Source organism: Neoarius graeffei, chromosome 4 (assembly GCF_027579695.1).
Source record: "Neoarius graeffei isolate fNeoGra1 chromosome 4, fNeoGra1.pri, whole genome shotgun sequence".
In the NCBI taxonomy this organism is placed as follows: Eukaryota; Metazoa; Chordata; class Actinopteri; order Siluriformes; family Ariidae; genus Neoarius; species Neoarius graeffei.
Window position 1 is genome coordinate 83079415 of NC_083572.1, and position 72089 is coordinate 83151503.

The 72089-nt window shown below is 41.6% G+C and overlaps 2 protein-coding genes across 3 annotated transcripts; both read left to right on the top strand.

Annotated features, from left to right (window-relative positions):
- The first annotated feature begins 7581 nt into the window (after positions 1-7581).
- On the top strand, positions 7582-16430 carry pde6d (phosphodiesterase 6D, cGMP-specific, rod, delta). Its single transcript, XM_060918342.1, has 5 exons — positions 7582-7845; positions 13522-13610; positions 14943-15068; positions 15402-15507; positions 15641-16430. Exons 1-5 carry the CDS (start codon positions 7796-7798, stop codon positions 15720-15722), a joined length of 453 nt encoding a protein of 150 aa, XP_060774325.1. The 5' UTR covers positions 7582-7795; the 3' UTR covers positions 15723-16430.
- A 2799-nt stretch (positions 16431-19229) lies between these two features.
- On the top strand, positions 19230-45823 carry phb2b (prohibitin 2b). Of its 2 annotated transcripts, XM_060919860.1 has the most exons (11): positions 19246-19308; positions 19912-19970; positions 26141-26267; positions 30289-30373; positions 30482-30561; positions 35411-35595; positions 36252-36381; positions 36493-36596; positions 36714-36791; positions 41286-41362; positions 45282-45823. In XM_060919860.1, the coding sequence occupies exons 2-11, from the start codon at positions 19956-19958 to the stop codon at positions 45304-45306; spliced, it is 906 nt and encodes a 301-aa protein (XP_060775843.1). In that variant the 5' UTR covers positions 19246-19308; positions 19912-19955; the 3' UTR covers positions 45307-45823. The 2 variants fall into 2 exon arrangements, with proteins under 2 accessions (XP_060775842.1, XP_060775843.1); XM_060919859.1 differs by lacking the exon at positions 19912-19970 and having other exon boundaries at positions 19230-19308; positions 45282-45817.
- The last annotated feature ends 26266 nt before the right edge of the window (positions 45824-72089 follow it).

Below are 72089 nucleotides of genomic sequence, written 5' to 3' on the forward strand. Positions count from 1 at the left end.
TGTCGTTGAAATGGTCAGCAATGTGCCTGGAATACTGTCTCTTGGCCACCCTGATGCCTCGTTACAGATTGGCCCTAGCTGTCCTCAGGCCCACCTCGTCCCCAGCTCTGAAGGCGGCGTTCCGAGCCCACAGGAGCCTATAGACTTCCCCTGTCAGCCATAGATTCTGATTGGCCCGAATGGAGACGGTTCTGGTGACCATAACGTCGTCCATGCACTTCCTCATGTAGGCAGTGATGGTCTCCGTGTATTCCTGGAGATCTGTGGTGGTGTTGTAGGTGGCCGCCTGTCTGAACATGCTCCAGTCAGTGGTGGAAAAACAGTCCTGGAGTGCCTCTGAGGACCCCTCTGGCCACACACGTATCTGCTTTTTAGCTGGTTTGGTGACTTTAACCAGCGGCCTGTATGCTGGCATTAGCATAACAGTGGAGTGATCTGAGGCCCCAAGGTGGGGGAGGAGTAGGGCTTTGTAGACGTCTTTATGCATGGTGTAAACATTGTCCAGAGTATTGTTTCCACGTGTGGGAAAGTTGATATGTCCATAGAGTTTTGGAAACACGCTTTTGGGGTTTGCATGGTTGAAATCCCCAGCCAGGATGAGGAAAGCATCTGGGTGGGCTGTCTGCTGCTCACTGATGTGCTGATAGAGTTCATTCAGTGCTTCACTCCTGTTGTTATTGGAGCCAGGAGGGATGTATATTGCTACCAGCAATATGGCTGTAAATTCCCTTGGCAGATAGAATGGCTGGCACTTAATAATCATAAACTCCACCAGTGGTGAGCAGTGTTTGCAGATCACAACAGCATCACGGCACCAGGCATCACTGATGTAAACACAGAGTCCTCCGCCACGAGTCTTCCCCCCCTCGACTAAATTGATTAATTGTTCTATTTTTTTAATAAAAAACTAATAAAATTGGAAATCTGTGATTTGAATTCAGTAGCTTTTGGTCCACTAAACAAAAATAATTGGGTGTCAGGAGGACACCTGGAGGAAAATTCTTTTTATCACCTAAACTTGAAAAATCTGAAAGGCAGTCTACCTTTAAAGAGCTGTTAAAAGGCTTGACATGCACAAACTGCTTTAAAGCAAGTAAAATATACAGCAAGGTTTTTTTGTTTTTTTTAACTGTACATGGATGGTTTGGGAATGGAATGGCTCAATTTTTGAGAGGTCTACACTTTTGTCACATCTTTTGGAAAACCTCTTCAACATTCTCATTTCTGTTAACTATTTTTAAATCAACCTTACCTTTAAAATTATCCCCTATTTATGTAACTTTCTGATTTTTCAAAAATATTTTTATGCAAAACCCACATTATGAATTTCATTACTCCACTTTCAAAAAAGTCATAAACACATTGCATTAAATGTCAATACACAAATGGTCATTTTCAAGACTCAACAGAGTTATAGCTCTTCATCTTCTACATTGTATATACTGAAGCCTACAGTGTTGATGTGGAAGTCAGTAATATCCAATATGCTATAGCCAGCAATATAGAGTAATATAGACTCTCTGGATCATGCTATATATCCATCCATCCATCCATCCATCCATTATCTGTAACCGCTTATCCTGTACAGGGTCGCAGGAAAGCTGGTGCCTATCCCAGCTGACTATGGGCGAGAGGTGGGGTACACCCTAGACAAGTCACCAGGTCATTGCAGGGCTCATTCTATATACATGTGAAAAAGTAATTAATGATAATACTACAAATAATGATTATGAGACAATAAATAATGATCATAAATAATGACCTCTCTATAATCATCCACTCACTTGTAATCACCAGCCCATTTTCCCGTTCCTGTTTCTCCATCTTTAAAATCACCCACTGGATTATCACCCACTTTATAATCATCCAGTGTATAAACCCACCTCTCTCTAATCACTGATTTTATAATCATGTTTTGTATTATCATTAATGACAGTGGATATAAAAAGTGTACACACTCTGTTAAAATGATAGGTTTTTCTGATGTAAAAAAAACGAGACCACAATAAATAATATCAAAAATTTTCCCACCTTTAATGTGACCTATATCCTGTACAATTCAATTGAAAAACAAACAAATCTGTTAGGGGGAAAAACATAAAAAATTAAAAACGTACAATAAGCTGGTTGCATAAGTGTGCACACCCTTAAATTAATACTTTGTTGAAGCACCTTTTGATTTAATTACAGCATTCAGTCTTTTTGGGTTCACACCTGCCATCAGTTAAAATGACTCTGATTAACCCCAAATGAAGTTCAGACCTTTACTCAGTTTCATCCTCCAGCAAAAGCCAGGGTTCACAGAGAGCTTACAAAGCATCCAAGGGATCTCATTGTTGAAAGGTATCAGTCAGGAGAAGGGGACCAAAAAAATTTCCACAGCATTCGATATACCATGAAGCACAGTGAAGACGGTCATCAAGTAGCGAGGAAAATATGGGACAACAGTGACATTACTGAGAACTGGACGTCCCTCCAAAATTTATGAAAAGACAAGACAAAAACTGGTCAGGGAGGCTGCCAAGAGGCCTACAGCAACACTGAAGGAGCTGCAGGAATTTCTGGCAAGTACTAGTTGTGTACTACATGTGACGACAATCTCCTGTATTCTCCATATGTCTGGACTATGAGGTAGGGTCAAAGAAAAACATCCAGGCCCATCTAAATTTTGCAAAAAAAAAACAAAACATCAACTCTCCCAAAAGCATGTGGAAAAATGTGTTATGGTCTGATGAAATCAACGTTGAACTTTTTGGCCACAGTTCCAAAAGGTATGTTTGGCACGAAAACAACACTGCACATCACCAAAAGAACGCCATACCCACGATGAAGCATGGTGGTGGCAGCATCATGTTTTGGGGTTGCTTTTCTTCAGCTGGAACAGGGGCTTTAGTCAAGGTGGAGGAAATTATGAACAGTTCTAAATACCAGTCAGTCAATTTTGGCCCAAAACCTTCAGATGTCTGCTAGAAAGCTGAAATTGAAGAGGAATTTCATCTTTCAGCATGACAATGACCCCAAAAAAGTTTTGGCATGGCCCAGCCAGAGCCCAGACCTAAATCCAATTGAAAATCTGTTGGGTGACCTGAAGAGGGCTGTGCACAAGAGATGCCCTCGCAATCTGACAGATTTGGAGCGCTTTTGCAAGGATGAGTGGGCAAATATTGCCAAGTCTAGATGTGGCAGGCTGATAGACTCCTACCCCAAAATACTGAATGCTGTAATTAAATCAAAAGGTGCTTCAACAAAGTATTAGTTTGTGTGCACACTTATGCAACCAGCTTATTGTATGTTTTTTATTTTTTATGTTTTTCCCCCTAACAGATTTGTTTGTTTTTCAATTGAATTGTACAGGTTATAGGTCACATTAAAGGTGGGAAAAGTTTTGAAATTATTTATCATGGTTTCATATTTTTTTACATCTGAAAAACCTATCATTTTAATGGGGTGTGTACACTTTTTATATCCACTGTACTTTTGTCATAATTAGTGTGCCATGTTATATAATTGTCAGTGTACATCCTATTCCACAAATGTACGAACTACGAGTGTACAAGACCACAGCAGACACATACTTTATGCATCGTTTTTCTAATACCATACTGTATCTGCATAAACCTAAATATTTATTCACCACACCACTAATATTCTTGTCCCATAGTTAATTAATTCATTATTTGCATTTAGATAACATAAATGATGCAAAAAAAGTATTTACCACCACTGGATCACACATGAACATATTTGGGTGGTGTTTTATTCTCAGCGAGATGGTAGTGTGCGACACTGGTATGAGTGTATCAGGTGCAGCAGTGTTTTTATGGTTTTAAAACATTGTCTCCACTCTCAGAAAATAAAGTACATTATTGTACTTTTAGAGGTACAACTGCTTGTCACAGGGGCAGGACCCTCTAAGGTACTGATTTATACTCTTTATAATACTGCTTGGGCAGCACTATGGTGTCGTGGTTAGCGCTGTTGCCTCACAGCAAGAAGGTTCTCGGTTCTGATGAACCGAGCAAGCAAGAACTTCTCACAGCAAGAAGGTTCACGGAAGCGCCGCGATTGATGGGGGCCTTTCTGTGTGGAGTTTGTACCGTATGTTCTCCCCGTGTCTGCGTGGGTTTCCTCTGGGTGCTCTGGTTTCCACCACAGTCCAAAGATATGCAGGTTAGGCTAATTGGTGGCTCTAAATTGTCCATATATGTGTGTGTGAATGATTGAGAGGAGAAAACCTCTATAATACAGTAGAAGGCAACAGGAAACCACTACAGTCATGTTCCCTTGAGACTTTGATGGCTGAAGCCGTCAGAGCGGCCATGTCACTGTAGTGATATGCCAGAATGGATGGATATACTGCTTGGGAACATACAGTGGGGCAAAAAAGTATTTAGTCAGTCACCAGTTGTGCAAGTTCTCCCACTTAAAAAGATGACAGAGGCCTGTAATTTTCATCATAGGTATACCTCAACTATGAGAGACAAAATGAGAAAAAAAAAATCCAGAAAATCACATTGTCTGATTTTTAAAGAATTTATTTGCAAGTTATGGTGGAAAATAAGTATTTGGTCAATAACAAAAGTTCATCTCAATACTTTGTTATATGCCCTTTGTTGGCAATAACAAAGGTCAAACGTTTTCTGTAAGTCTTCACAAGGTTTTCACACACTGTTGCTGGTATTTTGGCCCATTCCTCCATGCAGATCTCCTCTAGAGCAGTGATGTTTTGGGGCTGTCGTTGGGCAACACAGACTTTCAACTTCCTCCAAAGATTTTCTATGGGGTTGAGATCTGGAGACTGGCTAGGCCACTCCAGGACCTTGAAATGCTTCTTACGAAGCCACTCCTTCGTTGCCCGGGCGGTGTGTTTGGGATCATCGTCATGCTGAAAGACCCAGCCACGTTTCATCTTCAATGCCCTTGCTGATGGAAGGAGGTTTTCACTCAAAATCTCACGATACATGACCCCATTCATTCTTTCCTTTACACAGATCAGTCGTCCTGGTCCCTTTGCAGAAAAAACAGCCCCAAAGCATGATGTTTCCACCCCCATGCTTCACAGTAGGTATGGTGTTCTTTGGATGCAACTCAGCATTCTTTCTCCTCCAAACACGACAAGTTGAGTTTTTACCAAAAAAGTTCTATTTTGGTTTCATCTGACCATATGACATTCTCCCAATCTTCTTCTGGATCATCCAAATGCTCTCTAGCAAACTTCAGATGGGCCTGGATATGTACTGGCTTAAGCAGGGGGACACGTCTGGCACTGCAGGATTTGAGTCCCTGGCGGCGTAGTGTGTTACTGATGGTAGCCTTTGTTACTTTGGTCCCAGCTCTCTGCAGGTCATTCACTAGGTCCCCCCGTGTGGTTCTGGGATTTTTGCTCACCGTCCTTGTGATCATTTTGACCCCACGGGGTGAGATCTTGCGTGGAGCCCCAGATGGAGGGAGATTATCAGTGGTCTTGTATGTCTTCCATTTTCTAATAATTGCTCCCACAGTTGATTTCTTCACACCAAGCTGCTTACCTATTGCAGATTCAGTCTTCCCAGCCTGGTGCAGGTCTACAATTTTGTTTCTGGTGTCCTTTGACAGCTCTTTGGTCTTGGCCATAGTGGAGTTTGGAGTGTGACTGTTTGAGGTTGTGGACAGGTGTCTTTTATACTGATAACGAGTTCAAACACGTGCCATTAATACAGGTAAATAGTGGAGGACAGAGGAGCCTCTTAAAGAAGAAGTTACAGGTCTGTGAGAGCCAGAAATCTTGCTTGTTTGTAGGTGACCAAATACTTATTTTTACCGAGGAATTTACCAGTTAATTCATTAAAAATCCTACAATGTGATTTCCTGGATTCTTTCCCCCCATTCTGTCTCTCCTAGTTGAAGTGTACCTATGATGAAAATTACAGGCCTCTCTCATCTTTTTAAGTGGGAGAACTTGCACAATTGGTGGCTGACTAAATACTTTTTTGCCCCACTGTATATGTACCTTTTTGACCTTAAACATAGTTACCTTGAGGTCCAATAATGAGCCCTAGGGGGTACTTTAGTGTAAATTGTACCGTACCTTGGGGGACAGAAATAGGGCAATAAATAGTAGGGACTTCTACTGTACCCCTATTTCTGGCAGTGTAAAGCTACATTATTACACACTCATAAATTGTTAATTCACTTAATAGGTGTACATTTAGACACTATAACTAACTTCTTTACATGCACAATTTTTACTACCTCCTCCAACATTTTTGGAGGAGGTTATGTTTTTGCTTCCGTTTTTGTTTGTTTGCCTTTTCCCAATGTAACTCAAAAAGTAATGAACAGATTTTGATGAAATTTTGAGGAAAGGTGGGCCATGGGCCAAGGAACAATTGATTAGATTTTGGTGCAAATCCAAATGTGTGGCTTGGCGGAGGTATGTACTCTCTACTAAGTGCCCTTCTAGACACTCATAACAACTACTGTATGTATAATGAAATATGTGTCTTCACAAGAGCCATAAAGTTTACTTGCATTAGTCCAGGAAGGTGAAACTGGCAGCACACAAGTAATCATATTTGCATGCTTTTGCCAGACCAGGAAATATGTCAGCTATACATGTAAGTAGCCTACGACCAAAAAGTTGAAACTGTTCAGAGCCTATGGATATGTTAAATCATGGGTTCTCAGCTCCAGTCGTGGAGGTCCACTGTACCGCAGAATCTCAGCACATCTGATCAGCATCAGCCCTTCAATCCTTTCATAATTAGGGATAAATTTCCAACTTTAAAATTTATATCCGAACTTTGTATATTTCTGTAATTCTGCTTTGTGACAATGTCTATTGTTAAAAGTGATATACAAAAAGAATAGAATAGACTTGAACCAAATTGAATTGAATTGAATCAAACTGACTTGTATTGAATTTAATCGAATTAATCAAATGAATTGCATTTAATCAAATTGAATCGAACTGAATTGTATCAAATTGAATAGAATTTTTTCACTTGTATTGAATTGCATCGAATTAATCAAAATAGAATACAGTTTAATTGAATTGAACTTAGTCAAATTGAATTGTATCAAATTGAATCAAATTAATCAATTGAATTTAACCAAATGGAATCAAATTGAATTGTATCAAATAGAATTTAATAAATCAAACAGAATAGAATTGAATCGAGTTGAGCTTAATCAAATCGAATTGAATCAAGCTGAATTGTATCGAATTGAATCGAATTAACCAAATTGAATAGCATTGAAGCAAATGGAATCAAATTGAATTGTATCAAATTCAATCAAATAGAATATAACTGAATTGAATAATTTGGGTCAGGCGCGCTGGTGTGTTGAGAGAAGATAAAATTGTGCCTGCAGGACAGGAGCTGAGAAGCCCAGGTCTAAGATGTGAACAGTTTGGCGAGAAAATAAAATGATGTTTGTCCCATACGACTTTCCGTAGTTTGCATCCGAAGGACCTTTCAGTTGCCACCGGTGACGCGTCCCTTGTCAACCGAAACCCGCCCCTAATCCCGCCTCTTCACGGTCATTGGACAGTTATTTACACAAGCCTTCATAAATTTGCAGAACAGTTGGATGATTTAGCTGCCAATCTCAGCCAGAGAATCTATTTAGTAGGTTGAGAAGAACGATCAAGTACATCTCTGTTCAGATTAACGCATCGTTGTTGGTTAAAAAAAAAAAAAAAAGTGATAAATCCGGCTGGATAAATTTCCCTTTCTTATGTTATTTTGTCATATTCTGACCGAGAGGTTTTTGAGGGTTTTGTATTCACCACAGCGGACCGTTTTTCGGAATCATGTCTTCAGACGAAGACCGAGCAAAGGAGATTCTGAAGGGCTTTAAACTGTATCCTTTAAACTTGTTTTGGTTAAATCCCAAATGCCTATCTAACCTCGCTTTAAGGACACTGCATAGGGTGTGAAATAGCGGGATTCTACGTGTCATGTAGTGGACTATATCAATAATGGAGAACCGTTTGGGATGTAGCCCGTGTCAGCTAGCGGTACCCGATAGCTTATTATATTTGAATGTTGACTGGCTTTATCGATTTAGGGAGCGAAACTTTTTAAACCACAGAGTAGCTTAGGAATCAGTGTATAATTCGGTTCCCTAGTTATTTGGTTCTCAAGACTAGCCAGGGAAGTAATCTTAATATGGTTAATGTATTAATCAAGTGTCTATTTAATTAACTAGAGGCTTGTGTGGCTAGCTAACTCTAATGAGGGGTTATAAATAACGCCTCCTGCAGCATCACTGCTGCTTTCTGCTTTTCTTTAAGGATCATTTGCACTGTTTTTTTACAACTAGAGGTGTAGTATTAGCAAACTAGCTAAAGCTAATGCTCACCTAAGTCCTCTCATCCTTCTTCTTCTAGTAAGCTAGTAGCCTGTTGTTGTTGTTGTTGACCTAACTCCAGCTAAACTGAGAACTGCAACTTCATATCTCGTGTTAATGACTTGTATTTGCATGGAGATGATTGCTAACAATCTGTTACCTGATATTAGTGCTTAAGAAAAGGCTTGTCACTGCCATGTTTCCCTTGACACCTTTTTAAAATCTGCACCTGTAAAGGTACAATATAATCCATATTTCCACTTTAAATTAATTTTTAAAGATAAAACATAAGTAAGGTGCTAATACTTTTTTTTTCTTCTTCCCTCAAATCTCTTTCTGATCAGCCAGAATCATGTTCATGAGTTAATACTGTCATTGAGTCATGCTGATCATTAATTGATGGTCTGTTGTGTTTAGTCTAAATCCTGTGATTGCTCATTAAGAACTTGCATTAGATGTTCGGCATTACCCGTGTGAAGTCCCAGTGCCTGGCTTTAAATAACACAAGGCACGCTTAAACCTGACTTGTTCAAATAATGATTTGAGAAATGGATAAATGTTCGTCCTGTAGTGACGTCTCTAATATGCCTGTGCATTATTGTCTAATAGTTTCCCAGTATTCTTATTTGGTTGTGTGTGTGTGACCTTCCTAGGTAATTCAGCCTGGTAATTCTTAAATCCTTCACTGCAAGGACAGGGATTTGTTGCCTTATGTTCCCTTGGCTTGTGTGTTGCTGGAAGTCCTGCTGTTCTGTTCATTTTGACTTGTTTAAGCTTTACGAATTTCAATTGGGAAAAAAAACATGCGTCTGTTCTGATTAGTTTCTTTTGCCATATCACTTTTTCCGTGCCTGTCGGATCATTTGTCGCATTTACTGTGATGCAGAGAACAATCCTAAGTTGTTTTTTTTCCGTTAATGCTTTCTAACTTTTCAGTAACATGCATAGTTATGGTATGTACATATCTTGTCACTGTCTTGTATGGAGGTTCAGAAAGGTCTGCGGATGTGTTTGTGGTGTTGTTGAGCTGTGATTCTCCAACCGTGAGCCCCAGGAGTAAATGCAATGTACAAAGTAGGACTTCTCTCAGGAGAAGCTAAGACGTGTACATGCTGAGGGTAGAAGTGTGCATTGTACAGAACTTTCTAGGATTTTGTTTTTCAGCAAAACAAAATGGTAGTTTCCATACCATAGTAGATAAGTGAAGGATTTGAGAGGAGGTGAATAAGTCAGTGTGTGTTGCCTGTAAAACCAGAATGATCAGTTTTCTGAGTTGTTTCTCCTGATTTAGGAGAGAGCGTCGGAAAGGACATGGTGTCTGTAAATAACCAGACGGTGTCTCTGTGTCATCGTCTCCTTTATACCTTTATGCTGACACCTCATTCGCTTGCATGACTAACGCCGAATCAGAAATGCCAGTGAGTGAAAACAGTAGGTCACTTTTTAAAAAATGTATGTGACTTACATGAAAGCAGCATCACCCAGGGACTAATTAGCTAGACTGTGTCATTGTTTGCAAGTAAGTCTCCCTCCCCTGCGACGCTCACTGTGCATCACTGCTGTACCTCAGCAGGTGTGATCCCACAGACACCTGTCACCACGAACACTAATCTCTAACTCTATGGCCCAGTCTGTCTGCGACAGAGCCATCCGTTTCATCAGTTCTGCATTTTAACATCCTCGTACAGTTTTCTGATTCGGAGCTGTCGGCTATTATCCATGAGCCACAGGTTTACCACAGCTGGTAGAATTTTGGGATGTTCCTACAAGCTATTAATAAGATGCATCAACTTTTTAAAGGAGAGGCACAGAACCATGGCCTCACTTTTTGTTTATAAATGCCTTGAGACCTCAAGAATGACATAGGAATAGTTTTAAGCGTTAACAATAAATCTAATATAGTAATTTTTACGATTAAAACGATTCATAAGGGGTGTTCACACGGCACATATTTGCATCGATGCTGCACCGATGTATTTTGTTGCGATATATCTTACACCAGTGTAAATTTTGTGGAGCGTTCACACGTCACAAACCTGCTTACTAGAGAGAAGCGTGTTAGCACCGGTGCAGCCCCACATGCGGTCACACGGCAGTTTTTGCGACCGTGCTATACGATAGTAATAATGCGGAAATGAAATATGCACATGCGTGAAAATGTACTTCCTTTTACCGGTTGTCATGGCATCACCAAGCGCCGGGAAAACAATGTGGATGAAGACACCAGTGTTGCCAGATACTGCTGACGTTTTCCAGCCCAAAATATGTTCAAATCTGCCAAAATGCACTTAAAACCGCCCAATCTGGCAACACTGGAAGACACGCAGTTCTGTTGTTGATATTCGCCATTTTGGAAGCGCAAAATACCAGGATGCAAATTATGCAATGCCCGTATGTAATCAACTCTCCTCAAGCGTAGCGAGTCTACCCCTGTAGCGTTCAGACGTCCCATTTTATATCGGTGCTGCCCCGCAAACTAGCATTTACTCCGGAGTAAATTTCTTAAACCACCTCCCGAGCAGGGTTAGATTTGCACCGGTTTAAGCAGCTTTCAGGGGCTACACCGGTATAACTTGGTACCGTGTGAACGCTCTACCAGGGCAGCCCCGGTGCTACACGAGTAAAAGTTGCCGTGTGAACACCCCTATATAGGTACAGGGGTGATAGCGTTCCGGCGCCGCGCCAGATTTCCGGCGTACCGTGGCTGGGGAAAAAAAAAAATCTAGTTCGCCCATTGTCCTGTGTCATTCTGAGATGCGCAGATAGACAGTAAAGGGAATTCGCATGATATGGAACTAGTGGGAAAAAAGTGCCGCCACACTATCTGCGCATCTCAGAATGACACAGGACAATGGGCGAACTAGATTTTTTATTTTTTTTTCCCCAGCCACGGTACGCCGGAAATCCGGCGCAGCGCCGGAACGCTATCACCCCTGTAGGTAGCGGTCTGAGTGAATGACCTTGACATCTGTGACGTCACTGCAGGAAGTCTGTCGGTCTCATCGCCATTTCCGCTATACTAAAACACAGAGCTGACTGCAACTTTGAGCTTCCATTTTGAGCTAATTTATCACTATACCATGTAGATGTGTTGCTGATGGGTGCAGCAACACGACAGACGTTGCTTTCATTGCCCAAGAATGTTCAAACTGCAAAGATTTGGACGCGTTTTGCAAGAAATTCACAGGCACATTGGGTGCCTACGAAGTGGTCTCTCCTCTGCTCTGCACATTTTACTGAAGACTCGTACGAGACCTCTGATCTGTTGATGCATGTTGGCTATAAGCCTGTATTGAAAGAGGGTGCAGTACCAACAATTAAAGGAAAATAAAACTACAAGGAAAAGAAAAGCAAGTTCAGTTGCACCAGTTCTCCTGGAGTGTGAGCCGAGGGTTGTCGCTAAAACCCGGTACGGGACATATCGCTCTGGCAGTGACCTCCCCGTGGTTTTTGCTAAAACTGGTGACGTCCCATCCCAGGTTTTAGTAATTGCCTGAGTCAAGCAGTAATGGCGGAGTACTCAGTGTGGAGAAAATGGAGAATGATTGGACTAGCCGTCTGACTTCTCTGCTGGATATGCTTGCCTCAGCAGCAATATCTCACACTTGCGTGGAAGAAGCAAATGAACGGAGAACTGAACGAACAACTGAAAGTCAGATTGTTTCAAAACAATCGGCCACAAGGTCAGCCTTCAAGAAGTGAGAACGCAGACGGGTAAGATGCGATCATTTGGATACAAAACAACACTCGTTGTTTACCTGCATTTAGATTAATACATGTAACTTGTATTGTGTTTAAGTTACCGGTATAAGATTATTTAATTTGCTTCAGAATGTGATTCTCAGTTCATCTGATTTATTTAATTAGCCTTTTACGTTTTATCAGTGAAAATGCATGCATGTACATGTATGTTGCATAAGTTATAACACCTCTCCTGTTTTAATGAGTCAACCCACAATCAATGAAGTCAAATCAGTTTTAGTTGAGCAAGTCGGTAACGGTATTTCTTACTTTTGCCATAAATTATTTGCATCACTTTGGTCTATAGCTGTCAAAGGCCTCGGCCTTAAAACCGGTTCCTGCTGTGACGTCACACACTCAGGGCTGGCTGGCTCAGCGGGGCAGCTCCAATGCTAACTTTGCAGGCGATTTTTAACTCTCAAATATATATATATATATATATATATATATATATATATATATATATATATATATATATATATATATATATATATATATATATATATATATAAAATAAAAATTCACATTTATGCAGCATACAAGAGTCAAGGATGGAGATGCTGTACTATCCACTCAGAAATGTATTTAAAAATAAAGGTTCTGCATACCTCCTTTAAGCACTTGTTACAGATGTTACCAAGCAATTAGATTTAAATTTGATGATGCGCAGTAAAGGAATTTCTTTCGAAACTGCATATTCAAAATGCAGTGTCAACTTTTGCATGAATCTAAAAATTATTTAAATGTATATAAATCCATAATATATAAGTGGAAAAAATTTGTATAGTGTGTTGTAAACATTGTTGTCTTTTTGTTAGCCGTAGGTCCTTTGGTGGTTGGTTTCCAGGGTGGTTGTTTGTTGTGGCCTGGTGCTGACACACTCGGCCCACTGCGCCTGTGTGTCTCATAGAGAGGGCAGTGAGAGACACACAGGTGGTCTGAAGATGGAGAGGTCAGATGTCCCTGACTTAAAGCCTAGTGGATTGTGACGATCCATTGTTCTGATGTCTTTCTTGAGGAAGCCTTAAAGTAGACTGTCATTTGTTTCGCCCCTTGTAGTAATCATTTTAGGAATTAGTGAACCCAATTTGCCTCCTCAATCTAATGCAAGGTCACCTGTGTAATGGTCATCTAACAAATTTTGAGCGATTTTGTTCTTCTGCTGGTTTCTTCCAGGTCCTCTGGTTTCCTCCCACAGTCTAAAGACATGAGGATTAGATTAACTGGCTATTCTAAATTCCCCATAGGTGTGAATGTGTGTATGACTGGCTGGCTGTCTCTTGGTGTTTGCCCTGTGATAGACTGGTGACCTGTCCAGGGTGAACCCCACCTCTCAACCAATTTCAGCTGCTATTGGTTCCAGCTCTCTCATGACCTGCAGTGTATAAGCAGTATAGAAAATAATTGATTGAATGAGTGTGTTCTGCTGCCTTAACCTGTCTGCAGAAACTGGATGAACCTGAGGGATGCAGAGACGGGGAAAGTTCTCTGGCAAGGGACTGAAGATCTCTCTGTTCCTGGTGTGGAACATGAAGGTATGAAACCATGTAGGCTGTAGCCTGACATTAACACTGACCCCAAGCAGTTACAGGCTTTATCTTCTTTTTCATGCTGCAGGGTTTTTTTTTTTGTTGTTTTTTACACACCATTGTTCTACAGATTTGTAGAATTTTTCCTGATTTTTACAATATTAAACTTTGACACTTATTTGTCTTTGGTTTAGGTTTGGGGGGGGGGGGGGAAGGAAACATTTTAAACTGGGTTTCCATTCCCAGTGGTGGTCTGTATGTTTAGCCCATTTTAATTTAAAGACTAATCCCTGTGTCTGGGATCACTCACTTGTTCACTACTCCCTACTCAGTAGCTAGAGAATTTTATATAGAGGACTATATAGTGAGCTCATTGGTAAAATGAAATGAACACTTTCGGATACTACTCTGCCATGCCGTTATTTACGTCATTACTGTCGCACAATTAAAACGTGCCAGATCAGTCGGCTGGTGGGTTTTCAAAATGCATGCATGTATTTTTGTGATAAATCCATATTCAATCGAGCAAGCTCGGACCCCCATGACCCTGCCTCTCCAACCGACTTTATCCTGCATTGCTGCAGGCAGTTCTTCCAGGAGATATTTAAAGCTGTTAACATTCTTGTAAAGGCACCATCGATTGAGGATTGGGGTTTGGAGGTGAGTGTCCAGGTAGTTGACCTATAAACCAGGACAGATTCAGTGGTGGCTCCATATTACACTGAGCGTATTTCCCACATTAATAAATACAAAGTACTTTGTGTCTGCTGCAGCTTTCAGTTCTTTTAAATCAAGGCTGAATACTTTCTTCTTTGCTGCTGCCTTTTATTAAATCAAATTTGAGGCTTTTTTTTAATTAAATCAAATTTGATGACTCAATGGCAGTGAATCATCTGATTGATTTGGTCCATTCCTCACTCTGCACTGTAACTTTTTTTTATTCTTGTATTTTGTCTTACTCCAGTTTTAGCTTATTTTCTATACTTGTGTGTTTTTATTATTTTTTTTTTTAAAGTCATACTTTACTGTCTGCTTAACATTTCTTCCTCCGTCCATTCACCCCAACCCCCCCGCCCCGCCCCTTCTTTCAGTGTGACCGCAATGCATGATGGTATATATTGCTCGGTTAGTGACCATCTATTGTACACTGTACACTACTTTTCACAGTGCATTGTGGGATATTTTGAGTGCACTATACAGGGTGTAATAATTCTCACTGTACATTCAGACAACACTACAAAATGCCGAACTCACGATCTAGTCCACTATATAGTGAGTAGTGAGTGATTTCAGACATGGTATGCATCAATTTTAGGCTGTCGCTCTTATCTCTTCTAGCTCGGGTTCCTAAAAAGATCCTAAAATGTAAAGCTGTCTCCAGAGAGCTTAATTTCTCCTCATCAGAAAAGCTGGAAAAGTTTCGTCTGGAGCAGAAGGTTCTCTTCAAAGGCCAGTGTCTGGAAGGTTGGCAGCTGCTTTTTTTTTTTTTTTTCCCCCCCCCCCCTTTTTCTTCCCCCTTTTTAGTTTTCCCCCAGTTTTAAGCCATTGTGCTTACTCACACAAACACAATTTTTAAACTACAAAGGTTGTGGGTTACAATATTGGCATAAACCCGTTATCTGCCACTTTTAATGTGAAAATGGTTAATTTACATCAAATGTGATGGAGGCTTTTGGTCTACTGCCACTTATTTAATACGAACAAAATGAATCAAGATTTAATTGCCAATTAAGTCAGTTGATTATTTTACATTATCAGTAATTGCATCATCTTCCTCTCTCTGTCTTACCCCCCCAGAGTGGTTCTTTGAATTTGGCTTTGTGATCCCCAATTCTACAAACACATGGCAGTCTTTGATAGAGGCAGCACCCGAGTCACAGATGATGCCTGCGAATGTGTTAACGTAAGACGTTTGTTCATCTTCATAGTAGTGTCGAAGATGTCTCTAATATTTAATTTGATTTTGAGATGCTTGTTTTGGTATTCAAGTTCTTTGCAGATATTCAGAAATACTTTCAATTTTGCCCCTTTTGCAGTGGAAATGTTGTCATAGAGACAAAATTCTACGATGACGACCTTCACGTCAGCACCTCTCGAGTACGGCTTTTCTACGTCTGAGATGTGAAGCCTCCTTTTTTTTTTTTTCTCAATAATTGTCATTCAGAAGGATGCACATTGATGTGAGGATTTTTTTTTTTAATGACCAGACGAGACTCTGCGTAATGAGTATTTCCGTGGCACCTTGACAACAGCACTAAGGGGAACAAGTCAAGCAAACTAAATTTCAGGTTACAGTCACACTGGTTTAATGACCGATAAAGACTTAAACAAGGGCAAGGATGCTCATCTCAACCTGACCATGTAAATTTTTATTTGTACATTTTTTTCCCCCCATCCTTTTTATTTTGTCCTGCATTGTATACTGCTTCCTTGCATTCTGTTTTTAAATATTTGCCAGTTTGTGCTTGCTAATTTCTTTTTAACTAACTTGTAAGATAGGCAGTGTTTAAATACATATAATTATGGGTTTAATATTTGATATCCTTGAGTGATGCCTTTTCCTTTTGACTCGACTGTTTGATTTCTTTTTAATTAGGTGTATTCCTATAAGACTATCCATACCAGCTGTATTAGCTCTTCCATTTGGGGGGAGGAGAAGAGATCTGTAAATGACAAACCAGTGGTTTTGTTGAAACTACTGTGTAACCTGGCCTATTTGATTTCTTATATTAAATCTTTCTTGCCCAAGATGCTCAAAGGTTATCCATCAAATTCTCCGTTTGTCTATTTGACCTTTATTAAAAGCAATGAAATGTTGTATATTTATGAATGTCTCTTTTTGTGGATCTGATCAATGTCTTGACAAATCTCCCAAGTTGTACAGATTCTTATGCTTGCCCTGCCCCAACTTCAACTTTGAGAACTGTTTGTTTACTGCCAAATATGTCGCACTCCTGGACGGATACTACTGTAATAAGATGGTTGTTCACTTCACCAATCAGTGATTTTAATGTTATGGTGGATTGGGGTGTCACCCTTCCAAGGTTAGTTAATTCATCTTCAGTGAGTGCTTTATGCTGGTTGTGGTGGATCTGGAGTGTAACCCAGGATCACTGGGTATGAGCTGTGAATATATCCTGGATGGGACACACTTGTTCATACAATTGCACCTTGAATGCAATTACTGTAGCCAGTTCTTCTACTGGCATGTTTCTGGAAGGTGGGAGGAAAATGAAGAAGCCAGAGGAAACCCAGGAACGTCCATCATCTGTAGCCACTTTTCCTGTGCACGGTTGCAGGCAAGCTGGAGCCTATCCCAGCTGACTGTGGGTGAGAGGTGGGGTACACCCTGGACAAGTCGCCAGGTCATTGCAGGGCTGACACATAAACAATCATTCACACCTATGATCAATTTAGAGCCACCAATTAGCCGAACCTGCATGTCTTTGGGGGGGGGACTGGAGCACCCAGAGGAAATCCACACAGACATGGGGAGAACATGCAAACTCTGCACAGAAAGGCCCTCATTGGCCACTGGGCTTGAACCCAGAACCTTCTTGCTGTGAGGCCACTACACCACTGTGCTGCCCCAGGAAGATACAAGAACATGCAAAACTTCACACAGACCGTAAGCCAAGTGTGGGATCAAACTGGAGACATGGAGCTTTGAAATGGCATCACCACCTGCTGCACCATTTTTTATATATATATATATATATATATATATATATATATATATATATAAAATAATCAGCTTTGGTACATATCGTGAAATACTGTGACCTCGATCTTGAAAATAGTGACCTCGGTCAGTATTTTCAAGGCCATGGTCACGGTATTTCACAATGCAGACAGACCTTAAGCTGGTAAATATTTATTTTTTCTTTACCAAGTTCTAACAGAAAATGCACCTGAAAAGGAAACTATATTTAGAACAGATCTGCTACAAGCTACGTCAGCTTGGAATTTTCCATTTAGGTTTCAACAGAACTTCCCAAAGACATCGAGGTTGTAGGTTGTCTTTTTTTTTTTTTTGTATTTTCTGCCCTTTGCTCCTCAAACTGGTGGATTTGCTCGGCATTAGCAACAGTTACAGGTTTTCGGCTTTCTCCTGAAATGTTTTCTTCTTCGTCAGGGTAGTAAAACTCGCTTTTGCTGTGAACACTGTCGTATTGCTATCCATGCTGTAAAATTAATGCTATTATACTGAGAAATGTGAAAATAAATGTTAACAAAAAATTGCTACCATGTTTGTTGTGAACGAGTGAGTCGCTAAAGGTCTGTAACCGGGGTCTGGATCGTAGGGTTCCGGACTGCTCGCGAGCCAATCAGAGCGTGTGATTTGATGGAAACCGGACTGCGAAAAAAATAACCCTTATTAATAATCAATCACAAAACAGAATGCATGTGCATCAATGAGAATGGGGATGAGAGCGTAGTGAAGATGCAAGGAGTAGACGTAAAGAAAGTTGGTGAATTCAAGTACCTGGGGTCAACTGTGCAGGAAAATGGGGGCTGCGATAGTGAGGTGAGAGAGAGTGCAGGCAGCGTGGAGCAGTTGGAGAAGGATTTCGGGAGTCATTTATGATAGGAAAGTCCCAGCAAAAGTGAAACGTAAGATGTATAAGACGGTAGTGAGACCAGCTGTGATGTATGGATTGGAGACTGTACCCTTAACAAAGAGACAGGAGGCAAAGTTGGAGGATGTTAAGGTTTGGGATGGGAGTGACAAGGTTGGAAAGGATAAGGAACGAGCACATCAGAGGGACAGCACATGTGAAGAGCTTGGGAATTAAGCTAAGAGAGATGAGACTGGGTGGCACGGTGGTGTAGTGGTTAGCGCTGTCGCCTCACAGCAAGAAGGTCCAGGTTCGAGCCCCATGGCCGGCGAGGGCCTTTCTGTGCAGAGTTTGCATGTTCTCCCCGTGTCCACGTGGGTTTCCTCCGGGTGCTCCGGTTTCCCCCACAGTCCAAAGACATGCAGGTTAGGTTAACTGGTGACTCTAAATTGACTGTAGGTGTGAATGTGAGTGTGAATGGTTGTCTGTGTCTATGTGTCAGCCCTGTGATGACCTGGCGACTTGTCCAGGGTGTACCCCGCCTTTCGCCCATAGTCAGCTGGGATAGGCTCCAGCTTGCCTGCGACCCTGTAGAACAGGATAAAGCGGCTAGAGATAATGAGATGAGATGAGACTGAGATGGAATGGGCACATCTTGAGAAGAGATGCAGAGCATGTTGGAAGGAGAATGTTGAGGATGGAGCTGCCAGGCAAACGAAAACAAGGAAGGCCAAAGAGGAGATACATGGATGTGGTGAGAGAAGACATGAAAGTGGCAGGTGTGGTAGAGAAGGATGCAGAAGACAGGGAGCAATGGAGACGAAGGATCCGCTGTGGCGAGCCCTAATCGGGAGCAGCCAAAAGAAGAAGAATATGATTAATAATCCATCACAACTAAATTTAGAAATTCATTTACATTATTACGTCATACAAAACCCAGACCTTGTTGATCTGGATTCAGTGTGTTACAAAGTGAAAAACCTTCATCTCTACTGTGCTGAGCTTGTGGTCCCTCAGAACTGTGGGTCTGACGTCACTGACAGGCAGGAAAACTCCATATCCCAGAATCCTCCGTGAACGCGGAAGTTGTTGGTGCCGACCTTGGGGAAAACTAATGGTAAAGCATGGCGAATAAAGAGCCTAATGTGAGTAGCGTACACTCTAAAGTCCTCTTTTATATCGACAAGAAGTGATTTTGGCGTCAAGTTAAGGATATGTTCAGATAAGTTGTGTTTATTTAACAACGTTAGGAGAATGTTAGGTTTTAAACTGTCAAGTAATGAAACCTGTTTGGGCGCTTGATGGCTGCACTAGGACTTTTTAGTGCTAAACAGCATTGCTGACTTAAAATAGTGTGTATTGAGGGATTTATTGTCTAAATTGAGTTGGACATTTGTGTTAATTTATTACAGTGATTCCTCTAGATGATGAGCTCGAGCAGTTCTGTAGTATATTATCGCGCATGCGCACACACACCTCAAGGGGTAGATGGTGCAGCAGTTAGTGCACAGGTTCCTAACCCTGGACCTGGAGAACCATCTTCATGTACAGTTTAACAATTCCCAGCTCACCTGATTCAGTTCATTAACTGCCCTTAATGGAGAGGGGGGGGAAGACCCTCCACACTAAAACATGGAGGAACCTGGGGCTTCAGTTACAGCCAAGGATCTGCTCATGACCTGAACATGAACTTCATAATGGGTGATTGGAAAGGAATAAAGTTATGCTTTTTTTTTTTTTCCTTTTAGCATGACTCTAGTCAGAAGAATAAACCCTAATCGTACATCCTGGCATGTCAACACAACCTGTACGTATAACTGACGTCTTGTGAGTTAGCTTATTTTGTTTTTAAAATGTTCCACACCGGGCGGCACGGTGGTGTAGTGGTTAGCGCTGTCGCCTCACAGCAAGAAGGTCCGGGTTCGAGCCCCGTGGCCAGCGAGGGCCTTTCTGTGTGGAGTTTGCATGTTCTCCCTGTGGGTTCCCTCCAGGTGCTCCGGTTTCCCCCACAGTCCAAAGACATGCAGGTTAGGTTAACTGGTGACTCTAAATTGACCGTAGGTGTGAATGTGGGTGTGAATGGTTGTCTGTGTCTATGTGTCAGCCCTGTGATGACCTGGCGACTTGTCCAGGGTGTACCCCGCCTTTCGCCCGTAGTCAGCTGGGATAGGCTCCAGCTTGCCTGCGACCCTGTAGAACAGGATAAAGCAGCTAGAGATGATGAGATGTTCCACACCAGGGCTAGGCGTCTCTTCTGCTGCAGGTTTTAACTCCATATAAGCACCGACACACCCAACTCGAATTATTTCATTAGATTGTGAGTCTTATTTTCCTTCTTAAAGGAACAGTCCACCGTACTTCCATAATGAAATATGCTCTTATCTGAATTGAGACGAGCTGCTCCGTACCTATCCGAGCTTTGCGCGACCTCCCAGTCAGTCAGACGCAGTCAGACGCGCTGTCACTCCTGTTAGCAATGTAGCTAGGCTCAGTATGGCCAACGGTATTTTTTGGGGCTGTAGTTAGATTACGACCAAACTCTTCCGCGTTTTTCCTGTTTACATAGGTTTATATGACCAGTGACATGAAACAAGTTCAGTTACACAAATTGAAACGTAGCGATTTTCTATGCTATGGAAAGTCCGCACTATAATGACAGGCGTACTAACACCTTCTGCGCGCTTCGGCAGCGCATTGATACGGAGCTCAGATATCAATGCGCTGTCGAAGCGCGCAGAAGGTGTTAGTACGCCTGTCATTATGGTGCGGACTTTCCATAGCATAGAAAATCGCTACGTTTCAATTTGTGTAACTGAACTTGTTTCATATCACTGGTCATATAAACCTATGTAAACAGGAAAAACGCGGAAGAGTTTGGTCGCATCTAACTACAGCCCCAAAAAATACCATTGGCCATACTGAGCCTAGCTACATTGCTAACAGGAGTGACAGCGCATCTGACTGACTGGGAGGTCGCGCAAAGCTCGGATAGGTACGGAGCAGCTCGTCTCAATTCAGATAAGAGCATATTTCATTATGGAAGTACGGTGGACTGTTCCTTTAACCACTACATCACTGTGGGTGGTGTAGTGGTTAGCACTGTCACCTCACAGCAAGAAGGTTCTGGGTTCGAACCCAGTGGCCGGCGAGGGCCTTTCTGTGTGGAGTTTGCATCTTCTCCCCGTGTCTGCGTGGGTTTCCTCCGGGTGCTCTGGTTTCCTCCACAGTCCAAAGACATGCGGTTAGGTTAATATGGGACGGCCTTGGGCTGAGGTGCCCTTGAGCGAGGCACCTAACCCCCAACTGCTCCCCGAGTGCTGTTAGCATGGCTGTCCACTGCTCTGGGTATATGTGTGTGCTCATTGTGCATGTGTGTGTGTTCACTGCTTCAGATGGGTTAAATGCAGAGAGGAAATTTCACAAGTGTGTGATAAATAAAGTTGTGCTTTCTTTCTTTGGCAAATGTTTTGGAGTAAGTTATGTTTTCACCTTTTGTTTGCTGTTCCCAATGTAACTCAAAAAGTTACAAACAGATTTTGATGGGATTTTGACCAAAGGTGAACCATGGGCCAAGGAACAGTTGCTTAGATTTTGATGTGAATCCAGGATATTTTTTTTTGTCCGTTCCCAACGTAACTCAGAGTAGTGAACATTTTGATGTACAGCTTTAGTACTATCCTAGGTTCAAGTGATTTAATTTTGATGTTGATATGTATCTTGGTGGAGGTATGAACTCTATCGGGTACCCTTCTTGTTCATTTAAATGAACAAAGAAATAGTTCTGTGTATGTGCAGTAGAAAACTTTCTCATTGAATATTCGTGTGACGTCATGTTGTCTTGACCACCATGCAATATCGTAAACCATATTCAACACTCCTCCTCCATTGGATAGAGTGACGTAGGATAAGTGATATGCTAACAAGATTGCATGCTATCAAACCAAATGAATGAAACCTGCTAGAAGGGAATAGAACACGTTTTTATTCCATCAACAAAGTGTCCTGTACGTATAATAATGTTTTATTGGATCAGTTTTGAACAAAGGCAGACAAACAGCTAACATACAGCAAGTCATCAGTTTTCCACATTTACACATGGCTTAGATCGGCCTACAAAAATAATCAGGTTCCTACATTTTTAACAGAGATTGTAGCAGACAGATGACAAGTGAATATTTGGTTCAAACCTGCCTTTCCATTCAAAATAAAGTAAACCTGGGCATAAAGGAATATCGACCATTAACATTTTAGAAAGTCCTTTTGCTATATAATTCTAAAACCTCATGATGGATGGGCATTTTTGGAAATACAATCCCCAGTAGAGCCTGTACTACATTTTTTTTTTTTTCCCCAAAAAATGTTATCATTAGACAGTAGTTTCTGTGAGTTTTTAAAAAAAATTAGCATGCATCTGACGGGAGAAAAACAAAATCCTTTTGCGCAGAAGTTCTCAAACGTTTTACAGTCAGGAATCCTTTTAATTTTTTTTTTAAGTACCAATCCCCTCATGAGTACAGATTTATTTTACAAACAAACTCTTCAGAAATTACACACAATAATGATGTGTACAATAGAGGTGCGATGATTAATTGATCCCTGATCTGTCAATCCATTTCAATCTGTGATTCAAAAATCGATTAAAATGTAATGAATCACAATTTACTGACGATTCACTAACAATAGCTCATTTCATCCCGATAACCCTAGATGCATAACACATTTTGACAAATGGCATAGTTTTGATATTAAAAATTTGGTTCGGTATCCGGAGCTGTACATGGACGCAGCCGTGTTTGTGGTTGCTATAGACCCCTTCGCATGTTTGTAAACAAACCAACCGTTGCCAGGATGCGCGCGCTGCCTGGACCCAGAAACAATGGCGCTGCCCATAGACCGGCATTATGAGCTGTCAGATTATGCCAAACAATTGTCGTTACAAGATCGAGAATGCTACATAAATAAGTTAACTCTAACACGTGGACATCGCCTACCGGATCCGCATTTAAAGAGTGGACGGACGATGTTAGTAAGTTCCCTGGTATACAATGGCCAGATATATACTCGCACCTTATTGACAAGACTTCAGTGTACACCCACGAAAAACTTCGTGCCTACAAGTCTTTACACGCATATGATTATGTTGTGTGCGGGCATGTACAACTTGATTAACAATGGGACATTCATATTCATTTTGTTTTAATCAAATTATGCCAGTGATGTGATGGCAATGTGGCTTTAGCTACAACAGCAAATACCAACACTAAACAGCAATTTGCAGGAGGTAATGGCATGAAAGGAATGATGGTGTAAAGAGTGCAGCTAAGAGAAATCAGAGCTGCGTAAAAAGCGAGAGGCAGAGAGCAGAAATGAAACTGAACGGGGCGGGAGCTAGGTTAGAGCAGTCAGCGTAAGTTGGCATTTAGAATGAGGGCACGCAATTTTACCTTTCCATCCTTGCTTTAAAATTGTGATTTTCGGCATACACAAATAATGATGGCACAAAATCTGGACTGCTTGAGTCAAGCGAGACCTCTCCTACAAACAAAATTGCATGCAAAGCTAAGTTAACATGCTAACAATATTCATTACATTGTGTAACTATGACCCAGCTAATCAGACAAACGTTACCAAAGTATTTTGCTACATCAATAAACGAAGACTAGAAAGAATAAAAAAGAGAGATTTAATAAATAGCCTGATCTTACCTGTGATGAAGTGGGCGCTGCAAACCCGCGCATAGTGCTTTCATCCCAGTCTACACGTTTGATGGCTTGTAGCCATAGACGTCGGCGATTTTTTTGGAATGGGTGAGATCCTGCTGGAATTCTGAACATTTTAACCCCATCACTGCTACGATTCTGACACCCGACAACACAACAACTAGGCATCGCTGAGTCTTTTTTGGGTCCAGGCTGCGTGCACAATTTCCGCTTACGTATGAATGACGTTTACTGCGAAGGGGTCTATAGCAATCTTGCCAAATCACCCGTTGCTTTGTGAATGACATGGCAGATGACTCAGAATTCCTGAAGCCACCAGCTTTTAAAAGCCCAGTTTGGCGGCATTTCTTACAATCTCCGTACCTTCTGTACTCTCTGGACAATGAATGAAGTTGTCTCGAGGTGGGATTCACTTTAAAGGGCATATTCTGGACCAATTTGGTTTTTTTTTTTTATATGAAAGTATGTCCCTTTACACACTCATCCAGAAGGGTAATTTTGCACAAGGCCATCTGTCTACAGCAGAAAAAAATAAAATAACAAAACGCGTCTGGAAAAATCCCAAGGGAGTCTGGAGCCAGATTCGTGACGTCGCCTGCGGAAGCGCCAGCAGGCTGCGAGAGCTTTGCACGGTTTCAGTGCACAGCCTGTGTAGACCAAGCGCACCCATTTCTCTCTCGTTGTCCGGTCTTTTGGAAAACGATGAGTACTAATCCCATCAAGATTGGTGTTGCTACACCCTCCTGCGATACATCTGTTAACCATTTTAATAATTACGTGATAACGTTGAAGAAATGTGCAGAAAACCACCAGGTCGTTTCCTCATAAACAAACCAGCGCTGATGTAGGATTCAAAAGGTGGCGTGCCGCACGCGATGTCACAAAAATCAGTGTTTGCGAGGAAATCCAAATGGCAAGTTTTTTCAGAGGTGGACCAATTCGCCTCAAATGGCTTGATTTCAACTGAATTTTTCAGGTATTGCGCAAGTTAAAAATATTACGGAGAATGCAGAATGTTACGGATATTTGACCAAATTTAATATAAAATAGGAGAATTACACTGATCTTACTCCTGAATTTACCCGTGATATGCACTTTTAACACAAGTGACCTGTATTTTTGTGTTTTAAAAGATTGAGACAAAAGTCATGAAGTTTTTATTGCTTTTTTGTTTCCGAGTAGGGGTGGCACGGTGGTGTAGTGGTTAGCGCTGTCGCCTCACAGCAAGAAGGTCCTGGGTTCAAGCCCAGCGGCTGACGGGCCTTTCTGTGTGGAGTTTGCATGTTCTCCCCATGTCCGCGTGGGTTTCCTCCGGGTGCTCCGGTTTCCCCCACAGTCCAAAGACATGCAGGTTAGGTTAACTGGTGACTCTAAATTGACCGTCGGTGTGAATGTGAGTGTGAATGGTTGTCTGTGTCTATGTGTCAGCCCTGTGATGACCTGGCGACTTGTCCAGGGTGTACCCCGCCTTTCGCCCGTAGTCAGCTGGGATAGGCTCCAGCTTGCCTGCGACCCTGTAGAACAGGATAAGTAGCTCCAGATAATGGATGGATGTTTCTGAGAGTTTTGCGATTTGAAAATTAAAATGTGCTAAAAATGATTGAACTGTGGTACATTCATAGTTACATTCAAAGTCAGTGGAGTGACTGGAGTCTGAATAAAGACTGCAAAGGCAACACGACTTGTTTGTTTTTTATTGCTCGACATTTCTAGCCTGACAGTTAACAGAATATTGACACTGATTTGCATCAGTTATAAAATAAAGGACAAAAAAAAATGTGAATCGTGATTCCGATTGGATCGGAAGGTCAAAATCGTAAATTGAATCGTGAAAAAACTGAATAGTCACACCTATACTAGTCTAGTTTACAATAAAAATTTTTTGCTACTTATTAGAGCTTTGTGTTTATTTTCCTCTTGAATTTCTGAAGTTTTCATCCACTTTATATTATTTATAGCTTTAATAATGATTGGTTGTGGTTTCCACCACCTTACCGAACCCCACATTGAGAACCATGGCTTTTGCAGATAAGATTGCCTTCCCCAGCTCTAGATGTGTCAACAGAAACCCTAGTAAAAGGAAGCTAATGTGACCCGTACCTTTCAGTTTGAAGGTTCTTACTCATTCCTGCTGGTTTTGTCAACTCCAAATCAGGAAGCATAGCAGTTTTCACATCCATTTAATGTCTCTGAGCACAGATAGTCTGCATGCATCATGGAGCTTAACAGCTATTCCTTTTTTTCCTTCTTACAATAGTTTTTTCAGCATTTGAGGGATTTTGCTGGTCGTATGTCCTCTGGCCCTCGAGGTGCAGGGACTGGACTGAAGTTATTAATCGGCGCTGGTGCACTTGCTTATGGACTCAAAGAGGCCACATATACAGGTACTGCCCATGTCTATGAGCTGTCTCATCATTTGTACACTGTATGGCCAAAATTTTGTGGACAACTGACCATCACAACCCTACATGAGCCTTCCTCAAACCATTCACAAAGATGGACGCTACAATTATATAGGACGTCTTTGTATGCTGTAGCATTACAATTTCCCTTCGCTGAAAATCAGGGGCCCAAGCATGTTCCAGCATGACAATGCCCCTGTGCCAAAGCAAGCTCCATGAAAACATGGTTTGCCAAGGTTGGGATGGAAGAACTCAAGTGGCCCTCTGAACACCTTTAGGATGAACTGGAATGCTGACTGTGGCCCAGGCTTCTTCATCCTGACCTCAGTGCCTTACCTCACTAATGCTCTTGTGGCTAAATGAGCACAAATCCCCACAACCATGCTCCAAAATCTAGTGGAAAGCCCTCCCAGAAGAGTGGTGTTATAACAGCTAAGGGTGACTAAGGCCCTGTCCACACGGCAACGGATTCAGGTGAATCTGATAAAATTGTTTATCGTTTCGGCCTGGCGTCCACACGGCACCGGCGTTTTGGGTGCCCCAAAACGAAATCTTTTGAGAATGGGTTCCAGAGTGAAAAAATCTGGCAACGGCGCCATTGCGAAGTCGTCTGGATGAGTAGAACGGATTTGTTTACGATGACGTCACAACCACATGACTGTCAGTGCTTCACGCCGGGTAGAAGTGTAACGAACTCGATGCGAGTTGTCAACAAATCCTATAACTTGGTTCATGAAACGCGCTTACAAAATATTTTCACTGTGAATATTTATTGTGTAATGGTGCAAAGTGAGAGAGAGAGTGAGAGAATAGCCCTTAGGGCAGAGTCTTTAGTCCAGACACTGCGGAAGCAGTATAACCAAAACCGCGCACCGCCCGTGCGCTTTCCAAAAACAAAAACAATCCCGCCAGCAAACATAGGGAAAAAAAAAAAGGAGCGATCTCACCTCTTCAGATGTTGGTTTAAGTCCGACAATACATTCCTCAAAAAGGGCGTAGAAGAACAAAGTAATCCATCAACGTATAGCATTCAATTTATTCCGGACCATTAAAGAATTCTGGAGGATATCAGAATGTTGGCGTACCGGCTTCCATCTACCCCCATTCATTCCTCTTTCCGCGTCTTTCGTTTTACGCTACTGATTAATAATCAAAACTTTGTGGCTAATGCTACAGAAGAAGGGGTTTATGCGCATGCGTCTACTTCTATTGTTCTGGTGTCTCCGATGGGACCGTCTTACAGCGCACGTAGTGGTGTGGCATGTATATTGCATCGTTTTCAGCAAGCGTTGCGTTGCCATATGAACCTGATATTTTACTGATCCGTTGCCCATGTGGACGCGATATTTAAAAAAAAAAAATCTTGTTGTCGTGTGGATATAGCCCAAATCTATAATGGGATGCTCAAAAAGGACATAGGTGTGACGGTCAGATATCTGCATACTTTTAGCCATATAGTGTGTATATTCTAAACCCTTTCAGTGCTTTGAGATGTAAGAACAGAACATACGGGGGGAACAAAAACAAGAAAGCCTTGACTTTTTTTTTTTTGGGCCATGATCCAATGCTTATAAAAATGCACCTCTTTTTTGGCAGCGTTTCATCATATAACCCTAAATTAACCCTAAATCAGAAAAATTTGGTACGGTATGTTGAAATTGAATTTAAAACAATAATTTGTAAATAATCTTTGACCTGTATTGCACTCAAAACAACACAGCAGCACATTATTTGATGTTTTACCTAATGAATTTTGTTTCTTTTTCAAAATAAAACACATTGGAATTTTGATTCTTGCAACATATTTCAAAAGCGTTAAGATGGTAACACATTTACTACTTTGTAATGTTGCTGTTCCTTCTCGCAACACTTAAAAGATATTTAGGGACTGAAGACACCAAGTGATGAAGCGTTTCAGGTGTTATTTTGTCCCATTCTTCCTGCAAACAGATCTTAAGGTGTTAAACAGTACAGGGTTGTCATGTTCATGTTTTTTGTTTCAAAATTCTCCGCGCATTCTCTATTGTGGACAGAGGGGACAGGCACCCTCGTCTTCCGCAGCCATGCCTTTGTAATGTGTGCAGAATGTGGTTTTGCATTGTCTTGTTGAATTATCCCTGGAAAAGATGTCTTGAATGCAGCATATATTGTTCCAAAATCTTGATGAACTTTTCTGCATTAATGCTGCCATCACAGAAGTGTAAGCTACCTTTGCCAAGGGCGTTGACACAACCCCATACCATGACACACCGTGGCTTTGGACTTCTTGCTGGCAACAATCTGGATGGTCCTTTTCGTCTTTGGTCCGGAGCACACAGTGTCCATTTCTTCCAAAAAAAGACTTGGAATACTGATTCATCTGACCACAATACACGTTTCCACTGTGTGATGGTCCAGTCCAGATGCCTCCGAGCCCAGAGAAGTCGATGGTGCTTCTGGGCACAGTTAACATAAGACTTCATTTGTTCACTGTAAAGTTTTAACTGGCATTTGTGGATGTAACTCCATATTGTTGTCCTTGACAAAGGTTTGCCAAAGTAATCCCAAACCCATGTGGTTGTATCAGCTATAGATGAATGGCGGTTCTTGATGCAGTGCCATCTGAGGGATTGGAGATCACAGGTGTTCAGCTTAGGCTTGTGCCCTTGACCTTTATGCATTAAAATTCCTACAGATTCATTGATTTGTGTAATGATATTATGCAACGTAGAGCAGCGTTTCTCAACGTTTTTTCAGTCACGGCACCCTTCAGAAGTATGCAAATTCTTAAGGCACCCCCATATAAAATATACGCAGTCACGCTGACCATACGCTGACCCCGGCAGTGACGTTGTGACATGGGAAAGGGGGCCATGAGACAAATTTTGATGATGCATGAGGCAGCGATGATCTGCATTAGTGTAACTATCGTTTTTTGGAATTTTAATTTATTTCAATGTTAGAATATGTAATTTTTTGACGGCACCCCTAACGAAGCCAGACGGCACCCCAGGGTGCCGCAGCACCCCGGTTGAGAGAGGCTGACGTAGAGGGTGAAATATCCAAATCCCTTCATAACTTTGTTTGAGGAACATTATTTTTAAACAGTTTCAATAATTTTCTCATGTATTTGTTGACAAACTGGAGATCCTCTGCCCATCTTTGCTCCTCAAAGATTAGGCCTTTCCTGGATACTGACTTTGTACCAACTCATGATTATAATCACCTGTTTCAAATCATAATTATTTGTTTTACCTCATTACTAGCCCTACCGACTAGTGGCCTAGTGGTAGCGTGTCCGCCTCTCGATCGGGAGATCGTGAGTTCTATTCACGGTCGGGTCATACCAAAGACCATCATAAAAATGGTACCTACCGCCATCTGGCAAGGCACGCTGCAATACAGATGTGCATGGGGAGTTAAACTCTCGTGGTTACCAGAGGACTAGCCCCCCACTGTAACCCTAGCTATGTAATAGGTGAGAGGCCGAGGGCTATGGAAACGGAGATCGGCGCCGCCCGATGCGCCACATACAGGTTGGGCCTGGTTAGTACTTGAGTGGGAGACTGCCTAGGAATACCAGGTACTGTAAGGCGTGGGAAGGACTTTGACTTGACTTTGATTACTAGCCCTAAATTGCCCCATCTCAGCGGTGTGTGGGTTTTTTTTTTAAATATGTGTTGCAGGCCTGAAAAGTATGAATGGTTGTATATTAACAAATGAAATGAAGTTGACCAAATAAAACATGAATTATCTTGGGTTCATGCTATCTGCAATGAAATACAAGTCAAAATGAATTTAGAAATCACTACTTTCTTTTTTTATTTGCATTTTCCATACTATCCCAACTTTTTCTGATTTGAGGTTGTACTGTACGTTAACTTGTAATCTTCTGGTTTTGAACACGACAGATTGGTGTGTCTGTTGCATCATCATGTCTTCTATGCAGATCTGTGGAGAGGTGAACATATTGGTCAAAACTAACGGATATAGTCACTAACACTAACGCGTGTTTGTCCTGTAGTGGAGGGTGGTCAGCGAGCGATCATCTTCAACAGAATTGGTGGAATGCAGATGGACACTGTCCTGGCTGAGGGGCTACACTTCAGGTAGTGGTTGTACAAATTACACTTTTAATTAATTTTAATACTCTTGTTGATTGTATATTTATCCACCAATCAATTCTCTGATCTCATGAGTTTCCCCCCTTCTTGCAGGATACCATGGTTTCAGTACCCCATTATATATGATATCAGAGCAAAACCATGCAAAATTTCCTCTTTGACTGGAAGTAAAGGTATATATTATTCCAACAATGTCATTTATTTGCCTTGTTCTGATATAGACATGCAGTCATCTGATCATCCCATACCTGCCTTATAATTAAAGAAATACACCAACCTGGTCTTCATATACTGTAGAGCGGTGTTTCTTAATCTGTGGACCGGTACCGGTCCGTGAGAAGATTACCATCGGTCCGCAAGCCTGCCTCTGCACTAGTAGTCAGTATTATAATTTCAAACTACTGGTCACTGTCAATCAGATTATGTAGAAGAGCAATTGGCTGGCTCTGCTCTCAATGCTTTTGTCACGCCCCCCCCACACACACACACTCTAGAATGTTAAGCGTTCTCGCCCATACGAGGTTGCACACTTGCACTCACTCACTCACTCATTCATTCATTCATTCTGTCCCAAGTCCAGTCATTCGCACGCACACACTTTATGAGAGCAATATCATGGCATGTTCAAAGCAAGCTACTCTTGACTCTTTCTTTGGAAAGCGCCCGTCTGACAGTGCAGAGACACATGAGCCAGAGGCAAAAAAAATATCGCCCATTCACTTGCAATTACGACCCATCATACATGCAATTCGGCTTTATTTCAAGTGATAGTTGTCCCCGAAACCAATCTGTGTTATCTGCCAAACCATGCTAAGCAACGAAGCTATGAAGCCATCCAAATTACGCCAGCATTTGGAAAATAAACATTCACATCTCTAGGATAAATCAGATGATTTTTTTCAGAAGAAAACGTGATGAATTGGCCACCCAATTTTCAAACTAAAGTGTTGAAAAGTAATTTGACTGAGAATGAAAAGCTAACAAAGGCATCATACATGATTTCACACCACGTTTCCAAATGTTCGGCACCCTTCACAACTGGGGAGAAGCTAATTATGCCTTCGATTGTTACTGCTTGTAGTGAGGTGTTGGGTCGGGCTGCTGCAGCCAAAGTAAAAGAGATTCCTCTGTCAAATGACACGGTCTGTCGTCGAATTGACGATATGGCGGCAGACATCGAAATGCAAATTTTAGAAAGGGCGAAGTCATCTGACTGGTTTGCCATTCAATTGGATGAGACCATGGATCTCTCTAACTTGGCTATGCTTCTGGTCTACATCAGATATGCTCATGAGGGCCGGTTTCATGGGGATTTTTTTGTTTTGTAAGGTGCTTCCAGGGACCACAACCGCTGGAGAAATATTCCGTATGCTTGATGGGTACATCTCTGGGCATGGGTTGATATGGGGGCGTTGCGTCGGTGTCTGCACAGATGGGGCAGTGGCTATGACTGGCAGGCACAACGGAGTTGTTGCTCGGGTAAAAGCCGTTTCACCATCAGTGCAGGCAACGCACTGTGTTATTCATTGAGAGGTACTTGCCTCTAAACGCCTGTCCACAGAGCTTCATGAAGTTTTAAATCAAGTGGTCAAAATAGTGAACTTCATTAAGGCCAATCCGACAAATTCCCGTCTATTTACAGCTCTGTGTGATGAGATGGGTGCAGATCATGTTCATCTGCTCTTGCACTCTGAGGTTCGTTGGCTGTCATGGGGTAAAGTGGTGAACAGAGTGTATGAGTTGAGGCATGAGGTTGAGGCATTCTTGACAAATAAACAGTCCAATCTTGCTGATCACCTGCGAGATCAGTCTTGGCTTATAAAGGTAGCTTACCTTTCTGACATCCTGGACCATTTCAATATGCTAAACCTGTCGATCCAAGGCCAAGCGTGTGACATTTTTCAGGCCAATGATAAAGTCATGGCTTTCAAAAAGAAGCTCTCAGTCTGGACCAACAGAGTTAATAGAGGTGTGTTTGACATGTTCGGCTGTCTGTCGTCTCTGGCTGATGAAGGTGTGGATTTGGGGCAGGTGCAGGCAGTGATCGTGCAACACCTTACCGAAACACTGCGTCATTTTGATTCATACTTCCCCTCAAAATCCCATCTCACGGAAAAGCAATGGGTAAGAGATCCGTTCACCAACCCAGAAACGAGCGCTCTGCCACCTGTGGTGCAGGATAAACTTCTGGAGCTTTCGTGCGATGCTGGTCTGCAGTCGAGATTTGGTCAACTTTCTTTTTCTGAATTCTGGCTGTCATGCTGCGATGAATATCCCCAGCTGAGTGAGATGGCAGTGAAAACACTCATGCCTTTCCATTCAACATACCTCTGCGAGACCGCATTTTCACAGCCACAAAGACAAAATACCAAAACAGGCTCAACTCAGAAAACACGCTCCGAGTGGCCTTGTCACCGTCTTCCTCGTTTCGACCTGTTAGTGGCAAGAAAGCAGGCACATCCTTCGCATTAGAATGCTGACTTTTCTTTTACCAAAGCTCTGTGGGTGACTGGGCCTGTCATTTGAGGTTAAAAGTCAGCACGTAGCCTACGTTCAGTTCTCCCTTCTTCATACTGGGACTGTGTAATCAGTCAGTATTAGGGCTGCAGTGGGTCTTTTAGGTTTCTCGGTTTGAGGTCCCATGTTTCTGGTAGACCTTTTTATAAGTGTGTGTATGTTATTGAGGCACTGTTTGGCAGTGCTTCAAGTTCAAAGGTGTAGTTTAAAAAAAAATCTAAAACACACAAGTAAAAAAAAAAATCTTGGTTTAATGGTTCTTACGCAAATGTTAATAATAATAATAATAATCTCATCATCTCTAGACGCTTTATCCTGTTCTCCAGGGTCGCAGGCAAGCTGGAGCCTATCCCAGCTGACTACAGGCGAAAGGCGGGGTACACCCTGGACAAGTCGCCAGGTCATCACAGGGCTGACACATAGACACAGACAACCATTCACACTCACATTCACACCTACGGTCAATTTAGAGTCACCAGTTAACCTAACCTGCATGTCTTTGGACTGTGGGGGAAACCGGAGCACCCGGAGGAAACCCACGCGGACACGGGGAGAACATGCAAACTCCGCACAGAAAGGCCCTCGCCGGCCACGGGGCTCAAACCGAGAACCTTCTTGCTGTGAGACGACAGCGCTAACCACTACACCACCGTGCCGCCCAATAATAATAATAATAATAATAATAATAGTCAAATTATTGGGCCTACATATCAGTATATTTATGTAATTTGGCAATAATCTCAAAGCCAAAGCACTTCTGTTAGTTTCCCTTGTTTAATAATAGTTTAGGCCAGGGCTTTTCAAAGTGTGGGGCGCGCCTCCCCTAGGGGGCGCCAGAGTTCGGGGGGGGGGCGCAACGTGAGGAAAAATAAACCAGAATAAGTTACTATTGCGGACATTTAGCGAACTTCAGCTAGCCTTTGCCAGAGACAAAATGGATCGATTTTTAGTACCTAAAGCTACAGTGAGTGAGGAGACAGAGTCTGGGCCAAGCAAAAAAAGAAGGAAGTAAAGTTAAAGTTTGGATTTTCGTGGACTGGATCTGAAGATGCTCCACTGCCACAGTGTGTTGTCTGCCAAGAGGTGCTAGCTAACGATGCTATGAGATGTTTAAAATGTGTAAAACAAGATGTTTTTTTTTTTTTTTAAAAAAAGCACAGATGTTTAAAATGTGTACAAAAGAGGTTTTAAAAAGCACAGATGTTTAAAATGTGTAAAACAAGATGTTTTTAAAAAAGCACAGATGTTTAAAATGTGTAAAAAAAGAGGTTTTAAAAAAACACAGATGTTTAAAATGTGTACAAAAGAGGTTTTAAAAAGCACAGATGTTTAAAATGTGTAAAATAAGATGTTTTAAAAAAAGCAGATGTTTAAAATGTGTAAAAAAAAAGTTTTAAAAAAGCACAGATGTTTAAAATGTGTAAAACAAGATGTTTAAAAAAAGCACAGATGTTTAAAATGTGTAAAAGAAAAAAAATAAAAATGTGTACAACAACCATTTTTTTAAAAATACGAATGGAACATTAAGTATAGCAACAACAAAAATCGTAAGGGGGGGGCGCTGTTGTTTATTTGCTCTCTGAGGGGGAGCTGACTCTCCCACACTTTGAAAACCCCTGGTTTAGGCCTAAGCAATAATAATAATAATAATAATAATAGGCTTACTGCTACTACTAAATAATGATAATGGCATATCTTTGGACAGTTACTGGTCATTTGGCAATTTTCTACAATTCTGCCAATGCACTCCTGTTAGGTCTTATTTAGCCAAAATATTGTTATGCTGGTATAAGCCTGCTACTTGTAACAAGTACTACTAACAGAAATAAATAATAATAATGGGGCGGCACGGTGGTGTAGTGGTTAGCGCTGTCGCCTCACAGCAAGAAGGTCCGGGTTCGAGCCCCGTGGCCGGCGAGGGCCTTTCTGTGCGGAGTTTGCATGTTCTCCCCGTGTCCGCGTGGGTTTCCTCCGGGTGCTCCGGTTTCCCCCACAGTCCAAAGACATGCAGGTTAGGTTAACTGGTGACTCTAAATTGACCGTAGGTGTGAATGTGAGTGTGAATGGTTGTCTGTGTCTATGTGTCAGCCCTGTGATGACCTGGCGACTTGTCCAGGGTGTACCCCGCCTTTCGCCCGTAGTCAGCTGGGATAGGCTCCAGCTTGCCTGCGACCCTGTAGAACAGGGTAAAGCAGCTACAGATGATGAGATGAGGATGTCCAAGACTTTTGCACATGTGTGTGTGAGAGAGAGAATACTTTTTTCCTCTATCGGTTACATTTTTAGATATAGCTAATGAATGTATACTTTTTTGTAAGTACAATTTTGTAAAGTCAAAAGATGATATGCATGTAAATTTGGATACATGTACTAGAAGTGTATTAAATAACAAAAAAAAGCATTAAATACTTATTTTCCTCATTTTCTATTTTCACTGTATATCCACTTTATAACATATTTTAAAATGTATTTTGTCTTCACGCTGATTGTTTTCCTTGTGATCAGACCTTCAGATGGTGAACATTGCGCTGCGTGTGTTGTCACGGCCCTTGGCCTCCAACCTTCCCTACATGTACCAGCATCTGGGGGTGGACTATGATGAGCGTGTCCTTCCTTCCATAGTCAACGAAGTCCTAAAGAGTGTTGTAGCCAAATTCAATGCTTCACAGCTCATAACGCAAAGAGCTCAGGTTAGGCAATGTTTATAGACACCTCTCTCTCTCTCTCTCTCTCTGATCATTTCCAGCAGTGGCTGATCTAAACTGGCATATAATCTTCTGGATCATAAGACGGGGCTTGATCATCCAGTAAACTGATCAAGGTTGTGTTAGTTCACAGATGACTAGATGTTTCAATACCTTTGGTAAAATGGTTTCCTACGTGAGTATTTGTTGAGATGGTGAAAAAGTTTTGTACATTTCACAGGGGTTGTCAGGTGGGCACCCCCCTTCTCAGATGATTTGTTGATTTAAGGCCATTCACATGTAATATCACACAAACATGTCGGCCTAATGCAAACGGAACCGTACAGGCTTTCTCAGTGACTGAAGAAATCTGCTAGAAACTCACTGGTGTGGTGTTGATTCATAGCTGTTCAAGATGTCTGGGTTTAATCATAGTTGTGGCATTTGATTCCAGATACCACCCTGAGACATGAAAAACAGAGAATAGGGTTAAACCGAAATTTTTAGTAGGAGTAGTCATACATAAATTAGCTATTAATGACAAGAAAAAGAAAAAAAAAAACCTCGACTTCATTTTCATGCTTAGTTCTTTGTTCCCTTCTGCCAGTAATTTCATGTAACGTTTTCCGACTTTAACTGAATTCTGATTTTTGTGCCATCAGGTTTCGTTGCTGATCCGTCGGGAGCTGTTTGAACGTGCTAAAGACTTCAACATCATCCTTGATGATGTAGCCATCACAGAGCTGAGCTTCAGCAGAGAGTACACAGCAGCTGTCGAGGCCAAACAAGTTGGTACGTAACACGCTGATATGCATAACAGCAGCTTTTTATTAGCACTTTTAGTGAGGGATACAGTATAAAGGCATGCATGTTGAAAATTAAGACAGTCTTGTTGTCCTCTAGCCCAGCAGGAGGCACAGAGAGCTCAGTTCTTTGTGGAAAAAGCTAAGCAGGATCAGAAGCAAAAGATTATCCAAGCTGAAGGAGAGGCCCAAGCAGCCAAAATGGTGGAAATGATTTCCTCTATGCAAATTTAATATCATAATATAATATAATATGAGCGTACCTAGGATGTGTTTAGTACAGATATATGTATATGATATTATTTCTGGTTGTTGTTTTAGTTAGGAGAGGCAGTCACAAAGAATCCTGGATATCTAAAACTCAGGAGAATCCGAGCGGCACAGAACATCGCTAAAACAGTATGTCAATCCCTAATGATTTATTTAGACTCTTATCCATCATAATGCTGTGCAAAGTTTAATGTTGATTTACTCTTAAAGGAACAGTCCGCCGTACTTCCATAATGAAATATGCTCTTACCTGAATTGAGACGAGCTGCTCCGTACCTATCCGAGCTTTGCGCGACCTCCCAGTCAGTCAGACGCAGTCAGACGCGCTGTCACTCCTGTTAGCAATGTAGCTAGGCTCAGCATGGCCAACGGTATTTTTTGGGGCTGTAGTTAGATGCGACCAAACTCTTCCGCGTTTTTCCTGTTTACATAGGTTTATATGACCAGTGACATGAAACAAGTTCAGTTACACAAATTGAAACGTAGCGATTTTCTATGCTATGGAAAGTCCGTACTACAATGACAGGCGTACTAACACCTTCTGCGCGCTTCGGCAGCGCATTGATATCTGAGCTGCGTATCAATGCGCTGCCGAAGCGCGCAGGTGTTAGTACGCCTGTCATTATAGTACGGACTTTCCATAGCATAGAAAATCGCTACGTTTCAATTTGTGTAACTGAACTTGTTTCATATCACTGGTCATATAAACCTGTGTAAACAGGAAAAACGTGGAAGAGTTTGGTCGCATCTAACTACAGCCCCAAAAAATACCGTTGGCCATGCTGAGCCTAGCTACATTGCTAACAGGAGTGACAGCGCGTCTGACTGCGTCTGACTGACTGGGAGGTCGCGCAAAGCTCGGATAGGTACGGAGCAGCTCGTCTCAATTCAGATAAGAGCATATTTCATTATGGAAGTACGGTGGACTGTTCCTTTAAAGGTCTACTAAGGTAACAATGTCAGTTTTTTCACTATACAGTGCCTTGCAAAAGTATTCATCCCCCTTGGTGTTTGTCCTGTTTTGTCACATTACAAGCTGGAATTAAAATGGATTTTTGGAGGGTCAGTACCATTTGATTTACACAACATGCCTACCACTTTAAAGGTGCACATTTGTTTTTTTTTTATTGTGACACAAACAATAATTAAGATGAAAAAACAGAAATATGGAGTGTGCATAAGTATCCCCCCCCCCCAAAAGTCAATACTTTGTAGATCCACCTTTTGCTACAATTACAGCTGCAAGTCTCTTGGGATATGTCTGTATTAGCTTAGCACATCTAGTCACTGGGATTTTTGCCCATTCCTCAAGGCAAAACTGCTCCAACTCCTTCAAGTTAGATGGGTTGCGTTGGTGTACAGCAATCTTCAAGTTATGCCACAGATTCTAAATTGGATTGAGGTCTGGGCTTTGATTAGGCCATTCCAAGACATTTAAATGTTCCCTTTTAAACCACTCCAGTGTAGCTTTAGTAGTATGTTTAGGGTCATTGTCCTGCTAGACTGTGAACTTTCGTCTCAGTCTCAAACCTCTGGCCGACTCAAGCAGGTTTTCCGCCAGAATTGCCCTGTATTTAGTGCCATCCATCTTTCCTTCAGTCCTCATCAGCTTTCCTGTTCCTGTAGATGAAAAATATCCCCACAGCATTATGTTGCCACCACCATGCTTCATTGTAGGAATGGTGTTCTCAGGGTGTTGGGTTTGCGCCACACATGGCATTTCCCATGATGGCCAAAAAGTTCAATTTTTGTCTCATTTGAACAGGGAATCTTCTTCCATGTGTTTGGGGAGTCTGCCACATGCTGTTGAGCAAACTCCAGATATGGTTTTTTTTTTTTAAGCAATTACTTTTTTTCTGTCCACTTTTCCATAAAGCCCCACTCTGTGGAGTGTACAGCTTAAAGTGGTCTTATGGACAGATACTCCCATCTCCGCTGTGGATCTTTGCAGCTCCTTCAGTGTTATCATTGGTGTCTTTGTTGAATCTCTGATTAATGCTCTCCTTGCCTGGTCTGTGAGTTTTGGTGGTCAGCCTTCTCTTGTCAGGTTTGTAGTGGTGCCATATTCTTTCCATTTTGCTATAATAGATTTAATGGTGCTCCCCGGGATGTTCAAAGTTTGGGATATTTTTTTATGACCCAACCCTGATCTATACTTCTCCACAACTTTGTCTCTGACCTGTTTGGAGCGCTCCTTGGTTTTCATGTTGCTGCTTGGTAGTGTAGCAGAGTCAGGGTCCTTCCAGAACAGACTGATTGATTTATACAGACATCATGTGACAGATCATGTGACACTTTGATTGCACACAGGTGGCTCTTAATCAACTAATTATGTGACTTATGAAGTGAATTGGTTGGACCAGCTGTTATTTAGGGGTTTAATACGAAAGGGGGTGAATACTTATGCACACTCCAGATTTCTGTTTTTTCATCTTAATTATTGTTTGTGTCACAATTTAAAAAAAAAAATTTGCACCTTTAAAGTGGTAGGCATGTTGTGTAAATCAAATGGTGCTAACTCTCCAAAAATCCATTTTAATTCCAGCTTGTAATGCAACAAAACAGGACAAACACCAAGGGGGATGAATACTTTTGCAAGGCACTGTACATATGAAATAGTGTATTAATGAGATGCAACCCTGACTTACGGACAAACCCGAACGCTTTACCTGTAAAACGAGGCTGACGCTATGCGTTATATCACACTTGTATGGAAAAAAGGCGGAAACACTGCCGGAAACACCCGAGCTGCTTTCCGATTGGTTTCCGTAAGGTGTGACGTCACTTACAGTACATGGCCATATTCGACAAAATGGACGTTTATAGAGTTGTTTTAGTTAGTCATTACTGAGGCTTTTTTGACAACACTAAATCAAAGCAAGACACCCATCATACAAGAAACATCAAGCTGCTTAGCTGCATCAGCAGTTATAATGTGTATGCCCAAAGGAACTCAAAATAACGTATCTGCTTAATAAAATGTATCACGCTTAATAAAAAGTTAGGGAAGCCGTTAAAAAGTGTTTTCTTACCCTTTGAACTTCTCTTTTGCGGACTATTGACCGTGTTGTCAAATTTGTCTTGTCTGCTTTTTGGCTGAAGATTGTGGGAACTGCATCTGGATTCAGCACTGGCTTGTACAGTATTCCTAATGCCTGGTGCATCCAAGTTGTTTGAGTGAAACAATTTTCTTCAAAATGTTCCAAGTGCACGAGCTGCGAATGTGCTGTTTTTGCACCCAAAGAACCATTCCGGTCAGCCCGTGAGAGGTCTGTCCCTGTGCGGCAAATGACATTTATCCATTGCCTTCCCAAAGGACAAAAAACCGTAAGAATTAATGCAGGCTAGTTTTTTCACTTCTGCCATTGTTGTATCCTCCCACACAACACCTGGATCCAACCATTACCTCAAATAATCTTAAAAAATAAGAACGCAAATGATCCTCACTGTTCTCACTTCTCTCAATTATGGCGGTGTGTACGGTACTGTGAGTGACGTCACCTGTCGGGAGCTTATGAACATTTCTGATCATCAACCGAGCAGCGATAGCGTGTAAAATATGCGAAAGTAATTGGCTAACTAAAGTCGTTTACTATCATAAACGGTCAGAAAATGGGCTCTTAGGTGGTTGAAAACCACTATTTGTTTGTTTCGAATAAGAAAAATGGGTAGGGTAATTGTCATCTTAGGCTACATCCACACGACAACGGCAACGAGATTTTATTAAAAAAAATATCGCTTCCACATGGGCAACGGATCAGTAAAATATCAGGTACATATGGCAACGCAACGCTTGCTGAAAACGATGCAATACACATGCCACACCTCTACGTGCGCTGTAAGACGGTCCCATCGGAGACACCAGAACAATAGAAGTAGGACGCATGCGCATAAACCCCTTCTTCTACCTGGCGTGAAGCACTCTCACGAACAAACACACAACAAGAAGATGGCTGCGACTACACGAGGAAATCGTGCCTTCTGTGTGTACAAATTAGTTTTATTAGTGTGCATAGTTTTATATAACTTAATTTTCTTATTGTGTGTGAACATTTTGAAAAGCATTTTTATATAATTTATGTAACTTTTTATATTGTGTGTGAACATTTTGAAAAGCAGTCTTATCCAATAAAAAAAGAAATTCAAGAAATGGTTGTTACTTGTTTATTTAAAAGAAAAGCTGTATACAAAAGTGAATGCAATGCAGTGGTTCATACAAAACAGCGAGAGTGCTGCTTGTTCTAGTCATGTGGTTGTGATGTCATCGTAAACAAATCCGTTCTACTCATCCAGACGACTTCGCAACGGCGCCGTTGCCAGATTTTTCCACTCTGGAACCCGTTGTCAAAAAATATCGTTTTGGGGCACCCAAAACGCCGGAGCCGTGTGGACACCAGGCCAAAACTATAAACAATTTTATCAGATTCACCTGAATCCGTTGCCGTGTGGACAGGGCCTTAGTTGGCCTTTAAGCTTTTTTCAGACATTCCTTTTGACCATATTTTTTGTTTGACCAATGTTTAGCTAGTACTGGATGATCCAGTGTTTACAGTTTGCTGTTTGAAATGGTGTGGGTTTTTAATACTGTATGCTTGTCTGAATGCTTTTTCTCCTGTGTTTCAGATGGCAGCTTCCCAGAACAGAGTATATCTGAATGCAGACAGTCTAGTCCTGAACCTCCAGGATGAGTCATTTAATAAGTATGTTTTTGGTCCATTTCACACTATTTTAGTCATCTTTCATAGTTTATTTTCCCAAGTTTTACCAAAGTTGCAGAATAATTTATTGAAGATGCCCAATTCCAGAGGTACCCCATATAAGGTTGAGCAGATGAGCTGATCAGACCAAATGTGAATGAAAAGTTATGTTTGCTTCATGCTAACTTTATCGAGGTGAACTTTGATCATAAACCTTGAGTTTTTGAAAACAAGAAGGCGGGACTGTTTCCTCTTTAGTCGGTAAAAACAAATGGAGAGGCCACTAATTATTAAGACGTGATGGTCATGTTGAACGTTTGAAACTCGAAAATGTTTTTATACTGACTCGATAATGTAGAAGTCATAAAATAGAAATCTGTAACATCTGTATGAGAAGAAATAGGGTGCCTAAGACTTTTGCACAGTACTGTAAAGCAGCAGTTTGCTGAAATTGTACATGTGCATCAGGTGGATTTGATTTTAGAAAGAATGTTATCGAGTAAAAATTTTGTCTAGATGTACACCAGCACAGTTTAAAAAAAACTTTCATGCAAGTCTTAGGCACCGTATTTCTTTTCATACAAACGTCATGTTGAACTTCTGCAATGCAAACGTGTTTTTTTTTTTTTTAATAAATAATAAACTGTGCTAGGGCACATCTAAAATTTTTACTCGAAAACATTCTTTCCAAAATCACATCCACCTGATGCATACATATAATTCCTGCAAATTGCTGTACTATGCAAAAGTCTCATCTCATCTCATTATCTCTAGCCGCTTTATCCTGTTCTACAGGGTCGCAGGCAAGCTGGAGCCTATCCCAGCTGACTACGGGTGAAAGGCAGGGTACACCCTGGACAAGTCGCCAGGTCATCACAGGGCTGACACATAGACACAGACAACCATTCACACTCACATTCACACCTACGGTCAATTTAGAGTCACCAGTTAAGCTAACCTGCATGTCTTTGGACTGTGGGGGAAACCGGAGCACCCGGAGGAAACCCACGCGGACACGGGGAGAACATGCAAACTCCACACAGAAAGGCCCTCGCCGGCCACGGGGCTCGAACCCGGACCTTCTTACTGTGAGGCGACAGCGCTAACCACTACACCACCGTGCCGCCCGTGCAAAAGTCTTAGGCACTCTATTTCTTTTCATACAGACGTTGTTATAGAGTTCTATTTTATGACCTCTACATTATGGAGTCAGTACAAAAACATTTTAGAGTTCCAAACATTCACTTTCCAGCACAAAATTAAATGTTACAAGAATAAAAAAAAAAAGTTTGTATCTGAGCAGCATATTACATAAGGGAGCACTTTTCAGAGGGCGGCAGGGTGGTGTAGTGGTTAGCGCTGTCGCCTCACAGCAAGAAGGTCCGGGTTCGAGCCCCGTGGCCGGCGAGGGCCTTTCTGTGCGGAGTTTGCATGTTCTCCCCGTGTCCGCGTGGGTTTCCTCCGGGTGCTCCGGTTTCCCCCACAGTCCAAAGACATGCAGGTTAGGTTAACTGGTGACTCTAAATTGACCGTAGGTGTGAATGGTTGTCTGTGTGTCAGCCCTGTGATGACCTGGCGACTTGTCCAGGGTGTACCCCGCCTTTCGCCCGTAGTCAGCTGGGATAGGCTCCAGCTTGCCTGCGACCCTGTAGAACAGGATAAAGCGGCTACAGATGATGAGATGAAAATGCAAAAAGTGCTTGCTGAGCTGTACCAGAACAGCTAACATGTTAATGCTAATATGCTAAAAGCTAGCAGGCTAATATGCGAATGTTAACGTTATCAGCTAGCATGCTAAAAGCTAGCATGCTAGCATGCTGATGCAAACATGTTAACAGTTAAGCCTAGGTCACAACTGGACGTCCGATTTTTTGGCCGTGCGATTTTTGGCGTTTCCCAAATCGCTGTTTTTTTTTTTTTTTCTTTCATGGAGAAAGACGCACGTTGGCCGTAAGTTTGTCTTGCAACCTGGAAAAAACGTAAGCGCCCGTAGAGTTTGTTTGACATGACAGAACCTCTGCGGCCAGTCTATGGCTCGAAAATCAGCACGTCACACGCGTGCCCTCCGTGTGTTTCTTGCGTTTTTTGCACGTAGACCGGCCGTAGGAGCACGTACGGCCGGTTGTGACCTAGGCTTTAGCATTCTGACATGATGATGATGATGATGATTAACATGCTAATTGTTAGCATGCTAACACTCTAAGGTTAAAGTGCATATCACGGATAAATTCAGGAGCAAGGTCAATGTAATTCTCCTATTTTATATTAAACTTTGGTCAAATAGCTGCCGCATTTTGTGCAATTTTTTTACCTTGCGCAATACCAGAAAAATTCAGTTGAAATCAAGCCATTTGAGGCGAATTGGTCCACCTCTGAAAAAAACTTCACATTTGGGTTTCCTGGCAAACATTGATTTTTGTGATGTCACATGCGGGACACCTCCTTTTGAATCCTACGTCAGCGCTGGTTTGTTTTTGAGAAAACGACCTGGTGGTTTTCTGCAAATTTCTTCAACGTTATCACGTAATTATTAAAATGGTTAACAGATGTATCGTAGGAGGGTGTAGCAACACCAATCTTGATGGGATTAGTACTCATTGTTTTCCAAAAGACCGGACAATGAGAAAGAAATGGGAGCGCTTCGTGTGAGGCACCCGGAAGCCGAGGACCAAAGCAGAGCTGAGAAAAAGACCAAGAAAATCGGCAATTCACAAGTTGACTGTTGCCAGGGTAAGAACAAATTCTGACCTCTCCATTATATTCTTCATCCAAAGGTGAAGTAACATTGCGCTCAGGTGACATTCCATATTTCAATGCAAAATCGCTAGCTGATAAACTTGGTCTACACAGGCTGTGCACTGAAACTGTGTGAGCTCTCGCAGCCTGCTGGTGGATCCGCACGTGACGTCACGAATCTGGCTCCAGACTCCCTTGGGATTTTTCCAGATGCGTTCTGTTATTTTATTTTTTTCTGCTGTAGACAGATGGCCTTGTGCAAAATTACCCTTCTGGATGAGTGTGTAAAGGGACATATATATTTAAAAAAAACGAAAGTGGTCCAGGATATGCACTTTTAATATGTTAACAGCTAGCAGGCTAACATGCTAATGGCTAATATGGTAACCGTTAGCATGCTAACACGCTGAGGGTGACATGCTAACATACTAATATAAGAGAGCACTTTTCAGATTAAAAAAGAAAGCCTAATGAAGGCTACTGGGTTTTGATGCAAAATGAAGAAGCGAGTGTGGCAGTCAAAGTGTCCAGAAGAACTGTGGCTGGTTCTGTAAGATGCTCAGTAAAACCTACAGCTCATTTCCTTATGAAACTGCACTCATTGTACCTGAGACTACTATTTTTTTTTTTTTTAAAGCAAAGGGTCGTCTCACACCAAATATTGACTTTGTTTCATTTATTATGGCTTACTGCTGTTTATAGTATTCTTTTAATGTTAAAACATTTAATTATTTTTAAGCCATTTTTGGTCTACAGCATTTCTTCACACATGCCCAAGATTTTGCACAGAACTGTAGATGAGTTCAGCCACTACACGTTTTATTTTATAATTTAACCTGTGAGCATGGAGTTGTTTCAGCCACTAACATAAGCGAGGGTTTTTATGCTAATTTTTTTTCCCCCTCCCTGTTTACCTGCTTGGATTTTCTTCTTTGCAATATTGGTACCTCTGATATTCAGCTCTCTTGTGACAAATAACCTTGATCCCATTAAATAGTACGTTTTATAATGCAAACAGTGTTGTTAAGGGCCCAAGCCAGAAATGTCATCTTTATGATAATCTAACATGATGCTCATTTAAAAAGACATACTTGTACTGGCATCTTTTTATTCCAGTAAGGCTTATGAACGGCAATATTGAAATATTATCTGATAGTAATATTAATATTTCTGTTTTGTTTTGCAGATTGTCCCTGAATAAAAAGAAGTAAGCAACCCAGAGAGCACTTTCAGTGTGTGTGTGTGTGTGTGAGAGAGGTGGTGTGTGCGGTGATCTCTGTCACTGCAGGGATCACAGTCTTCAAGTGCCATGTTCTGTGTTTCAGAGAACTTAATCCAATAATGACTTTGAATTCGTTATGCACGTTTGTCAGTACAGATTCAACAAGATTTATTTAATGAAGTTCACTCATGGTTATTTTGAGTCCTTTTTCAGCTGTATATTGCAGTTCTATGCAACATAGAGATCTGTTATGAAATTCTTAATTTAATGCCCCCTCCCCAACACCACTTTGCTGATTGTTGCCATCAAATGTATTATAGTAATATTTATTATCAGATCAAAATCCACCAATTTTCTGAAAAACACCTACTGTCTTTGCTGTATCCTTGTGTGACTTGGTCATGAAAGGACAGTGAAATAAAATCTGTGTTCAAAATGGGATTCAAAAGATTGTGTTTTTGTAAGACTTTATCCAAGATAAAATGGTCAGTCCATCAAAAAGATGCGAAATGTTGGTGTGTAAAGTTGACTGACCTGTTACTGCTCTGGATTTGGTTTACGGTCTTTTCGCACAAGTCATTTAGCACAAATCTAAAGTCATTTTACACAAGAACATTTAATCTTTTATGATAAATATCTACTGATCATATGCTTTTTTTTTAATGGAAGTTGCTGAGATTCCGACCGAATACGAGCGATTGTATTTCACCACTCCATCTTGAAACCGCCATGTTTGATGAAGCCCATATGTTAGTCAGCAATCCTCCCTCCAAACAATTTAACACAGTTCAGCTACAGTCAGCTTCCAGGTTTGTAATGTACAGTGGTGTTTGAAAGTTTGTGAGCCCTTTAGAATTGTCTATATTTCTGCATAAATGGCCTAAAACATCAGATTTTCACACAAGTCCTAAAAGTAGATAAAGAAAACCCAGTGAAACAAATGAGACAAAAACATTATACTTGGTCATATATTTATTACTGCTGTCAAGCGATTAAAATATTTAATCGCGATTAATGTCGCGACAGTCATAGTTAACTCGCGATTAATCGCAATTTAATCGCACATTTTTGTCACATAAAAAACCACTGTAATTCTTTTATCAGCATAAAAAAGTGAATGGGCTTATTTTGTACCAATGTTTTTGTTTTTTTTTTATTGCAAAGCATAACATGTCTTGACACAGCCACTGCAAAGTGAAACCTAAGCCGAGCACCGGCACGGGGCTAGCAAGAGAACCATGAGTGAAATGATCTACTGTTTGAGTTAGTCTACAACTCTAATCAGAGAGATAGGTTACACAGTGACGGTAGGCTTGACATGCTTGATTATAATATAAAGTACACTATTATATTAAGTTTAAGTTGTTCGTTGATAAATATTGCATTGAATCTGATCTTTACTGTTTCAGCTCACTTAACACATTTTGTACTTTTACACTTTCTGCCTGTTGATGCGTCGCGCTGTCCAAACAGAGGCGGCCAAATTTGCATATTACAGGAAGGATTTCTGGGATAGCATTGAGTTTACAGTTCAGAGGGATCTGGCTTCTTTAGACGCTGTCTTCTTAAAACTGAATAAATATTTAAAAAGAGCCAAATTAGCCAGTCTTTTGAACGGCTCTTTTCAAAGAACGGATCACAAAGATGCGGATCCCATCAAAGAGCCATAAATCCCATCTCTACTAGCGCGCCCTGCCCACGCTGATTCTTTGGGGGGGGGCAGAGGACTCTGGCTGTGCGGGGCGTGGCATTACAGTCTAGCTGCTATCGGTTTTCTAAGCAAAGTCTCTGTTCCAAGTTCCTGGCAGTTTCAAAAGCTTATGAAAAACCTACATCATGTCACAGAACGTTAATCTCGCGATAAAAAAATTATCGCCGTTAAAATTGAGTCAGGTTAACGCGTTAATAACGCGACATTTTTGACAGCACTAATATTTATTAAGGAAAATGATCCAATATTACATATCTGTGAGTGGCAAAAGTATGTGAACCTTTGCTGTCGGTACCTGGTGTGACCCCCTTGTGCAGCAATAACTGCAACTAAACGTTTTCAGTAACTGTTGATCAGTCCTGCACACCGGCTTGGAGGAATTTTAGCCCATTCCTCTGTACAGAACAGCTTCAACTCTGGGATGTTGGTGGGTTTCCTCACATGAACTGCTCACTTCAGGTCCTTCCACAACATTTCCATTGGATTAAGGTCAGGACTTTGACTTGGCCATTCCAAAACATTAACTTTTATTCTTCTTTAACCATTCTTTGGTAGAACAACTTGTGCGCTTAGGGTCATTGTCTTGCTGCATGACCCACCTTCTCTTGAAAGATTCAGTTCACGGACAGATGTCCTGACATTTTATATAGAATTCGCTGGTATAATTCAGAATTCATTGTTCCATCAATGATGGCAAGTTGTCCTGGCCCAGATGCAGCAAAACAGGCCCAAAACATGATACCATCACTACCAGGCCAAAACCATGATACTGGGATAAGGTTCTTATGCTGGAATGCAGCGTTTTCCTTTCTCCAAACATAACGCTTCTCATTTAAACCAAAAAGTTCTAGTTTGGTCTCATCCATCCACAAAACATTTTTCCAATAGCCTTCTGGCTTGTCCATGTGATTTTTAGCAAACTGTAGATGAGCAGCAATGTTCTTTTTGGAGAGCAGTGGCTTTCTCCTTGCAACCCTGCCATGCACACCATTGTTGTTCAGTGTTCTCCTGATGGTGGACTCATGAACATTAACATGAGCCAATGTGAGAGAGGCCTTCAGTTGCTTAGAAGTTACCCTGGGGTCCTTTGTGACCTTGCCGACTATTACACGCCTTGCTCTTGGAGTGATCTTTGTTGGTCGACCACTCCTGGGGAGGGTAGCAATGGTCTTGAATTTCCTCCATTTGTATGCAATCTGTCTGACTGTGGATTGGTGGAGTCCAAACTCTTGAGAGATGGTTTTGTAACCTTTTCCAGCCTGATAAGCATCAACAACGCTTTTTCTAAGGTGCTCAGAAATCTCCGCTGTTTATGCCATGATACACTTCCACAAACATGTGTTGTGAAGATCAGACTTTGATAGATCCCTGTTCTTTAAATAAAACAGGGTGCCCACTCCCACCTGATTGTCATCCCATTGATTGAAAACACCTGACTCTAATTTCACCTTCAAATTAACTACTAATCCTAGAGGTTCACATACTTTTGCCACTCACAGATATGTAATATTGGATCATTTTCCTCAATAAATAAATGACCAAGTATAATATTTTTGTCTCATTTGTTTAGCTGGGTTCTCGTTATCTACTTTTAGAACTTGTGTGAAAATCTGATGATGCTTTCGGTCATATTTATGCAGAAATATAGAAAATTCTAAAGGGTTCACAAACTTTCAAGCACCACTGTATATGTGATAAAGGCTTCTAAATCTAAAATCTAGTCAGAAATGTTCTGTAACCATGTGATTTTACTGGCAGCAAAATCTGCCAATCAACAGACTTCACTTTTATGAAGTTTAAATCTCACTTGGATAGATAATGCATGCAAAAGACTGAGACAGATACAAGCAAACAATAGTCGCTGTCATAGCAATGTAATTCTTGCTGTCTAAAAAGATTGCTTTTCTCAGTGAATAAAAACAAACAAAAAAGCATCTCGCATAAAAACCCAAGGAAAAATTTATTTAAAAAAAAACCAAAGTGGCCAGTGATTGGAGTTTATAGGCAGCAAAATGCTCCCAAAATCTGGGTGAGTGTGCTCACTCTTTACTTGTGTGTGTGTGTGTGTGTGTTCACTGCTTCGGCTTATTTTTTACACCCAAATGCTTGTCACTTGAGCATCATCAGGGTTGTTTACAGCAATTGTACATAAATGACTTTAGACCAGCTACCTATGGGCTTTGCTTAAGGGTCCAATAGAGGCAGCTGAGCAGTGCTGGGATTTAAACTCACAACCTTTTGATCAGTGATCTAACATCTTAACCATTGAGCTACATCATTAAGTATAACTTTTTCCACCAATGGATTTGTAGGTAGTGGCAGCTTGGTGGTTAAGGCTTTAATGACCACAAGGTTGAGTTTAAATCCTAGGAGCCAGTGTGAGTCAACTGCTCTGTTATATGCATGAATTGTACACTACCTCACTTGTAAGTTGCTGTAGATGAAAGTTCTCATAAAGTCAGATCCCTCTCAGCATCATACTTGTATCATTCAAGTAAGGGCTGTTTGTTGTTGAAATAGGACCAGATGGATCTGGATCAATGCTCAACACACCTGATTCATCTCCTCTGTGCTTGTTTCTTTGCTGTCTATTTTTACTTTTGTGTTTACGGATAAAACTACTCAATTTGTGTCCACATCTGTCTGTCTCATACTGACGTGTGTGTAATATTTTTAGGCATGAGGCAACATCTTATTTGTCTGTGCAAAATATATGCGTCTCTGGTGCAGTCTATTTTAACACAACTTTTTATAACAGCCTGAGCTAAGTGGATGAAGACATGAAAGTTGCTGACTGCCTGGTTAAGGGCTCATGAGTGGTCTCATTAAGGTTATTAACACAGATCTGTATTGTTTCTAATGTAATCAGATCATATTAAGCCTGTCGTGTGCATAAGAAGTGGAAGTTATGCTCTGGGCCTACTGAGTATTTCAGTGAGTCTATTTGCAGATGATACTTTGGTGGTTGGGTTTTTTTTTGGGGGGGGTGTCTCCAGATGTTAGGAATGAGTAATTGGCTCTACAAAGAAACATTAAGTAAGTTAGGAATAGTAATAACTGTTATTGGCTGCTTACAGTTGTGGTTGCATAAGGAATAAAGTTGAGGATATTTCCTGACCATTATTTTTTATAAACAAGCAACTATATCACATGGATAGTGGTGGCAGGGTATTGGGTAAAGCAACTTTACTTACGCAGTGGGAAACCATGACAACACTTTTGAAGTTAAAACAGGAACGAGGCAGGGATGCGTCATGTCAGCATTACTCTTCAACCTGACCATCGACTGGGTAATGTGATGCACCACTGAAGACCAACCAAGAGGCATAAGGTGGAGCCTCTTTACCACCCTGGAGGACCCCGACTTTGCAGATGATCTAGCCGTTCTTTCCCATACACACCAACACATGCAAGAAAAAAACATCTCATCTCGGCACATATGTTGACCAGGCTACAACTCCGACACCTGCATCAAATCCTCAAAATAAGATGGCAGGACAAGGTCCTCAATGTAGAAGTCCTCAGGCGAGCCAATACAGTAAACGTAGAGGCCCTGATCACAGCCTCCCAACTTCGTTGCGCTGGACACATCTGGTTCATGCCTGACACGTGACTACCCAAAGCCGTTTTCCACGGAGAACTGATCCAAGGAGAGAGAAGGCAAGGGGGACAGAAACTGAGGTACAAAGACAGCTTGAAGAGGAACATGAAGAATGCCAGAGTTATTGATCAGATGTGGGAAAGGGATGCCTCGGATAGAGCAACATGGCGAAGCATAGTTAAAAGCTCAGTTTCTGCAAATGAAGACAAGCATCAGAGAGAGTATACGAGAGCTCACGAAACCAGACATTCCATGGCAGCTCAACCAGGCCATTCGTGCCATTGCTGTGGACGACTCTGTCGCTCTGGTGCAGGCCTCGTGGCCCATCTCCATTTCTGCACATCCTAACGAAGCGGTCATCATCACTAGCAATGGCCAACCATTGGCGATGACGCTAAGCAAGTGGGATTGAAGATCAGTCAAAAGAAAACAGAAGTCGCGACACTCAACATCCTTCACCAGTCCAAGTAGATGGAATCGACTTATGAGCAGCAGAAGACTTCACCTACCTAGACAGCACTGTCAGGCACAATGGAGGGGCAGGTAGTGATATCAAGAGCAGAATCATCCATCCATTATCTGTAGCCGCTTATCCTGTCCTACAGGGTCGCAGGCAAGCTGGAGCCTATCCCAGCTGACAATGGGCGAGAGGCGGGGTACACCCTGGACAAGTCGCCAAGTCATTGCAGGGCTGACACAGAGACAAACAATCATTCACACTCACGGTCAATTTAGAGTCACCAATTAGCCTAACCTGCATGTCTTTGGACTGTAGGGGAAACCGGAGCACCTGGAGGAAACCCACGCAGACATGGGGAAAACATGCAAACTCCACACAAAAAGGCCCCCGTCAGCCGCTGGGCTCAATCCTAGGACCTTCTTGCTGTGAGGCGACAGTGCTAACCACTACACCACCGTGCCGCCCTGAGTAGAATCATCAAAGCCAGAAATGTCTTCGTAATGTTGAATAGTGTATGGAGCAGTGGCGGCTGGTAGTCTTTCAAACAGGGGAGGCTGGTCGGTTACGATATTTCCAGATTTTAAAAGAAAAAACACATCAATTTTGCCCATACTCTTGCCTCTGATCTGGCTGATTGTTGGCAGGGTCACAAACTGTGAAATAACAGGTTCTTTTGGCCCATTAGCCTACTGTCCAATATACATGATGATGGTGTTGGGGGGGTATATTTTAACATTTTATATTTTAAAATTGTGGCATGTTTAAAAATTGATCATTATTGAAAGCAGCTCTTTGTCAGGAACCTCTGCAGTAACAGCAGAGTGTTCTGGAATAGGCACAAGCACTGACCTTGGGGAGCCAAACATAGAGCTGGGTGGCACACATTTCATTCAATGACACTTTCCCTATATTTTACTTATTTTGACTGAGAAATGTTTTCTTGATAATTTTGATAACCCTTCACTTTTAATCCAGGTCTGTAGTGTGAAATGTTCTCGGCTGTGTTTTTGTTTAAAAATGTTTTCCAAATTGTAGCTGTGTTTAATTCATATCCAGAAAAATATATATTCCAATATAATATACTCAGCATAAACATTTTAAATAGATTCTATATTTTTGGTCCATCCATGACGTATTACTAAAGTAGCCTATTTACTGTTGTTGATGTGGGTCATTTGCTGTTAGCCAATTCACTTTCTCGTACCAGGAGAGCTGAAAGGAACGAGTATTATTCCCTACCTTTTTCACCAAGTCAATTTGAGGCGTTGGTCTACCCTGCTCTTTAATTTTTTTTTTTTAAAGATATATTTTTGGGCTTTTTTCACCTTTATTGGATAGGACAGTGTAGAGACAGGACAGGAAATGAGCGGGAGAGAGAGACGGGGAGGGATCGGGAAATTACCTCGGGTCAGAATCGAACCCGGGTCCCCGGATTTATGGTATGGCGCCTTAGCCACCTGAGCCACGATGCTCCCCCGCTCTTTAATTTTAATTTTTTTCCTTGAAAGGAAGACTGGCAAATGGCTTCGCCAAAATTAAATCAGCAATGCTTGGCATCCGTGCGCAGCTTTCTTGCTAGCTGACTAGCCCCCTCAAGTTCAGTCACTCAAATAAATGAAATTTCTGGAACTAAGATAGCAAACTTGACAACACTATATTTACACTTTATTTACAATGAAAATATATACAAACTAAAAAAGCTGGTAGAAACCGTATGTAATGAATGAAATCGAAATGTAAGCTGATCTCTTACAATACACCACAGCACTTGCGAATCCGCATGGGACTGAACTGAGATTCACCGCTGCCTGTCTATATTTGAAGTGAGCTGTCAATCAAAGAAAATATCCGGCCGCTTTCACCAATCACCAGTCTCCTCGCAGAAACTGCCATGTCCCTCCCACTGTGAGGCTCGGAGTCCGTGGGCGGGAATTTTCGCAGTATTTGTCCAATAACCGTCTTGCATTTTGAGATTGAAAAGCGCATAGCTCCCAAATGCCATTGAAGTCCACTGAGGCTGGGAGTCCGTGAGACTCCGTGGGCGGGCGTTTTCGCAGTATTTGTCCAATAACCGTCTTGCATTTTGATATTGAAAGCGCATAGCTCCCAAATGCCATTGAAGTCCACTGAGGCTGGGCTGCATCGCGTTGTCACGAGGGGGAAAAACTCACGCGCACATTAGGCGAACTGGGGAAAGTTATAACGGAATGATTTTGCACTGTAGTTGGGTTGAGCACATATATTTCTATGATTCTGGATCTGAAATAGCAATGTTATAAGGTCGGCTATAACATAAGCCTAGTGCAATTCATCTTACACGATGTTCATCATTTTTAGAGGAGGCTGAGCCTCCCTCGTTGTCTTAGAGCAATAGCCCGTGGTATGGAGGTCACCCCAATATAACACCAATACCAAGCTGAGATTGTACAAGAGCTGTGTTCTATCTGTACTTCTATACGATTCAGAATGCTGGAGGATGACTGAGAACGACATTTCATGTGAGAACTCTCAACATTCCACACCAAGAATCTCTGTCGAATTCTATGCATCTTCTGGCCAAGAACCAACTCTAACCAAGAACTACTTGCTCAGTGTAATCAGGATAGCATGGAAACCATCACCATGCAAAGGCGATGGAGGTGGATTGGACACATCCTTCGAAGAGAGCAAGATAACATCACACATACTGCTCTACACTGATGCTAGAAGGACGGTGTAAGAGAGAGTGACCCAAGAACACCTGGCAACGCATGGTAGAGTCAGAAATGAAGACCCTGAACCACACTTGGGGCACAGTGCAGAAATTGGCCCAGGACAGACAGAAGTGGTCATCCTTTGTTGCTGCCCTACATACCAGCAGGCATAATAGGCAGTAAATAAGTATAGTTGTGTTTTGTTTTCATATAATTTTCTGTGCATCTTTCCAGTAAGTATAGGCTGAAGTGTCTTCATCTCAACCTCATGGTTAAACAGACCACTAGATGGCACCAAACATCAGTCCGTTCAGTCGCAGACGTCCTCCAGTCTGATTCACAAGTAGGTGGGATTGTGTATTTATGGACTGAGGTAAATGCAGGGCTGCACCCAAAGCCCTACCACATACCTCTGGCTCAAGCGTGTAAAAGAGCATGTGTGTGTTTGTTGCCTCGCCTCTCTAAGGCGTGCATTCATCTCTGCCGGCCCCCATACAATGTGTGCCTGATGAAAAGCCCCATTGAGAGTGAGGGGGTGGGGCCACATGCTTATTCATGAACGTCTGTTGCTCAGAAGCCCCTGCTCCTTCAAGCCCATGCAGACGTCCCACATCCACTGTAGACTTGTGCACGATTCCTTCCGCATGGATAAAACCAACTGGCACTTCCTGTTTATTCTGGATGTTGTCTCATATTTCTTAAACATTCAGTTGATTATTCAAGATTGTCCTGAATTTGTTACAATGTTCCGGCATGTGTGACGCGCCTGTGGCATTTACCTGATTGTGCCAAATGACGGATTAAGGTGGTTGGTGATTGATTCAAGGTTTCAACACCATCATTCCAGACATCCTCCATACCCAGCTCACTGTGCCCTCCTCCACCTGTCCGTGGATTATAAACTTCCTGACTGACAGGAAGCAGCAGGTGAGGCTGGGGAGCATCACATCCAGCACCCGGACTATCAGCACTGGCGCCCCCCAGGGGTGCGTGCTCTCCCCACTGCTATTCTCCCTTTACACCAATGACTGCACCTCAAGAGACCCGTCTGTTAAACTCCTGAAATTTTCAGACGACACAACGGTCATCGGCCTCATCCGAGACGGTGACGAGTCTGCATACAGACGGGAGGTTGAACGGCTGGTCTGTTGATGCGGTCAGAACAATCTGGAGCTGAACATGCTCAAAACTGTGGAGATGACAGTGGACTTTAGGAGGAGCCCCCCCACCCTGCCACCCATCACCATCACCAACAACACTGTGACTGCTTTTGAAACCTTCAGGTTTCTGGGCTCCACAGTCTCCCGGGACCTGAAGTGGGAGACCAACACAGTCACCATCATCAAAAAGGCCCAGCAGAGGTTGTACTTTCTGCGCCAGCTCAGGAAGCTCAACCTGTCTAAGGAGCTGCTGACACAATTCTACTCTGCCATCATTCAGTCTGTTCTCTGCTCTTCCATCACTGTTTGGTTTGGATCGGTCACCAAACAGGACAAGAACAGACTGCAACGGACAATAAGGTCTGCAGAGAAAATTATTGGTGTCAGCCTGCCCTCCATCCAAGACCTGTACCTGTCCAGAGTCAGGAAACGGGCAGGTAACATCTCTGCAGACCCATCACACCCTGATCACAAATTGTTTAAACTTCTCCCCTATGGGAGATGCTACAGATCACTGTACGCAAAAACAACCAGACACAAGAACAGTTTTTCCCCTCAGGCTGTCTCTGTGATGAACAGCTAAAACCGGACTCAAACATCAGTAACATCAGCTGTGAAATATCTGCACACTCATACCGTCATTCTGTGTACACAAAAGATTCTAAGAATCTTTTGGTGCAAAATGGTGCATAGTGCAAGGATGACTTAGTAAATATAAATATAAATATACAGTATATTTATATTTATATTTACTAAGTCATCCTTGCACTATGCACCATTTTGCACCAAAAGATTCTACATGTACCTAGCTTTTTTGCTTTGTTTTTTGTCTACGCTTTTTTTTTTTAATCCGTTTGTACTAAGAGAGCTAAGTGAAACCGGAGTCAAATTCCTCGTGTGCGTTCACATACCTGGCAATAAAAGTGATTCTGTTCTAGTGTTCTTTTTATTGCCTCTTACACAAGCTCATTGCTTCAGCTGGTGTGTTTCCATAGCAACGCTGCTGACCTCACGCTGCGACAGGCGCTCTGGGCCAGTTGCCATGGTGACTTGTCGTGATATCAGAACTGAGCTGTGGTTGCCATGGTAACTGTACCTCTTGGCTCAGCAGCTATTCCTGCAAAGCCTACAGGCAGAAGTACTACAATGTCAGGGTGTGTGTGTGAGAGAGAGAGAGAGAGAGAGTGCTTGTACCTGCTATATATCAAGGACTGGAAAACTTTTTTTTTTTAATCAGTGTTAGGGTATTTTTAGGAAGTGAGGACATTTTGGCTGGTCTTCACTTCTTCAAAAGGCTGTTTGAGGGTTAAGACTACATTTTAGGGTTCAGATTAGAATGGGGTTGGGGTTAGGCATTTAGTTGTGATAGTTAAGGGAAGGGGATAGGGAATGTACGGTATTATGTCAGTGAGTGTCCCCACAAAGATAGAAGTGTGTGTGTGTGTGTTCTTGCATACATTTTGAGCACTAGAATATATATATATTATCAGCATTAGGACATTTTTGGGAAGTGAGGACATTTTGGCTGGTCCTCACTTCTTCAAAAGGCTGTTTGAGCGTTAAGACTACATTTTAGGGTTCAGGTTAGAATTTGGTTGGGGTTAGTTGTGATGGTTAATGTTAATGTTAGGAGATAGGAAATGCATTGTCCATGAGTGTCCCCACAAAGATAGAAATGTGTGTGTGTGTGTGTGTGTCTTTTGTCAGAATCCCTTCACTGCTTTTGCGTTTGTTCATTTCCCTTTGTACGTTTTGCATCATCTTGTAGTGAACCATTAGCTCCATTATGGGTGCCGTTATTTGTGAACATCTTGACTGCAAATGAATCATTGAAACGTTCGCATTTCAATTATTAATGTAGCCTTGACCGGTCACTTATTAGCTCTGTTAAGTCTTAGTTACAAACAGCTGACAACTTGTAATGTGTTCATTCGTTTTAATCCCATTTTAATCCTTACTGTGCTTTTTTTTTTTAACCTTTAAATAATATCACAGATGGGTCTTGACATCAGGCATGGTGTGTGTGTGTGTGTGAGAGAGAGAGAGAGAGAGAGAGAGAGAGAGTGTAAATGCAAGTAAACCTCATTGAGCAGCAGAGCGTGTTACTGTCTAAAGAGCTTTTCAAGGGCAGTGAACAGTGTGTTAAATCTAAAGATGGCGCTCTCGGTTAACTAATACACAATGGCCAGAGTGCATCTATATGCAAAGGATGTAATAGTCTCATTTTCCTACTATCATAGACATGTAAATGACTGTCTACATACACCACACTTTAAAGGTAGCTTGGTGATAAGAAGCTGAGAACATTACTTTGTGTGTGTGTGTGTGTGTGTGTGTGTGTGTGTGTGAGAGAGAGAGAGAGAGAGAGAGATTCACATCTCGGTGACGAGCCAAGATCACGTGTATAGCCTGTGTGCCTGCATTATTTCTGTGGCTCATTATAGGTGTGTGTCTGTGTGTGTGTGTGTGTGTGTGTGGGCCTCACATGGCAGAGGTGTGGGACAAAGTGTGGCCCCTCCCCCTCTCTGACACAGTGATAAAGGAGTCCGGTGAATCTACTCTTTCTCTGGCCCCTTGTTCTTGCTGTCTTCTTTTCATAACACCTTCTTCCTTTTCTCTTCCATTTCTCACTTAGGCTGTCTTTAACGTAAATATAATTAACCTGCTTTCCATGCTCATTATCCAAGCAGGCAGTTGTGTCCCAGGTTAGAGTGCATCACTTGAGCGCATTCCATTCACATTCAAGTCCAACTACTTAATATAACAAATGTCTTTTTATTTTTTTGAGCACTGGATTAATCTATTACTGTTCCTACATTACAGCTAGTACACCTGACGTCTTGGCTTCATCTGAATGCACATGTGGTGATTTAAAAAAAAAAAAAATGTCTAGCATCTACAGACAGATTTTGTACACGTTATAACATTTCTGGCGTCTTTGTTTCTATTGCGAAGGAAAAAAGTGAGTGAAAATGAAAGATTAATACACCTCTGTTGCATAATTGATGCAAGTTTTAAAAAAATCTCTTTAATGATTTTTTTCCTTTTGCATTTTTTTGGTGTTCTTTATAATATAAGAATAATAGTGATGTACGAATGCGCATGCATCTTATGGAAATCAAATCAGCCGTGTATCAATACTGAACATGTGTACAAAATTAGACCATGAACAAAATAATAGGTAAGGAGTAAAACATGAAAAGATGTGCTGTTTTAGGAAAATGATCAACAGTGAAGTTGTGTGATGCTGGCCAATGCAAAACGGATTTCTTTTACCACCCTGAAGTTGATAATTTTCCAAATAACAGCACATCATAAAGTCTTTTACACCACAGCAATTACACAGTGATTTTTTTTTTTTTAATTCAAGAGCAACACACAATTTTGATCAGTTTATAGTTACATTTAATCATATGGACCATCGACAACATAAGTCACTTCCTGTTGTCCCTCATTTTCTCTTCATGTTAATAAAACAGCATGTAAAACTGTAGCTTGTCATAGTACAGAGAGAACGGAAAGCATAACATCATCTGTCCTGAAGACTTTCCTGTGGTGGAAAATTTACTGTTACAAAGCACTGATTATTATACAGTATGTTTTTTTTTCTTCTTTTTTTGTTTAATAAAAACCCATTTTAAGCCATTTATTATTAGCCTTAGATTATGTGAGCATTTGAAAATTTCCCTTGCAGCCAGCACTACTGTTAGAAATAATAATATACAAAATGAATCAACAACTTCTAACCAAACAGAACTGGATAGGACTGTGGTATAAATATATAAAACATACAGTTAGGTCCATAAATAATTGGACATAGACAACATTTTTCTAATTTTGGTTCTGTACAATGAATTTTGAACAAAACAATTCAGATGCAGTTGAAGTTCAGACTTTCAGCTTTAATTCAGTGGGTTGAACAAAATGATTGCATAAAAATGTGATGAACTAAAGCATTTTTTAAACACAATCCCTTCATTTCAGGGGCTCAAAAGTACGTAATTGGACAAATTAAATAATTGTAAATAAAATGTTCATTTCTAATACTTGGTTGAAAACCCTTTGTTGGCAATGACTGCCTGAAGTCTTGAACTCATGGACATCACCAGATGCTGTGTTTCCTCCTTTTTAATGCTCTGCCAGGCCTTTACTGCAGCGGTTTTCAGTTGCTGTTTGTTTGTGGGCCTTTCTGTCTGAAGTTGAGTCTTCAACAAGTGAAATGCATGCTCAACTGGGTTGAGATCAGGTGACTGACTTGGCCATTCAAAAATATTCCACTTCTTTGCTTTAATAAATTCCTGGGTTGCTTTGGCTTTATGTTTTGGGTCATTGTCCATCTGTATTATGAAACGCCGACCAATCAGTTTGGCTGCATTTGAGCACACAGTATGTCTCTGAATACCTCAGAATTCATCCGGCTGCTTCTGTCCTGTGTCACATCATCAATAAACACTAGTGACCCAGTGCCACTGGCAGCCATGCATGCCCAAGCCATCACACTGCCTCTGCCGTGTTTTACAGATGATGTGGTATGCTTTGGATCATGAGCTGTACCACGCCTTCACCATACTTTTTTCTTTCCATCATTCTGGTAGAGGTTGATCTTGGTTTCATCTGTCCAAAGAATGTTCTTCCAGAACTGTGCTGGCTTTTTTTAGATGTTTTTTAGCAAAGTCCAATCTTGCCTTTTTATTCTTGAGGCTTATGAGTGGCTTGCACCGTGCAGTGAACCCTTTGTATTTACTTTCATGCAGTCTTCTCTTTATGGTAGATTTGGATATTGATACGCCTACCTCCTGGAGAGTGTTGTTCACTTGGTTGGCTGTTGTGAAGGGGTTTCTCTTCACCATGGAAATTATTCTGTGATCATCCACCACTGTTGTCTTCTGTGGGCGTCCAGGTCTTTTTGCATTGAGGAGTTCACCAGTGCTTTCTTTCTTTCTCAGGATGTACCAAACTGTAGATTTTGCCACTTCTAATATTGTAGCAATTTCTCAGATGGTTTTTTTTCTGTTTTCGCAGCTTAAGGATGGCTTGTTTCACCTGCATGGACAGCTCCTTTGACCGCATGTTTTCTTCACAGCAAAATCTTCCAAATGCAAGCACCACACCTCAAATCAACTCCAGGCCTTTAATCTGCTTAATTGAGAATGACATAACGAAGGAATTGCCCACACCTGCCCATGAAATAGCCTTTGAGTCAATTGTCCAATTACTTTTGGTCCCTTTAAAACCAGGGTGGCACATGTTAAGGAGCTGAAACTCCTAAACCCTTCATCCAATTTTAATGTGGATACCCTCAAATGAAAGCTGAAAGTCTGGACTTTATGTCCATTATATAACTATAACTTGAATATGTTTCAGTAAACAGGTAAAAAAACAAAATTTGTGTCAGTGTCCAAATATATATGGACCTAACTGTATGACTAACCGTATGACTACAGTTAGGTCCATATATATTTGGACACTGACACAAATTCTGTAGAACAGGATAAGCAGCTACAGATAATGGATGGATGACTAAAATACACAGACATCACTAAATGATAAACAGAATGGAGCTGAAAATTAATAGAACAAAAACTGTGTGTAAAGGAATAAAGTACTATGACACAGTAGGTTAGTTATGAATGAATGTTACTGTGTTGCATGACAAAACATACTTACAAAGCCTTTGACCCAGAAAAAAATGTAATCAGTTGAAATAATTATGATTAGGTACTCGTAAATATAGAATGATTATGACATGACTAAACAGGTATAATTGCAATCTAGATCAGCGACTGCTTAAAAAGAAAGTGGCAAATGTTACTTAAGTGTTTGTTTACATGAGAAAACATGCACTAGTTTACTGATTTGAAGCATTACGTAGTTGGATATATATAAAAGTGAGTCACAGATTTATCTTAGATCAAGGAACTTGAATAGTTTGCAGATCTGAGCAGAGATGAGTAAAACTTACCATCACGCAGTGGCAGTAGTTCTCCGATGTCTGAATCTAGGAGAGCTTCCTGTTTTCATGTGTACTGCTTTCCTGTGGCAAGGACAAGGAAATAAGCCTGTGACCAATCATAGCAAATACACAGGCTGTGGTCAGCTCTGAGGCGCCACACTACAGGAGCTTCACACACACATATACATACATATATATTAGATTAGATAAAACTTTATTGATCCCTTTGGGAGGGTTCCCTCAGGGAAATTAAGATTCCAGCAGCATCATTACAGATAAATAGAGAAAAGAAATAGAGAAAAACTTCTAGATAAATTAAAATAAATTAAGTATTTACAGGCGGCACGGTGGTGTAGTGGTTAGCGCTGTCGCCTCACAGCAAGAAGGTCCTGGGTTCGAGCCCCAGGGCCGGCGAGGGCCTTTCTGTGTGGAGTTTGCATGTTCTCCCCATGTCTGCGTGGGTTTCCTCCGGGTGCTCCGGTTTCCCCCACAGTCCAAAGACATGCAGGTTAGGTTAACTGGTGACTCTAAAATTGACCGTAGGTGTGAATGTGAGTGTGAATGGTTGTCTGTGTCTGTGTCTATGTGTCAGCCCTGTGATGACCTGGCGACTTGTCCAGGGTGTACCCCGCCTTTCGCCCGTAGTCAGCTGGGATAGGCTCCAGCTTGCCTGCGACCCTGTAGAAGGATAAAGCGGCTAGAGATAATGAGATGAGATGAGAAGTATTTACATATACAAATATATAAAAAGAATAAGATATGGGGAAGGGAGGGAGGGAGGGAGGGGGGAGAATTGGGGTTAGGGTAAGTGTGTGTGTGGGGGGAGCAGGAAAGATATCTCATTCTCATCTCATTATCTCTAGCTGTTTTATCCTGTTCTACAGGGTCGCAGGCAAGCTGGAGCCTATCCCAGCTGACTACGGGCGAAAGGTGGGGTACACCCTGGACAAGTTGCTAGGTCATCACAGGGCTGACACATAGACACAGACAACCATTCACACTCACATTCACACCTACGGTCAATTTAGAGTCACCAGTTAACCTAACCTGCATGTCTTTGGACTGTGGGGGAAACCGGAGCACCCGGAGGAAACCCACGCGGACACGGGGAGAACATGCAAACTCCACATAGAAAGGCCCTTGTCGGCCATGGGGTTCGAACCCGGACCTTCTTGCTGTGAGGCGACAGTGCTAACCACTACACCACTGTGCCGCCCCCAGGAAAGATATTGCACATTATATTGCACATTGTCCGGTATTGCTTATTGTTATGCTAGGCTACTGCTCCTTCCCGTCCTCTTTCCTCCTATTACCCCTCCTCCAGTTGTACAGTCTGATGGCGTGAGGGACAAAGGAGTTTTTGAGTCTGTTCGTCCTGCACTTGGGAAGGAGCATTCTGTCACTGAACAGGCTCCTCTGGTTGCTGATGACGGTGTGCAGAGGGTGACTGGCATCGTCCATGATGTTCAATAGTTTGTCCATAGATTTCTTCTCTGCCACCGTCACCAGAGTGTCCAGCTTCACGCCGACCACAGAGCCAACCTGCCTGATCAGTTTGTCCAGCCTGGATGTGTCCTCCTTGGATGTGCTGCCCCCCCCAGCACACCACGGTGTAAAACAGGACACTGGCGACCACAGACTGATAGAACATCCGCAGGAGTTTCCTGCAGATGTTAAAGGACCGCAGCCTCCTAAGGAAGTATAGCCTGCTCTGTCCCTTCCTGTATAAGTGATTGGTGTTGAAAGTCCAGTCCAGCTTGCTGTCCAGCCACAGCCCGAGGTACTTGTAAGAATCCACAGCCTCCACCTCGACTCCCTCGATCAGAACTGGTTGTGACCTTGGTCTGGACCTCACAAAGTCAATGACCAGCTCCTGTGGTCAGCTCTGAGGCGCCACACTACAGGAGCTTCACACACACACACACACACACACACACATACATACATATATATATATATATATACCGTATATATATACCGGTATATATCTCATCTCATTATCTGTAGCTGCTTTATCCTGTTCTACAGGGTCGCAGGCAAGCTGGAGCCTATCCCAGCTGACTACGGGCAAAAAGCGGGGTACACCCTGGACAAGTCACCAGGTCATCACAGGGCTGACACATAGACACAGACAACCATTCACACTCACACCTACGGTCAATTTAGAGTCACCAGTTAACCTAACCTGCATGTCTTTGGACTGTGGGGGAAACCGGAGCACCTGGAGGAAACCCACATGGAGAACATGCAAATTCTGCACAGAAAGGCCCTCGCCGGCCACGGGGCTTGAACCCGGAACTTCTTGCTGTGAGGCGACAGCGCTAACCACTATACCACCGTGCCGCCCCTATCTATATATATATATATATATATATATAGTTGGACAAAGTACTGAGAAATTAGACTGAAGTGAAAATATAGATAATGTAACCGAATCTTACTCAGAAGTGACCAGCCAGAATAATGTACTCAAGTGAAAGTAAAAACTTCACTGCTTTTAAATGGAAGAATATTAAAAACCTTATATTGCAATTGCCACGGGCATAATTGACAAAAATAACAAACACATTTCCAGAGAGAACTGATATTTTGAGTAAAAGTGCTTTCATAAGATGTCTGCAGTCACATGACTCCAATGATGTGCAAAATCCAGCTGAGGGGCAGGAAGTGAAAAGCAGAATTGATGGAGGAAAGATGACGGAAAGCCTATACTGTGCTAATTTAATCAAAATTATGAGAGAAAGCAGTGGCGAATTGTTAACTATAAATCAAACTATAGATCTATATCTATAAAGAACTATAAATCAAAATCTGTGGTGGGTTTCCCAAAAGTCTCTTTACGCTAAGAGTATCTTACCTGCTTGCTCAACCATTTAATGATGATCTTTGTGCTACAATGCTTTTGGGAAACTCGGCACTGATTGGTTAATTCATCTGTCACTTCCTACATAAACATACGCTGCCATGGCCTTCTGTCCTGGCAATGAAGTCCTAACCAATGAGTGACCTGACTCTAAACTCTTCTCAGCCTAGAGACAACAAACAAAAAAAATCTCATTGGATAACTCTATTTTAATGTTTTCAGGAGAGTAACCCTTTCATTTCTTAAGTAAATTTGATAGAAAATGAGGCCAAATTAGAAGAGAATAATTATAATGAAATTATGAAATAATGAAAGCAATTAAAGAATGAAAGAAATTAAATGTAACCTCTGAAATGCTGATATGTTTGGGCCTTCTCTGAAGGCCTAGAAGGCTCTGATGGTTCCCCTTTGAGAGAAAGGTATAAACAAAAGATCACAACATATGTTGTACATGATCTTTATGTTCTGCAGATGAAGGTTCATAAGCCATTTTTGCTGCCGTTTTTCTGTCAATTTCTTGAATTTTTCTCCATATGAACAATGACTTGTGGTCCTTAATAAAAAAGCTCCTCATGGTTTCTCTATTTGATCAACTTGCGCAACTGTGATGCAATTATGCAAACCTTCAGCATTTTGAGAGCTTGTGATGCAGAAAATCCCTTCTTGACCCCATCTGCAATTCACACTACAGCAATGCAGTGACATGATGTCATATGCAAACGAGCTATTACAGTGAAATGATTGACAAGACTCATCATTCCCACCATCTGACCCCACACTCACTGCAGAAACTATGTCTTGACTGAATATAGAACACTTACATTTTCCTCCCCTGAGAAAACAGGATGTTTCAGATATTACCTACACATTTATGTTTCCTTACTTTATTTATTTATTTATTTATTTATTTTTTCCCAGAGCATGGGAAATGTCATTAATGCTGACAATGGAAATGAGAAATCCTGATATGTACCGTATGTGCTTGATAAAGTCATCGGGTGATCTTTAATGTGATCTTTATTTTTTTAATAATGTTTTGTATTTGGTTATAAATAAAAGAGAGACAAAGGAACTTGGCAAAAGGTCAGAGGAAATAAATATAAAGTATTTTTACATTGCTGACTATAAGCAATGTACGACGAGATTGAGTGGAATAACTGTTTTACTCTATCCACATTCACTGGATTTTGAGAAAGGGAGCATTTTTATTTTTTGCAAATTCGATAAATAAAAACTTGATACAAAACGTCCGACAAAATCATTTCCGCTTAGAGTGTAAACAAACCAGCAAAATGACAGTTGCAATTTGTGAAAAATGCTATAATAATAATAATAATAATAATTCTTGAAAAATAAAAAAAGATATTTTCTTACCATCAAATACTTTTATTCAATATTTTGGTGCTTTTTTTTGTATTTTGGGGGGTTTTCTTCTTGTTCTCCCTTAGGGTTTTTTGACGGTTGGCAAACCAACTTAAAGATGCATTACCACCACTGATGGGGCTGGAGTGTGAAACAGGAGATATGGGGGAAAACAAACAAAAAAACCCCACCTATATTCTTTTAGCTATTTCTGTTTCTTTTAAATACTTGGTAACCATTTTTGGGGTTTTGTTTTCGAGTTTTTTTATTTCGTCCTCAGTTGGTTCAGCAACATGCTCCGCCATTTTGTTTTTCTCTCCTCATGGTATATAAGCTGAAGTAGTAGAGTAGCCAATCAGAGCATGCAATTGCTCATATCCAGTGAATGTGGACAGAATAAATTCTAATATCTACATAGAAAATGTATCAGATTATATTTGATTACTGATGTTATTACCTTTGTGATGATCATTAAAAACTAAAAAAAAAAAACATTAAAGAGAGAAAGTTCAGTTTATATATATACACTGTTCATCGTCTTGGGTTTTTGAAGAGGTTCTTGCCCTGTAACCTCAGATTATATTACAAATTGGTGATGAACAAATGCATCCTCAAGTATGAGATCCATCAGCAGTGACCTTTATGATAATAAATGGTTTACTGGATCTCCACACCACAGAATTGTCCTCTGACATAAAATGATCACATAATCAGCACAAACAATTGGACTGTAATGCGACATGGCTGCCAGGTTCAAACATTCACACAGGAATGTTTCAGTTCAGGTTGAGTAGAACTTGTTCTCCCAAGAGACTCATGCTGATACAATGATTAATCAAGTTGTCTGTAGGAGGTAGCATGCTCTCACACCATTAACCCTCATTTCACACACACACACACACACACACACGCCATTTCTCCATGGTTGTAATGCTATCTTCACATAACCCTGTTTATGAGAGTAAAGCAATTATTAATACCTATCTGTCATGAATACACATTCCTGACATCATTATATGTGTAGATGAAAGTGATGATGTTTGTGTATGTGGTCACCTCTCCAATGCAAAACCACAGCGCAATTTTTTTCCTTATGCAGAGGAAATGCCAAGAGGGTCATCACCAGTTATTATCTTTCTTCCATGTGCATGTTGCAGAACACTTGTGTTGCAGTGTGTGTGCATGTTGGTTAGTCATGAAGAGTTGGTGGTGGGTTGAAGTAGGCCAGAAGGTTCAGCTGTTCCTGAGTCTCTCACGGTGCTAGTGAAAACTGGTCTTTACACACTACAGCAACACATATATTTTTGACTCTGATAAATACCCAACTGTTGACATCCATCCATCCATCCATGATCTACACCACTTATCCATCAGGGTCACGGGTGAGCTGGAGCCAATCCTCGTTGACACTGGGCGAGAGTAGGAGTACACCCTGGGCTGGGCGCCAATCTATCACAGTGCTAATACAGAGATGAACAACCATTCACTCTCACGTTCACACTTATGGGTAATTTAGTCAAGTCAAGTCAAGTCAAGTTTATTTGTACAGCACTTTTAACAATAAACATTGTCACAAAGCAGCTTTACAGAATTTGAACGACTTAAAACATGAGCTAATTTTATCCCTAATCTATCCCCAATGAGCAAGCCTGTGGCGATGGTGGCAAGGAAAAACTCCCTCAGACGACATGAGGAAGAAACCTTGAGAGGAACCAGACTCAAAAGGGAACCCATCCTCATTTGGGCAACAACAGACAGCATGACTATAACATTAACAATTTTAACATGAAGACAGTTTCGTTGATGTTATAACTCTTCATTGATGGAAACTTGAGTGCAAAACTGTTCATGATAACTGCAGTCCAAAAGTTAGCAAGTCAACTGTAGTCCTCAGCCATAAAAGCATTACTGTAAGAGTCCAGAGCATCCTCCAGGTATAACCCTCAACTGTCCACATGGGGCCGTCCTCCACAGGAGTGATGCGATAAAACTCCGACCAGACACAGGGCAGCAGGATGGATCAAGCAGGTCCGAGGGGCAGAAGAGGCCAGCATCTCAATCCCAGGACCAGCATGTAACTCAGAGGGACAGATTGCGGGGGGGGAGGAGAGAGAGAAAGAAAACACGTTGTTAGGTATGCCCTAAAAATGACAAGTATTAAATCTGTGTGGTAGGCTCACAGAGACGAGAGTCTTGACATCAGGCATAACACACAACAATGGCATGTTAATATGGTTAAAAAAAATATCATGACCTTCTCTGGCTGGATGCTTGATTGGGTGATGGGAGCACACTCCTCAGCAATGATGAGATGCAGATGGGACCCTTAGGGCTGGCCAAGACAATTCAGCTACATTTCACCGGGTCTGGGACATGCGACAGAAAGTCTGACGGCCGATTCCCTGCAGGCTACGATAGCCAGTCGAGGTCTCCACCCTCTCCACCAAAAGATTTCCTGTTGACTCCATGTAACTCAGAGGGACAGATTTGGGAGGGGAGGGAAAGAAAATGCAGGTTGTTAGGTATGCCCAATGTCACCTGAATAAGTAGGAACAGTATACATATTGCACCGAGTACAAGCAGGGACTCCGGCAACTAACTATGACAGCATAACTAAAAGGGGAGAGCCAGAAGGTAACACAGGCATGAGGGAGCCCCGGGACATAAAGCAGCCAGCCACTACACCGTCAACAAACTCGAGTGAGCAAACGAGTGGGGACTGACAGCATCCATACATCCCAGTTTACCGAAACACTCTATGTCTGAGGACCCTCCAGATCTACACCTTTACCTCATAAACACCATTAACAAAAGGCTTGACTAAACAGATATGTTTTCAGCCTAGACTTAAATGCTGAGACTGTGTCTGAGTCCCGAACACTACTTGGAAGGCTGTTCCATAACTGTGGGGCTTTGTAAGAAAAGGCTCTGCCCCCTGATGTAGCCTTCACTATATGAGGTACCAGCAGATAGCCTGCACCTTTTGATCTAAGTAGGCGTGGCGGGTCATAGAGGAGCAGAAGTTCACTCAGGTACTGTGGTGCGAGACCATTTAATGCTTTAAAGGTCAATAGTAGTATTTTATAATCAATACGAAATTTGATTGGGAGCCAGTGCAGTGTGGATAAGACAGGGGTGATGTGGTCATATTTTCTAGTTCTAGTAAGGACTCTTGCTGCTGCATTTTGAACTAACTGGAGCTTATTTATGCACTTATTGGAACATCCAGACAGTAAGGTATTACAATAATCCAACCTGGAGGTAACGAAAGCATGGACTATTTTTTCCGCGTCATGCAATGACATTAAATTTCTTATCTTTGCAATATTTCTGAGATGAAAGAAAGCTATCCGGGTGATGTTATCAATGTGAGTTTCGAATGAAAGACTGGGGTCAATAATCACTCTGAGGTCTTTTACTGCTGTACGTGAAGAAACAGAAAGGCCATCCAGAGTCACTGTGTAATCAGAAAACTTACTGCTAGCTGTATGTGGTCCTAGCACAAGTACTTCAGTCTTGTCAGAGTTAAGCAGAAGGAAATTAATAAGCATCCAGTGTCTAATGTCCTTAACACATTCCTCAATTCTATTAAGCTGGTGTCTCTCATCAGGTTTTGCAGAGACATACAACTGTGTGTCATCAGCATAACAGTGGAAACTAATACAATGTTTACGAATAATATCACCCAGAGGTAACATATATAGAGAAAAAAGCAGTGGACCCAAGACAGAACCTTGTGGAACACCAAACTTTACCTCAGTACGTCTAGAAATATCACCATTTATATCAACATACTGATAACGATCAGTTAGATAAGACCTGAGCCAGGAGAGGGCCGTTCCCTTAATTCCCACAACATTTTCTAGTCTATCCAGAAGAATGGAATGATCAATGGTATCAAATGCTGCACTAAGGTCAAGCAACACAAGTAGCGAGACACAGCCCTGATCAGACACCAACAGTAGGTCGTTTACTACTTTAACCAGTGCTGTCTCTGTGCTATGATGAGGTCTAAATCCTGACTGATACATTTCATGGATGTTATTCCTATGTAAATATGAGCATAACTGTTGTGCCACAGCTTTTTCAAGGATCTTGGAGATAAAGGGGAGGTTTGATATTGGCCGATAATTGGACAGCTGACAGGGATCAAGGTCAGGTTTTTTAATCAGGGGTTTGATAACTGCTAGTTTAAAAGATTTGGGTACATAGCCAATCCTAAGAGAAGAATTTATTATTTTTAGAAGCGGTTCAATTACTTCAGGTATTATCTGTTTGAATAGACGTGTAGGTAAGGGATCTAGTATGCAAGTTGAGGCTTTTGATGTAGAGATTAATGAAAGTAATTCAGTTTCTTTAAGGGGAGTAAAACATTCTAACTGATGATCTGATACAGTTATATAGTTAACTACAAGGTCACTATCATTGTCTGACCTTAAATTAGTAGTTTGAATTTTTTGTCGGATATTCTCAATTTTGTCATTAAAAAAATTCATGAAGTTGTTGCTACTACATACTACAGGTGTGCATGTGTCAATAGTGGACTTATTCCTGGTTAATTTTGCTACAGTATTAAATAGGAATCTAGGATTATTTTTGTTATCTTCTATTAGGGAGGAGAAATATGTTGATCTCGCAGCACTAAGAGCTTTTCTATACTTCAGGAAGCTCTCCTTCCACTCTAATTTGAACACTACCAATTTTGTTTGACGCCATTTACGTTCCAATTTTTGAGTGGTCTGTTTTAATGTGCGAGTGTCATCATTATACCAGGGTGCTAATTTTTTGTCTCTGACCATTTTCCTTTTTAGAGGGGCTACATTATCTAAAGTATGCCGGAATGTTGACTCTAAGCATTCAGTTGCCTGATCAAGTTCTGCAGGGGCTGACAGTGACCCAATCAAAGTTGACAACTCTGGGAGATCATTTATAAAGCTCTGTGCAGTAGCTGACGTGAAAGTACGTTTAATACAGTAGTGTGGTGAGGTGCATATATTATTACTCAGACATAGTTTGAATGAGATAATCCACATGTCTTTGGACTGTGGTAGGAAACCCACGCAGGCAGGAGGAGAACACACCAACTACAGTAATGATGTTTGCGATTTAAAAATGTAGCATTATCTTTGTCTCCTGTGGTCATCCGCCTTCAGAATGTTTAGAGAAGGAGCTTTTCTCCATATCATTAACTCATATTAGGTCTCAAACTCACACAGTAAACCCATTCCTGTGGAGAAATGAGAACATGATTCAGGAATTGATGGTCTTGCATTACTCTTTAAACTAAATTATAATGTCATGTCTGTTTATGAACAGGCAACCGCTCCCTTATTTATAGGAATAAATACTCCCTACCTGCATTTTTCTCAAAATTTTAAAATTCTCTCATAGTAAGTGTCAGGATGAGTCAGACATGGAAAAATCTAAGCAGAGCTGTTCTTAAACAATTTTATCAAACTTTCTAAACTGGACTGATTTCCAAACAATACTGATTGAGTATTTTCATGCTTGGACTTTTTTTTTCTTTTCTTTTTTAAGAAGAAGCACTGATAGGAGCACCTTTTGTGCTCATATGGAAAAAAAGCTCCTCATGCAATGCGTATATTGTAACAACAACAACAACACTCATCAGTCCTAGTTAGTATTGGCTAACTAACCAACCTAGCTTGTCACAAATTCCTTCCTCTTAAAAGGTAGGCCCAGCTCCCAGGATTCACTCACTCACTTCTTCTAGCTTGTTCCACATACGTATTGATCCACATGTCATATTAATCGGAGCATAGTTTTATGCCAGATGCCCTTCCTACCACAACCCTCCCATTTCCTGACTTGGGAAACAACCATTCACACCTATAGACAATTTAGAGTAGATGGTTAACCTGCATGTCTTTGGACTGTGGGAGAAACCAAAGCACCCGGAGGAAACCCACACAGGCATGGGGAGAACATGCAAACTCCACACAGAAAGGCCCCTGCTGGCCACTGGGCTCAAACCCAGAACCTTCTTGCTGTGAGGCAACAGTGCTAACCACTACACCACCGTGCTGCCCTCCCAGCTCCCAGGATTAGTTATATAAATTTAAAGCTTAATTGACTATTACTTTTCATGAAAATGTTCTACAAAAATATCCATCCATCCATCCGTTATCCATAACCGCTTATCCTGTGCAGGGTCGCAGGCAATTTGGAGCCTCTCCCAGCTGATGATGGGCAAGAGGCGGGGTACACCCTGGACAAGTCACCAGATCATCACAGGGCTGACACTTAGGTGGGGTTTACATTAGACCGTATCAGCGGATCATCAGATTAACGTTTTTAAAACGATTAGCGTGCACACAGCAACACCAATACACGATTCGCGTGCACACAGCAACACCAATACACGGATACGCTTGGCTCCGCAGGCATCCTGCGCTCCAAATCACTCCGCCCTGAACAGCGAGTGCCCTCTGGAGGGTGCGCACTCTGGCCCTGCGCAGCTCACAGAGCGCGCGAGTGAAGTGCACGAGCCACAATTCGGGACTGAGCCGCTGTGTGTGTGATCCCAGCGCATATCACTTACCACTTGCAAGTGGAAGGATGGCAAGCCTAAAGACAATCATAACTACACAATGGGCAGTATTTGCATCAGTATTTGCAGTATTTTCATACTTTTATACTCTTTAATGAAAGGTGATACAAGGCAGAAATCCACGCCATTTTTCAGCAGTCGCGTCACATGACCAACGCCAGCGAATCAGGAAGGTGGATGTCACAGTGACGTTGTCCAATGACGACGCCAGCTAGAGCTCAGCACAGCGTATCCGCGTATTCTCAATGTTTACACAGCACCGGACCAGACACGATCTAGATTGAATACGTGGACCCTGGCGGATTCCCGTTTCCCGGCGTTTCCAGGCGGTTTAATGTAAACGGACAGTGCATCCGCGAAGAAAACGAGACAGATACGGTCTAATGTAAACTTGGCCA

Coding starts and splice junctions, on each gene's coding strand:
- phb2b (XM_060919859.1), top strand. CDS start 19,288: ATGGCGAATAAAGAGCCTAAT. Junction 35,596..36,251: donor TCATAACGCAAAGAGCTCAG/GTTAGGCAATGT, acceptor TTGTGCCATCAG/GTTTCGTTGCTGATCCGTCG. Junction 36,382..36,492: donor TGTCGAGGCCAAACAAGTTG/GTACGTAACACG, acceptor GTTGTCCTCTAG/CCCAGCAGGAGGCACAGAGA.
- pde6d (XM_060918342.1), top strand. CDS start 7,796: ATGTCTTCAGACGAAGACCGAGCAAAGGAGATTCTGAAGGGCTTTAAA. Junction 7,846..13,521: donor ATTCTGAAGGGCTTTAAACT/GTATCCTTTAAA, acceptor ACCTGTCTGCAG/AAACTGGATGAACCTGAGGG. Junction 15,069..15,401: donor CAAAGGCCAGTGTCTGGAAG/GTTGGCAGCTGC, acceptor TTACCCCCCCAG/AGTGGTTCTTTGAATTTGGC.